General features: G+C 52.7%; 2 protein-coding genes across 2 annotated transcripts; one reads left to right on the top strand and one right to left on the bottom strand.

Annotated features, from left to right (window-relative positions):
• The first annotated feature begins 487 nt into the window (after nt 1-487).
• Nucleotides 488-34,436, top strand: Pacsin1 (protein kinase C and casein kinase substrate in neurons 1). The gene is made up of 10 exons (XM_051187186.1): nt 488-632; nt 28,143-28,274; nt 29,090-29,246; nt 30,398-30,633; nt 30,918-31,073; nt 31,172-31,347; nt 32,385-32,505; nt 32,600-32,727; nt 33,491-33,678; nt 34,005-34,436. Exons 2-10 carry the CDS (start codon nt 28,221-28,223, stop codon nt 34,112-34,114), a joined length of 1,326 nt encoding a protein of 441 aa, XP_051043143.1. The 5' UTR covers nt 488-632; nt 28,143-28,220; the 3' UTR covers nt 34,115-34,436.
• Nucleotides 34,437-39,774: 5,338 nt separating this feature from the next.
• Spdef (SAM pointed domain containing ETS transcription factor) lies at nt 39,775-54,134 on the bottom strand. The gene is made up of 6 exons (XM_051187190.1): nt 54,074-54,134; nt 45,839-46,270; nt 43,134-43,331; nt 42,300-42,347; nt 42,054-42,200; nt 39,775-40,161 (listed from the first exon to the last, which is right to left on the bottom strand). The coding sequence occupies exons 2-6, from the start codon at nt 46,242-46,244 to the stop codon at nt 39,983-39,985; spliced, it is 978 nt and encodes a 325-aa protein (XP_051043147.1). The 5' UTR covers nt 46,245-46,270; nt 54,074-54,134; the 3' UTR covers nt 39,775-39,982.
• Between the last annotated feature and the right edge of the window lie 6,814 nt (nt 54,135-60,948).

Genomic DNA, 60,948 nt, shown 5'->3' with positions numbered 1-60,948 from the left:
CCATGGGGTAGGTTGGAGGAGAGCTCTCTCTTGCTCTTTCTCTCTTAACCACAGGGCTCTGTCCTGTATGCACCCCCGCCCCCCACACACGTATGGGTAGAAGAGGGAGGATCATCACACCAGGGCTAGACCGCCCCTGTCCTGCACGCACCCCTATGCATGGGTAGAAGAGAGGGTCATCGTATAGCTAGACCACAGGCCCCTGCGCTGTGTGCCTCCGCACATAGGTAGAGGAGGGGGTCATCACATCAGGGCCAGACCTAGGCAAGCCCCTCTCCTGAGTGCACCCATATGTGAGACGCAGGGATTAGGAGTGCGCAGGAAGCAGACGTCGAGCAGGGGAGCAAGCGACCCAGCGGGCGCGGCCTCCGGGTACCGCGGCGCTGCCACCTGCGCAGCCACCGCGCCGCCATTGGCTCGCAGAGAAGCCGCTCTAATCCGCGTCGCCTCCGCCCCCGCGCGGCGCTGCGCTCCTAGGAGTCTCTGACCTTCCTTCTTCCCGCAGCCCCGGAGAGACGTGCGGCGGTCGCGCCAGCCTCCTCCTTCTCCCCCGGGAAGCAGTCCGGGCTTGAGGCTGGGCCGCAGCCGCCCGCTTCGCCCTCGCCGATGGTGTCCGGCCCTCCGGCGCCCAGGTAGGGGGTCTAAAGCGTGGAGTGGGCACGGGGTGGGTTGGGAGTGCAAGAGTACAGAGTCCCAGTGAGGGTTGCAGGACCCCAGCGTGTGATAACATTGGATGCAGCTGAGGACAGGTACCTGGAGGTAGGTGAGCGCACACCCGGGGATGCTCTTGGGCTTGACCAAGGCAATGCCAGGATGGCCCTGAGCTAGGCCCCTTGGGCATGCTGAAGGGGAAGCCTTTACCCTGAGGAGCGAGGAGGAAATAGGTTTGTTGGGAGGCTAGGGCCTGGCCCCGGGGGTTGATTGTGGTTTTCTGGGACCAGCTGGGATGGGTGGGCCGGTGCCAGCTTGGTGAGTATGTTATTTCTGGTTCAGAGTGGGCTGGGAAGAAGCACAGCCGGTGATGTCTGGTTTAGATTACAGGTACTTCCTTCTTTGCTTCCGATCCCTCCCCCACCAGCTGGGGTGGGAGGTGGAAGGAGAGAGGAGGTGGTGATGCTAAGGGCCCCCGCAGACGCAGCAGAACCTCTCTGCGCCACACTGCCCTCCCTCTACCAACCTCGGACCATTTGGTCACGGTTGGGGTGCTCCCCTGGTTGTGGTCACCTTTCAGGAGGCTGTGGAAAGGTTAAAGGGTCATTAATGTGTTTGAGACCCGGTAGCAATGCCCAGAGCTTGGCCAGACCCAGCTTCAAACTCCAGCTTCCCCCCACTCCACCCCCCCCAAGCCCAGCTCTGCAGCCTGGGGGAAGTCACACTTGCGGCACAACCAGAAATAGCTACCATTGTCAGGGGCCCTGGCACAGCTGGGGTGCAGATTACCAATGGTTTGGGAAGCTCTGCCCCCCCAGCCTGGTTTTCTTATCAGATGTTTGCCTGGCTTCTCAGACCACTCTCTCCAAGCCCCAGGTGAGAGGCTGCCTCCCACAACATGTTCTTGGACCCTGTCAGCCTTGAGACCATTTATGTCTGGTCCGTTGCCCTCTAGATCAAAGCGTCTTCAGCTAAGAATTTGTCTCTGCCATTGCTCCATTGTCTGAGAAGGGGCTCAGACATTGAAGAAATGTTTGTAGAATGAATGAATGAGTGAGTGAATGAATGAATGACTATGTAAATTCTAGGTAATTGTTAGCCAGCTGAAAGATGGAAGGGAGCCCCTTCTGATCTTTCTGCTCCACCCTCCCCAACCCCTGGGATAAAAGCCATGAAGCTCCTCCAGGCCTGGGGCTGAAGGGCAGCTGTGGCTACTGGAGGGGCTCCTGTCCTGTCCTGCTGGCTCCTGACTGTCTTGTTGGCCTCCTAATGTCCCTGGGGAGTTTGTCTCATTTTGAGGGCTTCCCTTTCTTCGAGCCACCAGACTGGTGATTTCTCCTGTGTTGCTATGCTCAGACCCTCCATCTCGACTATAACAAGATGGTCCTCCTGGTCATGCTCTAGGGCTGTCCTGGGTCTCCTGGCTCTTCCCAGTGGGCTGTGTCTGTGAAGGTGACATGGCAGAGCCCTGCCACTGCGCCGGATCAGCTGATCCGGCAGTCTATCTCTCTGAGACCCTTTCCATTCCTCACCTGCAAGCCTTCAGAAGCTTCCTTGGCTATGTCCCCTTCCTCACCCTGCTTCCCTCTCCTCAGAATCTCTGGGATCACACTGCCTCAGTTTTTGAGTGTTATCTTTACTTGGGTTATAGAGTGAGTCCATGGATGCAGGGGGTGTGTCTGTGCCCGAGTCCTGTGTTCCCAAGGCTTGACACAGAGGGCCTTCACGTAACTTCACGTAGTGGCACCAACAGGACCCGAGGTAGGGCTCTCCCTCCTCAGGAGATAGCAGCCTCCACAGCAGGAATGAGTGGACCTGGGAGACCTCACTGGAGAACTGAGACTCCTGTGGTCCTGGTGGGCCAGGAAGGACAGGGAAGGCCATCTGGGAAAGAGCTTGCTGATTGGACATCTCCTGTGGAAGCAAGAGGAGCTGAGAGAACCATGTACTGGGTAGGAACAGGTCCAGATAAGGGCCTGGAACTCACTGTGATGTCTCATCCCCTTAATGGGGAATTCTAGGCAAGGGCATTCCCTTTGTGCTATATAGGTAACCCTGGCCCTTAATTTTATGTTTTTCTTACTTACATTTCTTCTTCTTATGTATTTTGAGAGAAGTTCTCACTATGTAGCTCTGGCTGTCCTGGAACTAACTCTGTGGACCAGGCTGGTCTCAAACTCACGGAGATCTGCCTGCCTCTGCCTCCTGAGTGCTGGGCCTAAAGGCATGCACCAGCACCACCTGGCTTTTTTTTTGTTGTTGTTGTTGTTAATTTCTTCTTATTAAAAAGTAATTGGTGTTTGCTGTGGATAATGTAGAAATTTAGAGGCAGGACTGGGAAGCCATTAGCCCCCATTGGAGCCACCTGCTTGTCAGGCGCGCTTTGCAGTTGGTTTCATTGTTACCAGAAACTGGGGCGGCAGGATGGCCAGGGTCCCCGGAGGTACCCAACAGGAATGACCCACCCACAGAAGCAGAGTTTTAGTTCAGTGACAATGGCAATTGCAGATGAGCCCAGTGGCTCCGAACAGAGGTGTGTCCAGTTGGGTGCCAGCATCCTCATCCTGTCACAGCTGCTGGGGACCAATGTGGGGCATCTATAAATGGTGCCTCAAGCAGCCAGGGCAATAGATGGGATGCTCACTTCTAAGAAGGGTAGAGGAAGGGTGGGTGTGGGCTGTGGGAGGCAGGAGCTTGGATGCCAAGGAAGTGAGTGCTCTGAAGGGGAGTGGGTCTGATGGAAGGATGGTTTATCAGTCAAGAATATTGGCTGCTCTTGCAAAGGACCTACTTGGGTTTGATTCCTAGCACTCAGTCCCAGAGCATCTGGAACCCTCTTCTGACCTCATCAGGCACCAGGTGCCCTGACTTCATTAGGTACTAGGTGTCCTCAGTACATAGAAATCCATGCAGGCAAAACAATAATACACAGAAAATAAAACAAATCCAGGGATCCATGCAGGCAAGAATACTCATACAATAAAACAAATATATCAAAAAACCGAAAAGCTGGTATAGGCTGGGATAGGGGTTGTCAGATAAAATACATACGGGGTGCCTGGTTCAATGGTGAAATATGAATTTGAGAAGGGTTGTAGTTCAATAGTAAAGTGCTGTTGTAGCATGCCTGAGGCCCTGGGTTAAATTCTAGCACTAAGAAAAAAGCTCAGATAAACAAATTATTTGTTCCTTTTTAGCATAAGTATATCCCAAAATGAGGGTTTTTCACCGTATCTAGATGACAGAGTGCAGGCTTGGTGTTCTGTGACAGTCTTGAACTTAGCCATAATAGAACATTTTTATCTGAGCTGCTGTCCTTCGAGGGTAAAGTTATGCTGACTGCAAGACTGAGGACTCACAGGGCAGAAGAAGATAAGGACTTCCACAGTCATCCTGTGACCCCCACATGTGCACTGTGGCACACACTCACACCCCTCCACGGTAGATAAATACAAGTGATGATTTAAACTCGATGTGTCTCTTATCTGAAATCTGAATTGTCCTTTGGCCTCTCTACAGAAAGAGGGCAGAGTCTCCTGTTTGCTCCTTTTCTATCCTGGGGGGAGGGGTCCTGGGTGATTATCCTGGGTGATTATTTGAAATGGACAGAATTCTCTCTCTCTCTCTTTGTGTGTGTGTGTATTTATGTGCAGCAATCCAAGCATGAGGCTAGGAGACACCTCAGGCCACAGGGGCCATCTTGCTTCAGACAGCATCTCTTGCTCTGTGCTACTCCGTCCAGACTTCCAAGGGCCCTGGCATTATAAAGGCTGCCATGTCCAGCTTGAAGTGTATTCCCAGGATTCAGAGTCCTCAGGACCCGATGGTCACATGGCAAGCCTGTTCTCCACCAGGTTACCACCCCAGCCCACAGAGCAGTTTTGAATTTTGGGTCAGTGAACTGATTCTCTGCACTGCCCAGGGAGTGCTTGTCCATTCAGATGAACAGGGGAGGTGGAGCTTCTAAATAAGGTTAATCCAGAGCAGCACAAATCCTCACAGTAAGCCTTTTCCTGGCATAGGGTGTGGCAGGCAAACCCTCACATCTCTGGGGGAGAGTGTGCTGGCACCCCTGTTTTTAGCATTCCCAGTTTGGGGTGATCCCAATAGGTGCCGTCTTTGTAGGGACAGTCCATTTTGGCTGGCATCGATGGCCAGCTAGCTGCCACCAGGAGGATGTGATTGGTCAGACTCCCCACATGCCAACCCTAGATGGCTCTTCCATCTGTCATTTAGTCATCCACTCTGTGCTGTGTGACAGGAACTGTTGTAAGTGCCTGGGAACACTGGGGGGAAAAGGACATGTGAAAGGTTGGTTGTAAGATATGGAGAGGATAGAGCAGGTGGCTTTATGTATGACTAGGACTTGATTTGTTTTGTTTTGTGTTTTGGTTTTTCAAGGCAGGGCTTCACTGTGTAACAGCCCTGGCTGTCCTAGAATTTACTCTGTAGACCAGGCTGGCCTCGAGCTCACAGAGATCCTCCTGCCTTTGCCTCCCAAGTGCTGGGATTAAAGACTGGGCCACCACCACCTGGATTTATTTGTTTATTTTTTTAGGTTTTAGAGTGTATGTCATCGTCTGTGTACAAACCTAGATGTCTGGTGTCTGCTAGGTGTCAGGTCTCTGGGACTGGAGTCACAGGCAGTCGTGAGTCACCTTGTGGGTGCTGGGTATTGAACCCAGGCCCTCTACAAGAGCAGCCAGTGCTCTTAACCATTAAAACATGTCTCCAGTCCCCTTGTTATTATTATTATTTCACATTGATTTATTTAGTGGGGAGGGAGGGGAGGTGGGAAGGAGTGCACACATGTGCCATTGTACTCTTGTGAGGACAGACAGCTTTTGGGAGTTCATTCCTTCCACCATATGGGTCATAGGAATCAAACTCGGGTCATCAGACTTGGCAGTGAATATCCTTACCCACATCTCATCCAGTCTTATATATATATATTTGTCTTTGAGACAATATCTGGCTGTATCCCTGACTGTCCTGGTACTTTTAGCTAGGCTGTGGTTAATGGCTGGCTGTCCTGGAACTCACTCTGTGGACTAGGCTGGTCTCAAACTCACAGAGATTCCCCTGTCTCTGCCTCCTGAGTGCTAGGATTAAAAGTGTGTACCACCATCTATCTACCTGTTACAAGTAAATAATTTAAAAATATTTTATCACTAAATATTTCAAATTTTATCTGTATACGCATGTGTGCGAGCACACACACACTCATGTGGAAGTCAGAGGACAATTTGCAGGACTCAGTTCTCTCCTATCATGTCCATGGTAGGATCAAACTCAGGTCATAGCCTTTTTACACACTGAGCCATGTTGTTCACCCAACTTTCTCTGGGCAATTTTCCTTCTCTCCCTCTTTCCTTCCTTCTTTCTTCTTTCTTTCTGTATTGGAGATGGAGCCCAGGGCCTCACACATGCTAGGAAAGGGTTTTACCTTCATCCCGGGAGAGAATTTGTCTAGCCAAGCCTCCTGCTATTTGTTATACCTAACAATTCATTAGTGTCAGTCAGGATTCCCATTTCCTATTGTCTCAGATGGCTCGTCTTCCTCCTCTCCCTCCTCCTCTTCCTCTTCATTCTCCTCCCCTCCCCCTTCACCACTTCTCTTCTAATTTAAGAGCTGGGTATAGTGGTGCACACCTATAATCGCAGCATTTAGGAGGTGGAGGCTGGAGAAGGGAATTTAAGGTTAGCCCCCGCTAAATGTCAGATTTGAGGGTAGTCTGGGCTACATGAAACCCTGCCTCAAAACAACAATCGAAAGAAGAAAACAAAAGACCTCCCCCACAAAAAAAGTCAGGCCTGTGCTGTGTGGTTGGCTGAGACCCACGCCTTCTGCTCCATCTTGCATCTTGGTGAGTCATCTGCTTTGTCTGCACAGCCTGGACTCTTGACTGTAGCTCCACCGTGGTGTCCAGCAGGGTTCTCATCCTCAGAGTTGGCAGCCAGGTCCATCTGTCTCCTGGTGCTGCCAGCTGCAGGGAACCATCTCAGCTCTGCCTTCAAGACCCCCAGAATCCATGTCCACCCTGACCTCCATCACTATTCTCTCAGCCTCCACAGGATGCTTCTCAGACACTACCACAGGTTTGCTGGCTCCGCCTGAGCCAAGGGTCAAATCTCTCCTCTCTTCAAGTCTTTAATGGCACCCCTGCTACTCAAAATGAGACCTGAAGCTCTGTAAAAAAAAAAGTTCCAGCCAGCATGGTGGCACTCGGTACTCGGGAGGCAGAGGCAGGCAGATCTCTGTGAGTTCAAGGTCACCTGGTCTACAGAGTGAGTTCCAGGACAGCCAGGACTACACAGAGCAACCCTGTCTCAAAAACAAACAACAAACAAACAAACAACAACAACAACAACAAACCAACCAACCAAACAAATAAATAAGCCAGGCTGGTGCTTGGGAGATGGAAATAGGAGGTTCAAGGTCATACTGTACCACAAAATGAGTTCCAGGGCAGCCTAGTCTACAGAGTGAGTTCCAGTCTCAAAATGTAAGGTGTGGGTGTGGCTCAGTTGGTGGAGTGCTCTGCCTAGAGTGTGCAAGGCCCCCAGGCTGGAGGCTCCTTGTTCCCAGCTCACTGACCAGGTGCTGAGTCAATCGGCACTGAGCATGGCCTGAGTGCTGGCTGTTCTGTAGTGAAGGGCACTGCTCTGTCCTTTTTTCCTGGAGCTTCTGCCTTGCACCCCAGTGCCGCTCCCCCAACAGAACCTCTGCAGCCCTGCTTCCCATGACAACTGTGTGCTGGATGCCTTCACAGTCACAGTCCCCTGGCTGCTTGGTTGTTACTTTGTTTTTACAATGCTGGAATGCAACCCAGAGCCCAGTATGCTGGGCTAGAGCCCTCCCTCTATTTCCAGTTGCAGATGGGTAAATTGAGCCACAGAGGGGCCTCGGGCTTCCAGCCACTGTCCCTCAGGAGTGTGTGATTCCAGTGCCAGACTGTGCAGGCCTTTTCCTCCTGCCTCCAGCCAGGTATCTGGTGTCCCCCTATCACTGGCCCCATCAGGCTGCAGCCCCACCCTCCCTGCCAGATCTGGGTAATGGGTATTGGGTGACTGGTCGCCATCTCACCTGACCCATTTGGCGGGTTCTCTGCTGGACCCCCCCTGTGTCATGTCACAGGCTCCCATCCTCACCTCTGCCCTGTCCCCAGCCCCTTTTCACTGGCCCTGATGAAGTGGGCAGAGCCTGTTCAGCAGGACATGGGTGGCGCCTCCCCTCCCCTCCCCTCCCCTCCCCTCGGCACAAGGCAGCTTGGTGAGCACAGTAGGCTGGGCTGGACCAGCAATGGAGTCCTGGACGGCTGAGAGTGGGTGGCAGCTGCCAGTGCCACAGGAATCAAGTCTGGAGATACTGGGGAGGGAATCTGGGCGGAGCCAGCCTGCTTGGGAGCAGGGTGTGAGCAGGAGAAAGAGGGCGGGGCCTTCCCTAGAGTTCATTCTCCAGCCCCCCTTTTCTCCCTGCCCCCCCATGTCCAGGTCCCAGGTGGCTCTGATCACTCCTGCTCCACCAGGCTGTGGCCGTGGAGGCTGAAGCTGCCTGAGGTCTGGGGGCTCCCTCAAGGACTGTGGCCCCTTGGCAACGCTCAGGGAACATTTATGTGCAGTATGTGTGTGGGGTGGGGTGGGGTGGTGGTGGGGTGTTCTTTTTTGTTGAAACAGGATCTCATGTATCTCAGACTGGCTTCAAACTCACTGTAGCCAGTGATGACCTTGAACACCCGATCTTCCTGCCTCTAGCTCCCCTTGTGCTAATGTCCAAGGTGTGCACCACCATGCTCAGTTTCTCAGGTGCTCGGAATAGAGCCTAGGACTTCATGCAGGCTGGGCCAGCACTCTACCAATAGAAGTACATCCCACGTCCCAGCCCCAGCCCACACCTATTTTGTTTTGTTTTAATTTAAAAGCTTTCTCACTTTTTAAAGTTGCATCTAATTTATTTGTGTGCATGTGCGCATACCTGCCATGGCATTCAGCTGGGGGTCAGAGGAAAGAATTACTTCTCTATCGCCACAGGTTAGGGGGTTTTGAGGGCTTGAACTCAGGTGTGTCAGCTGGTGCCTTTACCTGCTGAGCTACTCACCAGCCCCTCAGTGACTTTGAAGCAAAATCTCAGGTTGACCCCAAACTCCCCTCCTCTTGCCTCTGTCTCTCATGTTCTGGAATTACACCCAGTTAAGAGTCTTGTTTATAGAAGAACCCATCAGGGCCTTGATACGCTGTTGTGGGTTACAAATGTCAAGGAAGTGCCAAGACTTAGAAGCCATCAGATGCCCTTTAAGAAGTTAGTAAGTAGTGGGCAGTGTGTCCACACAATCATTTAGCACTCAAAGATGTGAGCCATTAGGCTTGAAAGGACAAGGCTGAAGCTAAAATGGATTTTACAGTCAAAGAGTGGTCTGTGAAGGCTGCATGGCTGTGTGAGGGTCAAGGGAAGGAAAAGTACACAGACACTAAAGCGATCAGTTGTGCCAGGAGCTTAATAGGAGTGGGCTGGACAGACAGACCTTTCAGAGCAAGACAGCTACTCTTCATGCTCCTGTAAGAGCAGACACCTGTCATTGCACCTGTCAAGACCTGTAGACTGCAGTACCCCAGGCAGACTGTGGGAGTACTGTAGGAGTGAGGATGCCTCCAAGGAGAGTATCAGTTGGGACAGATGTGCCTCCTGGGTGCAGATTGCTCTAGATAGGGAAAAGCCTGTGGGGAAGGGCTGGGGGCGCTGTCTGTGCCTTCTGATCACTTTAGCTGAGACTGTATGCAATGTTTTGAATGTAATTGACCCCATAAGTTCTTAGGGAGTGGCATTATTAGAGGTGTGGCTTTGTTGAAGTAGGTGTGGCCTTGTTGAAGGAAATATTTCACTGTTGGGGCAGGCTTTGAGGTCTCCTATGCTCAAGCTACATTCAGTGTAGACACAGTTAACTTCCTGTTGCCTTTGGATCAAGATGTAGGACTCTAAACTCCTTCTCCAACACCATGTCTTCCTGCACGCTGCCATGTCCCATCATGATGATGGTGGACTGACTAAAGCTCTGAAACTGTAAGCCACCCCAATTATAACTCTTTGTAAGAGTTTCCATGGTCATGGTGTCTTTTCATAGCAATAGACCCCCTAACTAAGTCATCCTAACACTGTCTTAAAAATAAAAGGAGGCTGGGGAGGTGTCTTGGCAGCTTAGAGCACTTGTTACTTTTGATTTTCAGCACTCACAGAATGGTTCAGAACTGTCCCTAACCTGCTCTGCAGGTGAGAAAACAATAGGAAGGTGGTAACTGGCCAGGAAGAAAGGGGCAGGACTTGTTTGGAGGGTGTCTCAGGATGAGACACATCTCCTGTGTGGCTGTTCATCCCTCCAACCTCACAGTTGAGGTTAATGACCACTGCACAGATACTAGGAGGTGCAAATGTTAAGAAGGCTTTGGCTGAGCCAGGGCATGGTAGCACACGTCTTTAATCCCAGCACTTGGGAAGACAGAGACAAGTGGATCTGTGAGTTCAGACCTACACGAAGAAATCCTGTCTGGGGCATAGGGGGTGGGAAAGAAGGTCTTAGCTGGACTTGGGGTGGAGAAGGCTTGGATACAGGAGGTTTAGCTGCAGGAAGCTGCTTATAGGACCAAGCAATGTTGGATTGGGTTAAAGCAGAAGCCACAGTAGAAGGCCTCAGTTGTTCCATATTGAAACGGGGGATAGGTCTTTACACCTTCTCACTGGCCAGGCACAGGGCACGGGCTGTTCCTAGGGGAAATGATAACCATGGCCCAGGCTTTTCCCCTTCACCGAGGGCCATGCCCAGAGGATGTACTCAGCTGTGAACCATCCTCTACCAGGTGTCCTAAGAGTGCCCAAGCCCTGGTGGGGCCATTGCGGGCACTCCCGGCATCCCCTGTAGTCCTTCTCTAGCTGTGGGAAGTTTCTGCTCTGGTAGCAGTTTTACTCTGCTTGGGGAATCATCCAAAGGCCCGACCAGTGACAAAGCTGCAACTCATGTCAACACAGGGAGAAAGGGGATGCCAGAGACATCCAAGCACAGACTTCTACCCAATCACAACAGCTGTTTCTCAGACACCTCTGTGGACAGTGAGGCTTTGCTTCATGCCCTGAGGAAGTGGAGCAGCCATAGCTGAAGTTTCATGGGATTTACTGGCTCCAGGGAAGCCATGAGGGCTGAAGTGTAAATCCACAACACTTGGGCTTTTCGGGTGTGGCGGTGGGTGGAGCTGAATCATCTCCCTGTGGTTCTGGCAGAGATGGATTCCCCCTGGGGGTGGGGCTCAGCACCACAGAGTGGCCGTCCCTAGGTGTACATTCTTCCATAGATAGCTATTTCCAACATCGGAGGCTCTACCATGGTACTTCAACTGTATATTTTTATTATTACTTTTAGTTTTTAAGAGAGGATCTCACTATGTAGCTTTGGCTGCCCTTGAACTCAGAGATCTGTCTCCATTTCCAGAATACTAGAATTAAAGTCATGTACTATGACAGTTCGTCTTTTTATTTATTTTATTTTATGTGTATGAATGTTTTGCCTGCATGTATGTATGTGTACTACATGCCCATGGAAAGCCAGAAGGTTGGCTCCCCTGGAACTGGAGTTACAGATGGTCAGGAGCCCACCATCTGGGTGTAAGCCTTCCCTGCCAGTATTTGGGAGAAGGATACAGGAGGGACAGGGGTTAAAGGCCAGCCTGAGCAACAAATGAAAACAATGCAGTTGGACTCTGAGGACCAGCTGGCCTAATGACACTCAGGAACTGCCCCCACCCCCACTCCCCCCAGTACATTGGGGTAAGAAGTTCTGGCTTCACCAACCAACCACAGGCATTTTGCCATCAGATTCTAAACATAGCCTTGTAATAGAAAGGGGTGGGTTCTGGAAGTAGGGTGGAGCCAGTCCTGAGCTGTTTCTGTATGATGGAGGCTGAGGTAAACCACTTAATCCTAGATTGCAATCCATAGTTCAGTCAGAGGGTCTCTGTTGCTAACCCACCATTTTGCATAGGAGACACATTTCTCCCAAGAAGATATGCAGATGGCTCGTGTGAAACAGTGTTCAATGTCAGTAATTGTTAGCAAAATGCAAATGAAGTTCACAACGGCATGCCGTTTCACACTCACTGGTGATGGCCATTAGTCTAAAAATAGAAAATGATCATTGTTGGAGAGGACATTGGAAATCAGGGGCCCTGTGCACAGGACTGGAAAGCCACACTGCCATCCAGATGAGCAGCTGGTCCTCCATGTGACCTAGGAATTTAAATCTTTGTTTTCAGTTTTCCCCATACTGGAAACTTAAAGCACCTCAGAGACTCTTTTTAAAGAGAGACTTAGGAGATACTGGGCCCAGAGTGGCATTGTTCTAAACAGCTGGAGGTAAACATGGCTGGGCTGTTCATTAGTGAATGAACGGACACATGAAACATGGTGTGTGTATAAGAGGGAATATTATTGAGCCCAGATGAAGCTGGTACTGTATGGGTGATATTGAAGATACTGTGATAAATGGAAGAAGCACGAGTTCCTGAGTTCAAGTCCTCAGCACCCACCTTCAAAGGTCAGGTGTGGCCAGGGCTCCATGGTGAGCTGGAGACATGGCTCAGCCATTAAGGACTTCTTCCTTCCTTCCTTCCTTCCTTCCTTCCTTCCTTCCTTCCTTCCTTCCTTCCTTCCTCTCTTCCTTTCTTTCTCTTTTTTCAAGACAGGGTTTCTCTGTGTGTAGCCCTGGCTGTCCTGGAACTCACTCTGTAAACCAGGCTGGCCTCAGATTCACAGAAATCCCCCTGCCTCTGCCTCCCAAGTGCTGGGATTAAAGGTGTGCATCACCACAGCCTGGCTAAGCTTGTTTTTGTTGTTGTTTGTTTGTTTGTTTTTACTTTTTGTTTTGAGACAGAGTCTCATTCAGTTAATCCAGTCTGGCTTTGACCTTTGTAGCCCAGGCTAGACTTGAACTAGCATGCTGCTGTCTCAGCCTCCTGAGCTGGGATGGCAGGCTTGAGCCCCCCCAGTAGCATGTTCTTTCACAAGTGCCGGCTTCTGCTGACAAGCTTTGGCCACACCTGGCACAGCCTAGAGTTCCTCAGGCGGGAGCCTGTTGCTCCCAGGGACACTTGCCGAAGTCTGCCTGTTTTCAACATGTCTGGGTGTGGATGCTGCTAGTACCTGATAGAGGGAGGCCAGGAAAGCTGCTAAGTCCCATAGTGCCAGGACAGCCCCATATGTCAGCCAGTGCTGAGTCCAGACTTGGCTGGAGATACATCCCTGTGTGTGTGCCCGTGTTTCCCCGACCCTGCTTGTGCACATACACTAATGATGGAACTGGATTTCCCTCACTCATGCTAAGTACATCCATTCCACTGAGACACACCATGATGCCCTCTCCCACATACAGTGGGGACCTGGTCAGGAATGCAGAGGAGGAAGGGCTGAGGCACAGACATTTACTTCCACATTTGAGTTTGATGTCCCCACTGTCTTTCCACACTGTTCCCTTGCAGGTCAGGTTGAAAGAGCAGAAAGATGTAGGTCTCCCGAGTCTGGGTGTGGGCAGGATGGAAGACACAGCCCTCACGTTACTGCTAATGCTGTTTTAGTGTCATCTCTAAATATAGCACATGACTGCGGAGGCTGCTGCACCCTAAGTGTGAGTTTTATACTGTTAGGGGTCATGTTTTGTTTTGTTTGTCAAAGAAATGCGTTTTGGCCTTGTCACCGCAGTGGTGACTAGAGTACAATGTGCAGGAATGTGCCTTGGGCTCCATCGGGCCTGGCATCAGACAGGTTTGCCCTTTCCTTCCCTCCTCCCTCCCTTCTCCTCCCTCCCTTTCTTCTTTTTGCCTTTTGGTTGTGAACCTTAACCCTTAATGGCTGAGGCAGCTCCCAGCCTTTTATTTTTTTAATCCTTTCAAGAAAGGATTTTTCGCAGTCCAGACTGGCCTTGGACTCACTATGTAGCCAAGAGTGACCTTGACCTTGAATTTCTGATCCTCCTGCCTCTATCTCTTGATCACTACCTGTCTTGGGGGCACTGGAGATGGAAGCTAGGTGAGCCACACCCCAACCTTGCGCTTGTGTGCTTGGGTAGCGCCTTTTAGTGATGTCCCTTTGCTTTCTTGGTTCAGGAAGGTCCAGTTGGTAGCCACAGCTGTATTGTTAATTAAGGAAACTGGGGATTGGCTTGTTTAAGACAGGGTCTCACTATGTTGCCCTGGCTGTCCTAGAACTCACTATGTAGACCAGGTTGGCCTTGAACTTAGAGATCCTCCTGCCTCTGCCTCTCCAGTGACTTCAGTGTATATTTTAATATTTATCCTTTTATCCCATTTGTGTCCTTTTACTTCTTGAGGCAGATTATAGAAAACCTACCCAGAGTTTATGCTAATTTAAATGTCTCCCACATGTGTGAGAAGCTTGTAGACAGTTCGATAACAACGTGATAATGGTTACTTCAACTCACAATTTAGAAAATCCCGGAGAAGTCTAGCCTGTCATGTTGCCCATTTTTTTCTCCACCTTGCTCTCCCAGAAGCCTTCTCTCCTGTTACTTCAGGTTCTAGGGCTTCCTTCAGCCACTCTCCTAGGGCAGGTCTGCCGCAGGCACTCTGTGTTCTTCACTGAGATCCTAAGTCACCCACAGATGGGTTGGTGACAGGACTGATCTCAGGACTAGGTGGCAGTCTTTTCTTTCAGTCACTTCTGTAGAGTCGCACAGCATCCTCTGAGCAAGCCACTGTCGTCTGTTTTCCATTAGACAAGGTGCTACTTCTCACCTCACCCAGTATTGCTTCTTCAGAACCTGGTGTGATGTGCTTGGTAGTATTTGTGTTTTTATCTCTTTGGGTGTTTCTTTGTTTTCTGTCTTCTCTTTTCATGCTTTTTTTTTTTTTTTTTTTTTTTTTTTTTTTTAGCTCTTCCTCTTTCTTTTTGAACTCAGATAGCGTACACGTTAGATCTTTGGTTGTGATCACATAACCTCTTGAAGCTCTGTCCATTCCCCCTCCACATTATCCATTTTCTCTCTATTGTCCACATAGGGTATTTTCTGAGCTTTGGAAATTTCCACCTCTCTGTCTTCAGGTTTACTGTTCTCCTCTGTTATCTTTAGTTTGTTGTTGAATCCTTTCAGTGAGCTAACAAAAAAGGCTTCTATCCGTCGTTGGAATACATTTGAATGTTCTATATGGCTGACAAGGTTCTACAGCGTTGAAGTCCTGCTTCCCTCTTTGTTACATTGCCCTTGTTGCTCTCTCTCTGGATAGTTCTTCCTGCCACCCATCAGTCCATCTCCTCAACTACCCACCACTGATTCATTCATCCATCCAACAGTCCATCCACCCATCAATCCATCCACTCATCTACCCATCCACTGATCCATCCATCCATCCACCCATCTACCTACCCATCCATCAGTCCATCTGCTCATCTATACATCCACTGATCCATCCATCCATCCACCCATCTACCTACCTACCCATCAATCCATCTGCTCATCTATACATCCACTGATCCATCCATCCATCCATCCATCCACTCATCTACACATCCACTGATTCATCTACTCATCTATGTATCCATTCATCTACCTTTCTCATCTACCTATTCACCTACCCATGCATCCATTCATCCATCTACTTATCTACCCATTCACTGATCCATTTATCCATTTATTAATCTATGAATCCATGCATCCATTCATCCATCCATCATGCATCCATGCATCTACCCATCCATCTACTTACCTACCTGTTCACTGATCCATCTACCCATCCACTGATCCACCCATCAAAGCATCCATTCATCCATCCAAGCATCATCCATCTACCCATCCACACCCACCCACCAGTCTACCCATCCACTGACTCATGCATGTAGTCATTCAAGAATCTCTCACACATCCATCTACCCATTTACCCATCTATCATCCATCCACCTATCCATCTATCTACTACTTTTTTTTTTCTTTTGAGACTGGGTCTTACTCTATAGTCCTGTTTTGGAACTCAATATGTAGGCGGGGCTGGTTTTGAATTCACCTGACTCAGCCTCACTGGTGCTGAGATTAAAGGTGTGCATTACCATACCTGACCCATCCACCCATTCACCAGTTTTGGATCCCTCTCTCTTCAGGACATTCGCCTTTCCTGTCTCCTCTTCCAGAAACACACTTCCCACAAGTAATCACTCATTTACACATCTCTCTCCCTTTATTTAGGTCTGTTCAAATGTCACCTTTTCAAAGAGAGGCTGTAGCCTGGGGTGTAGTGCAATGGTAGAGTGCTTCCCTAGCATTTGCAAGACCCTGGGCCATATCCCCAGCACTACAAGCTCTGCGATGGCTTCCTACTCAACACTTTCCCTGTAGCCAACATTATTTTTTCCATAACACAGACTAACACTTGAAATTACATTATTTATTATGTAGGTCCCCTTTTGGCATGATTTGTCCTTGAGTTTATGGATGGTGTTTGGCTAATTATCTACTGTGTGCCCCATCCCTGCTCCCAGGGTAGTACTGCACATAGTAGGTGTTCAGGAAATATTTGGTGAACATATTCAAGGCACTAGCCTGGGATTTTTTTTTTTTTCAAGACAGAGTTTCTCTGTGTAGCCCTGACTGTCTAGAACTCACTTTGTAGGCCAGGCTGGCCTCAAACTCCGAGACCTTCCTGCCTCTGCCTCCTGAGTGCTGGTATTAAAGGCATGCATCACCACGGCCTAGCTTCTAGCCTGGGATTTATCCAGATGCAGCTCAGTGTTGGTGCCAGCTTCATCTTCCAGCTGTGTATTGGATGGTGGGTCTCATGAGATCCCAGGTTCTTGTGAAATACAGATTCTGATGTGTGATGCCTGGATGGACCAGAGTCCTGCATGTCTTGATGGGTAATGTGGTGATGACTGTTCTCTCTCTCTCCTCTCTCTCTCTCTGTGCACACATGAGCAAGCATATATGCACAAATGTGAAACACTTCACACCTGTTTAGACATGTGTTCTTCCACTGACCTTCACCCACAGCCTTGGACCCATATTTTGCGCAATGGAGCCTTGGCTGCTCAGAGGCCCAGTTTCCATACCTCCGAAGCTCTGTGCCTGCTGCCTGGTATCAGCAGGTTGCTCAGTCAGTGTCCAGTGCCTTCCTCTAGGCCTGTGGGGCTCTGGATGCTGCTCCCGCCTGTTTGCTGCCCAGTGCCCAGAGTTCAGCCTCCTATATAGACCCCAGTGGAGCTTTGTCTGATGTATTCCTTCAGAGATGCTCCGGGCTTGAGGAGGATTCTGGCATTTTGACATGGAACATTATGCAAATTATATGCAAAGCAGCAGCTAATGAGCCCTGGTGCTGATTGCATTGGCCCTGGTGCTGGGGAACATGTGGATAACTGTATCAGGATGGGGCAGGGGCAGTGAGTGCTTTGGGGGCCTGGGCAAGAAGATGCAATGTGTCAGGGGAGGGCATGAGGGCAGCTGCTTTGTGGTCTAGGCTGACACTGTCCTTGTCTGTGCTGTCCTGACCAGGGGGTAGGGACAAGGTTTAAGGTCAATCATGGGAGAACTGGAGCTGCAAGTGGCTGGGGTCTTCCCAGCAGTACAGGGGCCAGATTGGGCTCATGGTAGTGGTGACATGGGGGATACTCTCCGTGGAGAGGGGGTGATGGGGTAGGGAGGAGGAGGTCTGCTGGTATCTGAGTCCCTCTGGTATCTGAGTGTGGGAAGGCAGCAGATGGGCTGGGTCAGGCCCTCTGGGGGGCAGGGCAGCTATCTTCAGGGTTCCTGGTAGAGCCTCTGGAAGAAACCTGATCCTGGCTTGGGGACTGGTGGGTGGGCAGAGGGGCTCTGCAGCCCTGGGGACTCAATCCCTCCCATCCCCCAGCCGTGGCCCTCTCCAAGGAGCCTGTGTTCTGGAGCACTCTACCTTCTAGGACTGAGAACAACCTATAGGAGACTTATTCCAAGGCTAGATGTCACCTCGAAGGTCATTTTTAGGCCCTTGTGCCCACCCCTCGACTGACCAACCCTTCAGATACTGTCTCTGTTTTGCCATTAATCTGAGGACAAGGCCTGAAGTTGGCTATGAAACTTACCGACTTTGGGTGGCTGTTGCCATGTTTTCCAGTTCATAATGCAATCACAAAGATCATAAAGGTTGCTGGGCAGAGGGTTCAAATCCCAACCCAACCCTTTCTTGACTGTATCACCTTGGGAAAATGGCTTTAGTCTCAGCACATGCTTCCCAGTGTGCCCTGTGACCTGGTGCCTGGCGGGGCAGCCTGGACCCTCGAGCTCACAGAGGACTTGCTGCCTTGTGTCATCTCCAGTGTTGTATAACTAACTTTCTGCAGTCTGTGGCTGGCAGCAGTGTTCTGGCTGAGAGGGACTGTGTGGTCAAAGTGGTGGATGAGGCTGACATCACCATGAAGAACCAGGGCCTGGTGATGCACACCTGTGACCCCCGCCCTTGGGAGGATGGAAAGCTGAAGGCCAGCCTGGGCTAAGGAGCGAGGGCACAGCCAGACTGGACAACTTATCAGGACCCTGCCCCAAAATGAAAAATAAAAAGACTGTTGGGGGTGCTGGTGAGAGATGACTTAGCAGAGAAAGGTGTTTGCAGCCAACTCTGGTCACCTGAGTTCAATCCCAGAACCCATATGGTAGAAGGAGAGAATTATCTCCCTGCAAGCTGTCCTCTGACTTCTAGAAGTTCACCATGACATAGGGGTAGGCATGTGCACATGTGTGCACATACACACATGTAAGATAAGTAAACATGGGAGCATAGGAGTAGGCATGTGCACACCTGTGCACAAACACACACATAAGATAAGTAAATGTGGGATTGGCGAGATGGCTCGGCAAAACATACACAGGGCTGGAGAGATGGCTCGGAGGTTAAGAGCATTGCCTGCTCCTCCGGAGGTCCTGAGTTCAATTCCCAGCAACCTCGTAGTGGCTCACAACCACCTGTAATGAGATTTGGTGCCCTCCTCTGGCCTGCATAGATACATGCAGGCAGAATACTGTGTACATAATAAGTAAATAAATAAATCTTTTAAAAAACTTATATACATAAATATAAGTAAATAAATCTAAAACATTAAAAATGTCAAAAAGTTTTTTTTTTCCAGACAGGGTTTTTCACTATAAAACTTCGATATCCTGGAATTTACTATGTGATTGGGCTGGCCATGAACTCAGAGTTCTACTCAGTGCTGGGATGATGAAAGGTGTGCAGTACTACCACACCCAGCATGTATGTATGTATGCATGCATGTATGCATTTTTGTATGTGTATATATTCAACATCCTGTGTCTTTTATGAATAATTTTATTGTCTTTATAAAGCTCATCATAAGGCCAAGCTCTACTGACCCCTTCTTGTTCCCTTTGAAATTGCCTTTCTCTGGTAACTTCACCCTAACCATCACTGCCAGGCTCACTTTAATGTCATTCTTGTCCTCTTCCCGTTGGAAAGCTTGGCTCACTCCCTATGATGGCGCACACCTTTAACCCAGCACCTGGGAGGCAGAGGCAGGAAGATCTCTGAGTTCTAGGTCAGCCTGGTATCTAGAGCGAGTTCCAGGACAGCCAGGGATACACAGAGAAACCCTGTCTCAAAAACTAAAACACAAAACAAAACAAAAACACTTCCAAAAAAAAAAAAATCTGGGTGACAGGCACTGGTGACACACACCTGTAGTCCAGCACTTGAGAGGCAGAGGCAGGTGGATCTCTGTGAGTTCAAGACCGGCCTGGTCTACAAGAGCTAGTTCCAGTTCAGGCTCCAAAGCTACACAGAGAAATCTTGTCTTGAAAAACAACAACAAAACAAGAAAATCTGGGGGTCCTGGAGATGGCTCAGTCAATAAAATGTTTACCTCAAAAGCTTTAGGACCTGAGTTCAAATTCCTAGCACCTACATAAAACCAACAACACAGCGGTATATGCCTAGAATCCCAGGGCTCCATGGCCAGCCAGTCCTGCCCAGCTGATGAGCTCCTGGTTCAGTGGAGTACCTGTCTCAAAGCTCCTGAGGATTGTCCACTGGCCTCCACACACACCTGCATTAAAAAAAAGAAAAAGAAAAAAAAATCCTTACTTTTAATAAGGTGACACCCTTAACCCAGCAGGAAGATCTCTGTGAGTCTGCACAGTGAGGCCCAGGCCAGCTAGGGCAACAGTGAGACCATCTGGAGCATAAATACATGAATCTGTATAATGGGCCTGAACTCTCAGTGTGTGTGTGGGTACACTCAACCTGGCGGGACTTGGGGGGTCCTGTCACTGCTCCGGGATGATCAAGCTCACTGAAATGTCTTGGCGAACGAGTGCAGTATGAGATAAGGTGTGAAAGCTGCGGGGAGGGGGGGGAGGGGGAGACAGCACCACGTGCCCTGCAGGGGAGGCTGGCAGCAAAAAAGACAACCAGATGCTAGATGCAGGAGTGTACCCGGGTCACCGCGGCTTGGTGCAGAAAGAGGGCGTCCCCTGCCGTCCACCCAAGGAGGACATCTGCGTGCAGCTTTACCCAGTTGCCATAGAAACGAGCAGCGGGCGGTGGGTGGCTGGGGAAGGAGGCGGGTCGGGAAGGGGGAGGCCGGCGCGTGGGGGCAGGGAGCTGGCTCCTGCAGTTCGGGCGCTGTCGCCTCCCGAGCCAGAGCGCGCCAGAGGGGCCCCCGAGGACGGAGCCTTGAGCCCAGCGCCTGGCCCCCGCCCCGCCAGCCACCAAGGGACAGTAAGAGCCCACCTGTCCCCAGCTTGGTGCCCAGCTGGGCTCAGGTAAGCGATGGAATCTGGAGAAGTCTGCGTGGAGAGTGGGGACCCAGCGCCCCTACCTTCATGCTGGCCGCACCTGGCAGCAAACGTTCAGGTCCGAGGGGTTCCGGCTGCCAGGGATCTGCCCTCCGCATCACATTGGGACTGTGTCCTGTCTGTCGTCTTGTCACTCCTCTGTACCTCCTTCCTTGACTGCACCACAGGTGTGACTTCGAAGAGCTGCCCCTCTCCCCGGAGGCAATGGGCTCAGGGTGGTTAAACTGAGTGCAGTGCTGCCAGCCAGACAGGGAGGGGCTAGACAGGGAGAGAAAGAAGTGCGCTTGTCTCTCACCCCTACTCTTGGGGATCTGCTGATCTCTAGCCATTTGTCACAAACCTCCATCTGGACACCAGAACCTCTGGAGTGAGTCCAGGGTGGTCTTGTACTTTGGGCTCCGAGTCAGCCCCTTCCCCTCCGTGGTTTTTTTTTTTTTTTTTTTTTTTTTTTTGGCCAGTGGGATGACCCTGCAACTCTCAGAGGGCTCCCGACCCAACCCCCAGCCAGCCAGGGATCTCCATGTCCGGGTGGGTGTGCTTGTGGCCACCGTCCTCCCCCCTCTCTACCCCTCTGCAGTGGTGTTCCTGGGGACCTGTTCACTGCTACTGGGGGAGCAGGGACACTGCAGAGAAGCTGCCGCTCCAGAGGAGGAGGAGGAGGCAGAGTGGACAGAGTGGAGCGTTGGGGAGGAGCTGAGCAGGGGTAGCAGGAAATCCAACCTCGAGAGAGTGAGCCAGAGCCCCACTTCTGTGGCCGGCACCCCTTGGCCGTTTGGCTGAGTTCTTTGCTTGATCCTGCACACAGTGCGGGTCTCCCTCCTCCTAGGCACTCAGAGGCCGGGCTGCATGGTGGGAGCCTGCTGTAGGTTATGGGGGTGCTGGTTACTGCAGATGTTAAGCAGGCCGGGCTGCATGGTGGGAGCCTGCTGTAGGTTATGGGGGTGCTGGTTACTGCAGATGTTAAGCGCACACAGCCTGGGAGTGTGGGCAGATTCACTCCCTGAAGGCAGTGGCCAGGGAGGCGAGAGAGAGAGAGGTGGGGCTAGTAGGAATGGGGCCAGGAGTGCAGATCTCCCTCCCTGAGGCCTTGAGTGCATGTATGAATGCCCTGCCCTCTGCTACCAGGCTCACTGACCTCAGGGCTGTCACCTTGGTTCCTCAGCAGGGCTTAGTGATATCTGGAAGCCAGGGTCTTTTAGCCAGCACCCTGCCTTAGCCTGACCTCTACTTCCCCCTCCTGCCCTGCCTGTCCCATCCCCCGCCCCAGTTCTTGACAGGTCTTAGTTTCTGCATGATGTCTGCTAAATGCCCCATTACCGCCAGACTCAGGAAAGGTCCCCTGGGGAGTATAGTTCACCCCCAGTCATCTGCAGCCAAGCCACCTGCTTGGAAACCAGGCTGAGACCCCATTTTGCCCAGGAACTTCTCCCATACAACAGAGAGCCCACAGGAGGCCCTGGCACCCACAGGCTGGCAGCTGAGAGAGGCCTGGACTCCATCCAGCCCATGTGTAGTTAGCTGCCCAGCCCCCAATTCCAAAGTCACCCACCACTCCTCCCAGCAATACCCCAAACACCAGACATCTCCCTGGCTCCAGGGTCACAGTGTTTCCACACCCACCTTCTCTCTCCTTACCTGACCTGCCTGGTACATCCAGCTGTGAGCTACATCCAGCTGTGAGTTTTGTGGCTCAGTTCTTGCCCCACTGAGGCCTTCTTGGGGAACTTTAGAGATAAAAGCCAGACCACACCCCACCTCCCCTCAGCTTTCTTAGTGACTACTGCTGTCACCATGAGAAACTTCAGGTCTCCTGACCTGGAAGACCCAAGTCATCTGCCTCTTCCTCCTGGGCCCTTCCTTCCCTCCCCCTACTCAGTCTGCTTCAACCATATAGCCCATAGAAGCCATGCCTTTACCTCAGGACCTTTGCGCCGGCTGGGCCCTCTGGCTGGCTGCTCCTCGGAGCTCTCTTCCTTACCCCCTTGGGTCTTTGCTCAAATGTCACCTCAGAATGGCCTACTATGACCATCTTGTGTTGTATAGCGTGGTTCCTGCCCCCAGCCATGGTTCCCTGTCCCTTTCCCTGCCACCTTTCTGCACAGTACTTGTCATCATGCAGCCTACTTTGTCATTTACCTGTCCTCTGGTTTCTGGCCTGACTAACCCAACCCCTTTGGAATGTCATCCCTACTGCAGCTGCAGCTTGCCTCTGTCCAGAGAGCCAGAGTCCCTGCTCAGGGACTGGTGATCTGTGCTTCAGCAGGGCTCTGGGGTTTGACCCCCGAAGTGGGAGGGCAATGTCCTTACCTGGCAGTGGTTCAAGGGGCCAGGCTGCAATGGCGATGTGACTTTCCTGAGAGTCTGGAATGTGAGGAGAGCAAGCTGCTGCAACTGTCCCTACCACACTCTGTCTTGTCACCAAAGAGCTAATTCTCCCTTCTTTCTGTCACCCGGGTTCTATACTGTGGGGAAAACCCATTGTGTTCTTTCTAGAGTGTCACCCATAACTGAATATGCAGCAGCCCTGCCTTTACTCACGGTGGTCATGGATGTGTGGGCTCAGGACAGATGGACTGGACAGACTGGTGCCTAGAGAGGACACTGGCATTTGATTACTGGATAAAGGGGTGAATCCAGAGCAGAAGTCATATGACTATGTTCCCAGCCAGCCCCCGCTTCTGCTCCCCACCTTTGAAGGCCCCCCCACGCTTTGCCTTGAGACAAAGATGGGGAGGTAGTGTCCGTGGGAACCTAAGACTGAAGGGGACGTTAAAATCCCTTGGTTCCCTGTGCCCCGCAGGCTTGGAGCTAAAACCTGGTGTGAAGGCCGAGCCTCCCTCCTGTGGCACAGCTCTGAGGCCTGGCCTTTCTTGACTGTCAGTATAGCAGGGACATCTTGTGCCCTCTCATCCAGCAACAGTTCACCCAGGCAGGGAAGCTGCTGATCTGTGGGGCTGGGTATGCTGGCTCCTTCACCAAGCTGAGAATAGGCTGTGTTTGGGGGTGACATTCTGGGGCGGGGTGAGAGGTGCTCAGCTTGCTTACGAGTGGCAGCTAGGATGTAGATAAGAATAGGTTGGCCGTCCTGAAGATCTGCCCTCTCACGCCCTCCAAGCACAGCCCACCAAGCTGCCGACAGGGCCCTGGGTGTTCCTGGTGTCCTGCACAGGTAAGACTGCAGTTCTGCCTCTCCTGTCTTCTTTGGTGGCCAATGTCTGTGACTGTCTTTTCTAAAAGGTCCCTTGGCAGATGAAATGGGGTCATACACGTTTGTTTGTTTGTTTTATTGGGGATGGGGGTCTCCTGAAGGTCAAGCTGGTTTATATTAGCTTTATAGGGAAGATGGTTTTGACTTCCTAATTCTCCACTTGGCCCCACTGAGTGCCGGGATTGTAGGTGCCACTGCACCTGCCCAGGGCCTGACTTCTAGACCCCCAGAGAAGGGGAGGAAGCCAGACCTGGGCCTGACTTCCCACCAGGACGCTGGGGATCCTAGATGAACCCAGCAGCTCTGAAGGAGCTCCAGGTGTTATCTAACTCAGTGATTTTGACCATAGAGCAAGGCCTGCCTCTGCCCACTGTGTGTGTTGGTGGCCTGCTGCATTCTCCATCTACCCCAGGATAGGTGGCATGCGCCCCACCCCAGCTTCTAAAATGAGGAAACAGGCACAGGTAGTTGAAGTAACCCGCTAGGGTTCCACAGCTGAGAAGTGCAGAGTTATGTTTGAAGCCCATCTTCAGTCCTATATGGCTCACAGGCAATGCACTGCAAAACTGGGGTGTGAGAGGGTGGGTTAGGAGGGCTTTGTGTGAGTGATGAGGGGCAAGGAACTTGAGGGAACATGAACCAGAGGAGGCTTGTGGACTGGGAGGGGCAGGGCAGGGCAGGGGGACACAGCACCTCACCCCTAAGCCCATTTCTTCTTACTGCTTTGGTATCTCTCCTCCCATCTCTAAGGGGGGAGAGTGCTGGGAGCCACTGGGCATGTGTGGAACCTGAGGCAGCTCTGGCTGACCAGGAGGTCTGGAGAGACACTACAATGCTGGGTTGGATACCTGGGAGCCAGCCCAGAGTCGCCAGCCTGCCTGCCTGCCTGCCTGCTGTGTGACCTTGGCCTGCTGCTTCACACACACACACACACACACACACACACACACACACACACACACACACACTATGCCCTCTGGCCTCATCCCTGTGTCCCTCTGGTGTTCTCCTCACCTCCTGGGGAGGCGCGGCTCTGAAAGGACGGGAATAGTGGTGTGGACTGTATATGTAACCAGGATTGGATCAGTTCCACCATGCACTACCTCAGTGGCCCTGGATGTGCCATATTATCTGCCTCATGCCTCGGTTTTCCTGTCTCCAAATGTAGATGGTGTATGTATAAAGCATGTAGACCAGTACATAACACATAGTGGACACTCAGTAAATGCGAGCTGGTGACAGCCAAGACTGATATCAGCACCACTTTGACAGCAGTGTCTGGGGCTGCAGCTCACCTGAAAGCCTTTGCCAGCATGCAGCCGTCCTGCCAAGTACAAACTGGACGTGGTAGCCCAGAGATCCTAACACTGGGGAGGTGGAGGCATGAGGATCAGAAATGAAAGATTAGCATCTGCTATGTAGTGAATCTGAGGCTACCTGTCATGAGAACTGTCAACAACAACAATAATGAGCGATATAATAAAGAAGATGGACTGGGAGCAGGACTCTGCTCCCAATCCTAGGTACCTTTTCCCTTCAGGGGCTGCTAGTGAGGGTTTCCCAAGAGACACAGACCAGCAGCCAGAAGGAGATGGGGAGAAGGGGGTTTTCTGAGAGACTGAGAGAGAGGAAAGTGGGGTGTGGGGGAGCTGCTGGTGCACATCTCATCCCCAGCATCAGGAGGCTGGGGAGCAGGGTTCTCATGTTGCTGGGCAGGAGAGCAGCCAGCAGTACCCTCCTTCTTCAGCTCCCTCCACCCCCTGCTGGCTGTAGGTGCCTGTGCACACTGGGAGGAAGGCTCCTTTTCCTGTGTCCATCCCCCATAAGACACTCTCTACCAGAGCCCTCCTCAACTGTGCCCAGGGATGCACAGACCGCATGCTGTGTCAGTCCTGTGTGTCCCTTCAGTCCAGCCAAGTGGTCATCTAATCCTAGAGTCTGCCCCCCCCCCAGCTGCTGCTCAATGAGTACAGCACATAGGACAGATAACACTGGCTGTTGCCATGACCCTCATGGCCTGAGGTAGTGTTAGCTGCCGGGCAGCTGGTCACCTTGGAATGACTGTTCCCATGCCGGCAGACAGACTCTTCACAGTGACATCCCTGCCTGTGGGTTTTAGTCTCTTTGTGGCTTTGTGATTACCACCTGTTGATATTGATGATGAAAGGCTACAGGGAAACTGGGTGTGATGGCCTTTTGCCTAGCCTAGGAGCCTGTTGGGTGTGTCATAGGAAGTGCCAGATGCTGCTCACACCCACTTCCTGACCCCTAACAGAAACAGCCTTGTCATTAAGAAGAACGTGGCAGTGCCTATAGCCTGCTGTGGGCTGGGTTTGCTAATTCATCTAATTCTTTTTTTTAAATTAAGACTTTTATTTTTAATCATGTGTATTGTGTATATTTGTGTGTGGGCCTGGTGCCTGGAGTTCAGGTGGTTGTGAGCCTCCTCAAGTGGGTGTTGGGAACCAAACTCAGGTCCCCTGGAAGAGCAGCAAGCATTTCTAACCACTGAGTCATCTCTCCAAACTCTCATCCAATTCTGAAGCCAAGTCTTTTTCCAGCAAGGCCCACAAGGGCCACATGAACTGCCCCGAGTCACAGGACAAGTCACTGGACCTCTCTCACGCCACATGCCACTTCAACTGGGAGCCCAGGAGAGTCATGCAAGCCTGAGGCCTGTGCCATCTTAGCCTGACACTCTAGGCCCTAGCCACACTGTTGCTGTGCCGGGTGGGTACCATGACCAAAAGCAATTTGGGGAGGAACGGGTTTATTTGACTTACACACCCCAATCACAGTCTGTCATTGAAGGAAGTCAGGTAGGAGCAGATGCAGGAAACTCAGAGGGAAGCTGCTTACTGGCTTGCTCATCCTGCTTTCTCACTGGGCCCAGAATCACCTGCCCAGGGTGGCATCACCCACAGTGGGCTGGACCGTCCCATGTCAACTGTAAATGAAAAAATGCCTCCATAGAAAAGGTTTTTAAAGTCATGCACGTTATTTAAAAGAAATGCAGCTTACTCACAAGTAGCAGCATAGAAGCTTGGTGGACCCACTGTGAGAAATCCATTCCACCCCCTCGAGGTCACATGCTTCCCTGAAGCTGACCACTGGTCCCATTTTGCTTTGTGGTTTTCCCAAAATAGTCCCAAATACACATACACATCACTTTGTCAGTGGGATGGGGTGCAGGCTGCAAGTCAACACTGTAATTTACTTAGCCAGTGTCCTGGGAACATGGATTTGTGTTGACCCAAATGGTTGCTTGTGTGTGCTTGGCTTGCACCCTGAAGGTGAATTCCTAGAGATGGTGTTGTGGGAAGAATTCCATCCTGTGAGACCATAAAGAATGGGTCCTCCGCTGTGTCTCTCAGTCCACTGTGGCCCAGAGGCTTGAAGCAATTCCATCTTCAGCCCCAGGTGGCACAAGAAGGCCATACCGGGTCATTACAGGAATGGGGCACCAGGCCCTGAACAGGAGTGACTGAGGCTGGGGGAGGGACATTCTTGACCAAGGATCCTCATGTGTTGCTGCCACTTGCCCCAAGTTGGAAGTGGTTGGATGGGGTTTACCTGCCCTCTCCCAGGGGGACATGAAGCTTGCAGAGCCGGTTGGCCCTCACCCAGAGACCTTATTGGTTGGGGTTCAGTCCCACAGCTGCATTGCACAGTCAAGGAAGTGCCCCAGGGGCAGTGCCTTCTCTTTGAAAGCCAGGCCCTCTGTGCTGTCTCCTGGCTATTGAGCCATTCTCAACTGTGGGGGGACAGCAAGGCCCAGTAGGGGAGGGGTGTACCCCCTACCCCCTGGGGCAGAGCATGACCTAGATTGGACAACTGTGATGCCTGATGACAGATCCAGGGCAGACGCAGTGTGTAGATCACAGTGTGACCCCAGGGCCAGAGAATAACATGCTCAGCTATGTGGGGGGACTTGTAGCAGCTAATGGGGCTGTTGAGGCAGTGGCTCAGACAGCCAAAAGAAGATGGACAAGGCTCAATTGGAAAAATTGGGAAAGCCCTTTGCTCAGTGGGAGAAAGGCCTCCTGTCAGCTCCCAGGGAACTGCATGGCAGAGGCTGGGGCTCTAGGGCACAAGACCAGAGATGCTATGTTGGGGTCTGGGGAATCAGGGACCTTCTTTGGATCTAGTGTTCAGATCCACCTACATCAGGGTAGCTGGTGCCAGAGAAGAGAGGGGTTCCATCTAGGAAACAACTGAAGCCCACTGATACGTGGAGAAGGCATGTGTAAGCTGCAAGAGAGGACTTCCTTAGGAAGATTCAGCAGAATCCCAGGAGGCAGGAGGAGCAGGTGTGCAGATTGAATCTTGGGGTTATCCTCAGGATGGTAAGCCCTCCCAGGAAGCCCCCATCCCAGTTTGAGGCTCACCACCAGAAACTTTCCTGTGTGAGTCAGGGACACAGGCCTGGAATGGGTCATGGACTACTCCCTCATCTCTTGCAGGTCTCTCCCTGGCAGCTTGTGAGCAGCCGAACCTGCTGACTGCAGATTCACACCTGCCCAGCTCCCTCCGGCTTCACCATGTCTGGCTCCTATGATGAGGCCTCGGACGAGGTCACCGACAGCTTCTGGGAGGTGAGTGGAGGTCTATGCTCCTGTCTGCCCCCCCCACTCAACCTGTGACCTTGCACCCCAACTCCTGGGGCCTCTTCAGAATCCCCAGTGGCCAACAGGCATCTGAGGCCTTGAAAGTGGGGTAAAATTGCAGCTGCTCCCCAGAAGCTGCACCAGAACGAGGCTGTCACAGTTCACATTTTGGGACCAGCCCCCCCTAAGACTGGACTATTGCCAGCCCTTCACACCAACGTCTGCTATACTTCACAGTTCTCATAGCCTAGCTGTTCCCACTGTACCCTCTGCATGGTGAGCATGGGATGGACTTTTGAACCAGAGAGTTGGGTGAGCCCAGGGACCCCACAACCTCATACAGATAGAGGTGAGACTACAAACCAGCATTTAAAGAGCTTTGGAGAATATTTGAGACCTGGAAGGGAAAAAAAATTGCTTTTGGCTTTGGAAACCGAAAAGGAAACTCGAAGGCCTAGATTAATAAGTGCTTAATGAGATGTCCACAAAACATAATATTATGTCAAGAAACAGTAGCTACACTGAGGCTTATATGACTGGTGTAAATATAATAGATTTAGCTCACAGGAACAAAATGAATAATTCATTCCAGCCCATGTCCAAATTATATAAAACCCCTTCTGCTTTTTGTGGCAGCGAGGAGGCTTTGGAGGAGGAGGGTAGGTGGAGATCATGGGGGTCTGACGGTGGAGTTCTGGGAGTCCCCATGGCGGAGGGCGGGACGAGGCAGGAGGCAACGCGCTCCCTGCAGTCCAGGGTCAGGATTGCAGGGGCTTCCGGGTCACTTGCTGCTCTGCCGCCAGGTGGGGAACTACAAGCGGACGGTGAAACGCATTGACGATGGCCACCGCCTGTGCAACGACCTCATGAGCTGTGTGCAGGAGCGCGCCAAGATCGAGAAAGCCTATGCGCAGCAGCTCACCGACTGGGCCAAGCGCTGGCGCCAGCTGATCGAGAAAGGTGCCCCAGCCCGGGCTCTAGCGGATCCCCCAGGGAGGGCTCCTCGGTGCACCGGCATCCCAGCCACAGGGCTTTTCACCACCTGGGACCCTTCATTCTCCTGCTTTGTACAACTCTGGAGTGAAAACACACACAATTACCACTTTATTTTTACTTCCAGAAAAGTCACATTATTGTTCAGAGAAGCCCTGAGTACCACCCATCAGTCAGCTTCACCAGTTAACTTTAATTAACGTTTCACTGTAACTTTGTGTTTAATTTTGAGACAGAATCTTAGTAATTCAGGCTGGCCTCCAATCCTCTATGTGGAAATACCCTGAAGTCCGGATCTTTCTGCCTCTCTGTCTCTAAATCAAAGATTACAGGTGTGGCCGGCCATGCCTAGCTTTCTCTCTCTCTCTCTCTCTTTCTCTCTCTCTCTCTCCCTCCTTCCCTCCCCCCCTCTCTCTCTCCCTCCCCCTCTCTCTCCCTCCCTCCCCCTTGCCCTCTTCCCCTCTTTGTCTCCTCCCCTCCCTCATCTCTCTTTCATTTCTTTGGGACAGAATTTTACTCTGTAGCCCTGGCACCTAGAATTCACTCTGTAGACCAGGCTGGCCGGCACAGAGATCAAACTGCCTCTGCTTCCCAAGTATTGGGTTTGAACTGTGCACAACCATATCTGGCAGCTGCTTCTTCTTCGTCTTCTTCTTTTTCTTTTTCTTGGTTTTTCTGTGTAGCCCAGGCTAGCCTTGGGATCTGCCAGACAGGTTTTTCCTCCATTAATTTGTACATTTTTCTGAACTATTTGAACTCTCCACATATCTGAGAACAACGGTTGCTTATGTCACCGCCATTCATCTGTCATAATCAGGGACTTTAAAACAGCTCATAAACTAGCCTGGGGTGGTGGTGTATGCTTTTAACTCTAACACTGGGAAAGCAGAGACAGGCAGATCTCTGTGAGTTCAAGGCCAGTCTGGTCTAAGAGTGAGTTCCAGGACAGCCAGGCTGCACAGAGAAACAGGTGCCTCGAAAAAACAAAACAAACAAACAAAAATGGATACAGGTTTGGGAATGATGAAGAAAGGTGTTTCTGTTGCAGTTGGAAGAGAGGGGAAGCATCGGAGAAAAAGGAGATGGCAGTCCCTGCAACTCCCTGACATGTCCCACAGGTCCACAGTATGGCAGCCTGGAGCGAGCCTGGGGTGCCATGATGACGGAGGCAGATAAGGTGAGCGAGCTGCACCAGGAGGTGAAGAACAGCCTGCTGACTGAGGACCTGGAGAAAGTGAAGAACTGGCAGAAGGATGCCTACCACAAGCAGATCATGGGTGGCTTCAAGGAGACCAAGGAGGCAGAAGATGGCTTCCGAAAGGCCCAGAAGCCCTGGGCCAAGAAGATGAAGGAGGTGCCTCAGACAGATAGGGGCCCGGGCGGGGGCGGCTCAAGGGTGGCAAGGGGACTCACAGGGAAAGAAAGAACTGTCCACGTGGGGTCTCTGGTGCCTAGCACACAGCCAGCTGACTCCACAGCGGCACCAACAGATGAAGTCACGGCTGAAGCCTCGGACCCAGGACCAGCCGCCCCTTGCCTCTTACGAGGGCAGCTCCACAGTGAGGGTATCTGGAGTTGACAGGCAGATGTTGGTGATGGGTGACCACATGTGTGCCCACCCTGGCCCTCTCCCCACAGCTGGAGGCAGCCAAGAAGGCATATCATCTGGCTTGCAAAGAGGAGAAACTGGCCATGACTCGGGAGATGAACAGTAAGACAGAGCAGTCGGTTACCCCTGAGCAGCAGAAGAAACTTCTCGACAAGGTGGACAAGTGCAGGCAGGACGTGCAAAAGGTACCTGTGGGGAGATGGCAGGGGTCCTGAGGGTGGTAGCTGGGAGCTGCTGCAGGCCTGTTAAGACCTCACCCCGACCTCCACCCTGGTACCCACAGACTCAGGAGAAGTATGAGAAGGTGCTGGAAGATGTGGGCAAAACCACACCACAGTACATGGAGGGCATGGAGCAGGTGTTTGAGCAGTGCCAGCAATTTGAGGAGAAGCGACTGGTCTTCCTTAAGGAAGTCTTGCTGGATATCAAACGGCACCTCAACCTAGCGGAGAACAGCAGGTACCTGGGCATGGCCTGCTGCGTAACAGGAGTGCAGGCACCCCAGACCTGGTGATGGGAGGAGAGGGAGTGGCTGCTGCAGGTGTGAGCCAGGCTCACTAGTTACCCTGGAAACACAAGCTTGGGTGGTGGTACATGGCTGTGGTGAGGCCGCTAGGGGGCTGAGAGCACCAGGGAGCTCACAGCTGCCTGTCACTGCAGCATCAGAGGTTCTGTCACCCTCTAGCCTCTGGGGACACTCGCAGTCACGTGCACAGGCATACACATAAAATAAAATTCAAGAATAAATAAGTCTTGGGTTGGAGAGATGGCTCAGCTGGAGCTCTGGCCAGAGCTGGATTCCCGGCACCCACACCTGGTGGCTCAGCTTTGGCCTCCAAGGCCACAAACACATATGGTACCCACTCACACAAGACACATAAATAAAAATAAATCTGAAAAAAAACAATCTTGCTGAACGCCTTTAACCCCAGCTCTTGGGAAGTAGTGACAAGCAGATCTCTATGAGCTCAAAGCCAGCCATGGCTACATACAGAGACTCAAAACAAGTTGCAGGGGGAAAAAATGTTTAAAAAAACACTGGGCTGTAGTGGCACACCTCTTTAATCCTAGCACTCAGGAGGCAGAGGCAGGGGGATCTCTGTGAGTTCAAGAGGTCTACAAGAGTGAGTTCCAGGACAGCAAGGGCTACACAGAGAAATGCTGTCTTGAACAACTAAAACAAACCAAAAACCCCAAAAAGTTAAAAGTCTGGAGACATGGCTAAGCAGCTAAGCACTACAATTCCTAGCACCTGCTTGGTAGCTTGCAAACATCCCTGACTCCAGTTCCACGAAATGCAATGCTCTCTTCAGGCCTCCGGGAACACCAGGGACACACCTGGTGCAAACATATTCAAGCGGGCAAAACACCCACACACGTACATACAGTTTTAAAAATAAGAGGGGGTGGGCTTCTGCTTCTTGGCTAGGAATGTGCCCAGCATCCTGGCCTCTGGATGGAATGAGAAGAAAGCCTATGCCCCCCTCCTCCTGCAGCTACACCCATGTCTACCGAGAGCTGGAGCAGGCCATCCGGGGAGCTGACGCTCAGGAGGACCTCAGGTGGTTCCGCAGCACCAGTGGCCCTGGGATGCCCATGAACTGGCCTCAGTTTGAGGTGAGGTTGTGTGGGGTGCCTGGAAATCCTCAGTAGGTTAGGAGGGGACTGCCAGTTCAGACCCTTCTACCTGACTTCTCTCCCCCCTCCCCAGGAGTGGAATCCAGACCTCCCCCACACCACTGCCAAGAAGGAGAAACAGCCTAAGAAGGCAGAGGGGGCCACACTGAGCAATGCCACAGGGGCTGTGGAGTCCACATCCCAGGCTGGGGACCGAGGCAGGTGAGTACCTCCCATGGAGTTCCTGGCTAGGAGAGAGACCAACATCCTGGAACAGATAACATTTTATCCAAGAAGACAAGAAATTACCCCAGACCATAGCTGCTATGCATCCTCTGAAAAACAGGTGGGAGACCCTTCAAGATGTCTGTTGTGGGGTCACACAGTATTTTTAGCATTCTCCTTACATTAATGGATTCAAGCCTCTGGCCAGCCTGGCAATGTATAAATGTGCGCATTTGGGTGGGGAGGGTTGGAGACAGGGTTTCTCTGTGGCTTTGGAGGCTGTCCTGGAACTAGCTCTTGCAGACCAGGCTGGTCTCGAACTCACAGAGATCCACTTGCCTCTGCCTCCTGAGCGCTGGGACTAAAGGCGTGTGCCACCACTGCCCGGCAAATGCACCCATTTTAATGGTAGGGAAGCTCCAGTCCTCCAGTCCAGAGAGCCGAGGCAACATGCCCAAGGTCACACCTCAGAACCACGGAAGGCTCTCTACTCCATTTCCTAGCTGGCACCTGTTTAGGGACAGCGTCCCTTTCACAGGGTCAGACAAGTCGCAGGTCTTCTGCAGCACTTCCTCCCTCAGGAGCTGACACACCAGAGCACAGTGTTCAAGTAGTCAGACGGTCACTGGCTCTGGCACCGCCCTGTGCACCCAGTCTCTGCCCCGGCCTCCGTAGAATTTGGACCCAAGCTCTGGTGAGGAGAGGGTATTGATAGGAATGGGGTCAAGGCCGCTGATAGGGACCTCCATTTGCACCTCAGTGTTAGCAGCTATGACCGAGGCCAACCGTATGCCACCGAGTGGTCAGATGATGAGAGTGGGAACCCCTTCGGGGGCAGTGAGGCTAATGGTGGCGCCAACCCCTTCGACGACGATGCCAAGGGAGTACGTGTGCGGGCACTCTATGACTACGATGGCCAGGAGCAAGATGAACTCAGCTTCAAGGCCGGTAAGGAGGACAGGACTGAGGGGGCGGAGCTAGCGGAGAAGACTGGGCTTGGATTGGGTCATGCAAAGCTTAGGTTTACAGACAGGTGTTTCAAGGATTGGCAGGTGAGGGGCCAGGGCAGAGACCTGTGCATGCAGGTGGGGCTGAAACCCAGCTAGGTGCTGGCTGAAGTGGCCTGTAGCCTCGAATCTGAGTCTGGGTGAGTCAACTGGAGCACCGGGGTAGAGAGGCGCCTTAGAGGGGTTCATCTAGCAGCTTTGTGCTATGATAGTTCTGGTCTGAGTGCCTATCACTCTTAATAAGGTGTCCGTGTGTCCCCTCCGCAGGAGACGAGCTCACCAAGCTAGGAGAGGAGGATGAGCAGGGCTGGTGCCGCGGGCGGCTAGACAGCGGGCAGCTGGGCCTCTATCCTGCCAACTACGTCGAGGCCATATAGCTACCCTGCTCACCCAAGTCCTCTCACTCCTTGTCCACCGCCTCCCACCCTCCTCCTCCCCTCGCCATAGAGTTCCAGACATATTTTCCGATCAAGCTTTTATTTTTTTAAAAGTCAAAACAGAACAAAAGAAGAAATACAAAGACCCAGCAGTTGCAGCCTACCTGGAGGCCAGGGTAGTGGGGCATTGGATGATGGCTCCAGTGTGGGCAAGGGGCTTGGGACTTAGCCCAATGTCACATCTGTGCTACAGAGTCCACCAAAGAGTCTCCCGAGCTCTGAGGGTTATCTTCTGGATCCTTCTACTACCCTGCCTCACTGTCCTGCCCATCCCAGGCTGCCAGCAGCTACCCTTGTCACCAGAGCCCAGCTTCCTCACCTCTTCATCCCTCCCGACCCCCTTTACCACTACTCTCCTCTTAAAGGTTCCCTGCACACCCCAAGAGGAGGCCTCCCAATCGTGAGTCTTCCACTCCGCCCTGGGGGTGCTCTTCTCCCAGCCACGATCTTTTGCTCACCCTTCTCTGTGCAGGTTCCAGGGCTCCCTTCGCTTCCCCAGACATGAGCTGGAGGAAGTGATGGCGTCCCTGACTGCACGGGAGAGTGAGGGGAAGAGCCAATGCTCCGTCTAGGCTGTGCCAACCCTCCCAGTGCTGGGCCCACTTTGGGAGATGAAAACCCTGTGTGGGCTATGGGCAGAGGGCTCCTCAGAGCCACTCAGCAGCCTGCAGAGGCCACGCCCCTCTCCTAAGGCCTTGGCACTGGGCAAAGCCCCCTTCACCCAAGCCCAGGGCAAAGCCAGTAACAGCAGTAGCCTTCTCCCATTCCCTGGGGTGGAGCCATTGGCCACCCATCCCCCTTCCCTTGTGGCTATCCAGAAATGCCCCCTCCCCTCCGACATCACTGTGTCCACATCAGCCTCCGTGAAGCCAATATGCAGGGCTCTCAACCTCCCTTTTCTTACTCTGTCACCTGGCCAACCTAGGAGATACAGGGGCTCAGGGGAGCAGCCAGGTCCCCTCTCTCCTGGGGAGACACGCAGACTAAGAAGAGCTCTCAGCTTGGCAGCTCAGGCTGGCATGAGAAGGGAACTCTGGATGGCCACTGTATCTTCCTTGTCCCTTTCAGTTGTCCAACATTACCCCCCCCCACGATGCTGGCAGCCCCACCACACCCCTATTTCTCTAAGCCTGAGTCTCCATTAAAGGACTCTGGGGGTGGGAGGGAACACAGGGCCTTTGTGGCTGGAGAGTGGGTAGAGCTCTCCTTTGGGTGGGTGGGGTGGGAAGTAGACAAGTGGACTAAGACCCTGGGGGAGAACGGTCAGGGGCTGTTTATTTGGACCTTTGGGAACAAGGACCTGAGAAGTCCCATGCTCACAGTTCATGTCTGCTAGGCCCCTGGGTCACAGACACCCTCTGCTTCCCAAATCAGGTGGCCTTTTGGGCCTCCAGGGAATCTGTTTGACCTATATTCTCTAGGCCCCTTTAACTGCCCGCTTCTTGTGACACCGGCATGTCACAGACAGGCACTGGGGCTCTGACCCCCCCCCCATTCTCATGAGTAGGGCTGTGCCAGGGGCCTGTGGTGGGTCAGTTCCCCTTCATGGCCATGTGCATGGTACCCTACGGACAGGGCTTCCTTGTCACTGTCTGCCCTAGGGGCTTCTGCTGCAGCCTAGGTTGGGTCCTTGGCCCCTCAGGACCTGGAGGAGTCAAAGCCCTCCTTTTTCCATAGCTTCTCCTGCCTCCCCAGCTAGCAGGAGTCTTCCACCTCTCACCCTCACTCATACCCCAGAAAGGCAAGAAGCCGCCATGTCTGCACCTTGGGGCCTGGGCTCCCCCTCTGCACCAGCGGCTTCCCAGCACCTGGGGAGGGGTTGTGGCCCTGACTGGACCAGGCCTGCCCCCCCCCCCAGTACTCTAGCTGCTCAACTCCTGGGCAGGGACTGGAAAATCTGTCCCCTATGAACAACCACCTTTAGTGATCCCATTTGGGACCAGACTTGGTCCTCAAGCTCCTCAGCACCCCGGTGCTGGAGGGTCTCCCCCCAACCCGGAAGTCCCTAAAGCCCTGAGCCAAACCCCACCTGTCATTACTGGTGTCAGGGCATTCAACCTTGGGCTGGACCATACCCCTTACCATGTCCACACCCCTCCTGTACTCCCCAAGGGCCCCATTGATGCTGCACTGGACCCTGCAGGGCTCGGTCAGTGATGTGTTTCGTCCCCAGTTAAACCACCATCCTGCAGCCTAGTTCCAGAAGGAGTCCAGGCTGCCTTGCTGCCCGCTGCCACTGCGTCTGCCGCCCTAGGCTTCCTGACTCCATTAGTTCCGACACTTGTGAAACTCCGAGAAGTGCTGTGGTCTCAGCAATGCACCTGTTTTGTACATGATTGTGTAATTTAAAGGTATATAAATACAAATATATATATATCAGTTGTGACTGTATGGCTGTGGATAAAACCAGAATTCTGTCAACCTGGCTGGACTTGTCATCTGAGTCATGTGCATCTTTAGTTTGGGGGCTTGTGTGGGTCCTTGGAAGAGTCTCTGTAATGAAGGTGTCTATCCTGGGGGGGGGAGGGGTTGCCCTGTGCAGGGCTAAGTGCTGACACAGCTGGGCAGTTGGGTCCAATTCTTATCCAAGGGAGGCCACTGAGTCTCTGGCCTCAGATACAAGGTGATAGCAGTGATCTTTGGCCTGTGCATTTAAAGTCCCAAACTCAGGTCTCTAAGGCTGGAAGTAGGCCAGTTGGTTCTTGTCTAATGTGTGAGGTTGTTTCCATGTCGGGCACCACAACCAACCAGTAAATATAAATAGCCAAGTTAGTGGCTATTCAACTTGGCCTTCAAACAGTTCTGGGTTTTAAACAGAATTTTAAAAAGTCATTGCTGGGGCCTCCCATGGGGAGACACCGGGTCTTCTTGCTCTCCTGCTGCTTGCCTGCTGTGAACACATTTTCTAGGAGGTCACCCCGGAGCACCTGCTCTCCATGCCCTGCCAGACCCATCCTGGAAGTCTGATGCCCACTTGCATTTCCTCTGGGTCATTTCAGAGACCCACGCCCCAGTTCCTCTACCTCAGCTCTTCTGACCCTGGCAGTTTGATAGGGCCTCACCCAAACGCAACTCCTGCACTGGCACACCTGCACCCAGGGTGCACACAGCGCATGAGAGGAGGTGAATCTGGCATGGCCATCTATTCCTAGCTGAAGCTCCACTCTTACCCACTCTTAGCTCTTTCGTTCTCTTCCTTCATTCCTTTAACGGTTTATTTACATTTTTATTGCATATGTGTGAATGTTCCAGAGACCCAGCAGCCAAGAGCGTGCTTGAGTGCAAGTGTGCCTCCACACAGGCCTGTGGAGGTCAGAGGGCAATCTTGGGTTCCCTGGCATGACCCTTTGCTGGCTGAGTCATCTCACCAGCCTGCCTGCCTTTCCCTCTCCCCTTCTTCTTCCTCCCTCTTCCTTTCTCCCCTCCCTCCCTTCTTCCCTCCCCTTTATTCATTCCTTTTCTTTCCTGTGCTAAAACTAGAGTCTCACTAGTGCTGAAGAGATGGCCTAGTGGTTCAGAGCACTGGCTGCTCTACCAGAAGATTCAGGTTCAATCCCCAGCATCCACATGGTGGCTTACAACCTTTTGTAACTCCAGTCCCTGGAGGATCCTACACCCTTTTCTGACCTCCAAAGGCACTGCATGAATGTGGTGTAAGACATATGTACCCATATGCATAAGTAAATCTAAAATAAAATAATAAAAGAGCACCATGTAGCTGGCCTCTAACTGGCTGTGTAGCTGAGGGTGACCTTGAACTGCTGACTCCTATTCCCAAATGCTAGTATTACAAGCTCAGGCCTCCATGCCCAGCCCAGGAATCTTAGTCAAAGTGGTGGTATCTGTTCCAGTTTGTTTGAGGGAGCCCTGAAATGAGGCTTCAAAAAAGGGGTTAGGAAACACCTTGCCCATGTGAGGGATGTGTCAACAGAAGAAGGTGTCACTGGGTAGAAGAAACCTGACCCTTGAAGGAAGCTGCCCGTTGGCTCCTATAACTCCACTAGGTGGAGCTGTTCCTAATACCCAATCCTGTCTATCTGAGAGACTCCCAGCCCTGCCAGAGCTTTGAGCCTGACCCAGACACAGCTAGAACAGTCAGGCAGGCAATTTTAGGGACTCCTGAGGGGTAGAGTGGACTGATTGGAGACAAAACCAGTTTAACAGAGCGTTGAGCATGCCTCTGGCCAGGGTCCCAGTCTGCCTCTTCCCTGGGGATGGGAGACAGCTGGGGCCTTACAAGACAGAGGCCTGAGTAGAGCACCCCACCTCCTGTCAAGTCCAATCCTGAGTGACAGATGCCAAGGCACTGTTTGCTCACTGTCAGGGGTAAACATTCTTCTGAGGCAATAAAATTTCTGGGGCAGAAGACAGTACTCAGGATGCCTTTAACCCTTAGTGGTCTAGCCCAGTGGTGGCAGGCAGATCTCTGAGTTCAAGACCAGCCTAGTCTATAGACAGTCAGGGCTACACCAAGAAACACTGTCTCTGTGTAACAAAAAACAAAACAAATAACAACAACAAAACATCGTTTTGTCCTTTCTGGCCTCAGAAGCTAAGGAATGTGGGGCTGAGGTGCCAACCCGTTTGGGAAGGAAAGGGAAGGATGGTGTGAGCTCAACTCCTGATCCTGGCATCGGTACCTTTCTGACTATGAGCTAACTGCTCCAATTTTGTTGCAAAGGTCAATCACACAAAGGCAGTGGGAGTGGCTAGCGCATGGCAGGTCCTTGGGATGCTTGATTTGGGCAAAGAAACCAAGGAAGTGTTATACCCTGAGTCGCTCAGGTTGTCTGGGATCTCCACATGCAGGCAGATGCACACCCAGCTCCCCACACTTAGGTGGCTCTCACGCCCAGGTGGGACTCACAACTCCGAAGATGGATCTCAGAAAGCCTTTGGGGGACAGAGACCGCAAAACCACCATCCTTACAAAGCCACTGCCCACAAGCAGACTGAATCGCCCACCGGCTCCCATAGTTCACCAGGTGGTTCAGCTTTCTTAGGTGGCCAAGCACATATAACAGTTCTGGGCCTCTTGCAGGAGAGCCAGAGCCCTGGCACACCTGGCAGCAAGCCCTGCCCTTCGACAGCAGCTGCAGAGGCTGCCTTCCTTACTTTGGGCCAGGCCCACCTCCCACTTCAGCCATGCCAGGATGAGGAGGACACAGTGGCTGCCTAGACTAGCTACTTTGGCCTGGAGAATTCCTTACTCTTTCATGACAGCTACCAAGCAGCTACTGTTTTTCTCTTAGGCTCGGCTCCATGACACCTCCCTGGGCAAACTTTCCCTGTGGTCACCACCCTAAACACCTGTGACATAGTCACCTTTGACTCCTGCTAGCCTCTTGGCTGTGCCATCCACAGCCAGACACTGGGGGACCTGTCAGTTATCTTGTATCTTTATTATCCATTCTTAGGGCACCCCTGGGCCCCAATACAGGGTGCAGACATTTCTTAGCACCCTGCCAGTCATGGTACAGGATGGGTGGCAGGAGTAGAAAGCGGGAATGCCATTGTCCTGTGAGTTGTCTTGGTCCAGTCCCAAGTGTGATGTAGGTGGTTCTCTGGGAATCCCACAGTACAAGCCTTGGTTGGGGACTTCTCCATCTGTAAACAGTCTTAGCTCCCATGACCCTCCAGGGACCTGTGTACTTGAGCAGTATGACCTGAAGAGGGACCCAGAGAGCTCATGTGTATCTCCACATGAGTGACTGTCTCTCTGTGACTATGGATTCTGGGGATTCAGAGGCCCAGGCCAGCAGGAGAGTGGCTGTCTAGGGTAGGCGGTAGGCCTCCGGCCTCTGGCTCTCAGACAGGATGTACAAACTGGTAGACGAGACGCTGAGAGATGTCAGGTTTGCGAATGATCCCCTTCTTGTAATACTGGCGGATGGAGCGACTTAGCTTATCATAGTTCATGGCTGGCCGGTTCTTGCGCACGCCCCACAGCCTGGCCACCTGTGCAGAGTCCTCAATTTTGAAGATGCCTGCAGGGAAGGAGGGCAGCAAGAGAGGAGGTGGGCATGTGGAGGTCATGAGAAGGAGAGAGACAAGATTAAAGGATCACTTTGGGGTAAGCATAAGGGATAGATGCTAGGGCGCCCTTTAGCCCTGGGCCTGGGACAGGCCGTGAGATGTAGCAAGCATCTTTCTTTCTTTTGGAGACAGGATCTCTACATAGTCTTGGTTGCTCTGGAGTACTGGGATTGAGGGCATATACAAATATACTTCAATAATTTTTACTTTCATTACTGGTTAAAATTCAAACTTGTGCACAGTATTAGATCAAATGCAGGCTGAGTATCCCTAATTTGGGGTCAGAACTGCATCAAAGTTTAGAGTGTTAGGATTTGGGACTATTTGACAGACTTTGCTGGCCGGGAATCCACAACAGTGGTCTAAAGAGTCTGCATGTGGGGAACATTTAGGAATTTTGATTAAATGTCAGGCAACCTAGATCATTAAAGTGAAATTCACTTGTTTTTTAAACATTTTGATTCCAAACCTAGAACATTTATTCTATATGGGGCTCACATTGTGTTTCTGGCAGACCATGAGTCTCTCTAGGTTGAAGCTATGGTTTTTCTTGTTATTAATATTTTTTACATTCATTTACTTATTGTTCATGACTGTGAATGTGTGTCATGTGCCCTGTGGAGGTCAGAAGACAATTTGCAGGAGTCGTCTCCCTTTGCACCCTGCAGAGATTGAACTCAGGCCTTCAGGCTTGGTGGCAAGTGCCTACCCACGCTGAGCTGTCTCGCCGGCCCCCAAAACATGATGTTTTCTGGTTTTTAAGATTTTATAAAGGTTTATTTTATTGTTTCATGTGGATGAACATTTTACTTGTGTGAGCATGCCTGGTGCCTGCAGAGGACAGAGTGGGGGCATCAGATCCTTGGTGCTGGAGTTGAAGAGAGTTGAGAGAGTCACATGATGCTGGGAGTTGAACCTTTGTCCTCTGGAAGACCAAAAATACTCTTTTTTGAAAAAAAATATTTATTAGATATACAGTGCTCTGCCAGAATGTATGCCTGCACCGGAGAACAAGGCACCAGATTTCATTACAGATGGTTGTGAGCCACCATGTGGTTGCTGAGAATTGAACTCTGGGCCTCTGGAAGAGCAGCCAGTGCTCTTAACCTGGCTGAGCCATCTCTCCAGCCCTGTCCTCCACCCCCATACTGAGGCAACTCTCCAGGCTTGGTTTGGTGTTTTGAGACAAGATCTCTCTATGTAGACTGGGGTGGTGTAAGATTCTCCGCCAGGCTCTGCCTCCCCAGTACTGGTCTTAAAGGCCTGTGCCTTTACGCCCTACTGAAGCCACGTTTTCCCATTCTCATACTCTCAAGTTCGTGCTGAGCTCCAGGCACTGTAAGGTTCTGAAGGAATCTCAGTACCAGGGTGAAGTCTGGTGGAGAGGCCAACGAGTATACAAAGAACACCATAAACCTTAAAATCCTTGAAGTTGCAGGGGTGTGGATCTCTGAGTGGCACATTTGGCACAGGGTGAAGGTGGAGTCGATCTAGGCCACACCCCAGCGCCCCACCCATATGAACCACACCTCAATCAGAACTCTGCCCATGTTCTCCAGCCCAGCCCATCACCCCTCCCACCTCAGCCTAAAGAGACCCCGCCCCAGCCCTGCCCACCCTCCCAGCTGGAGTTCCACTCCACGGAAACCCCGCCTTTCCTCCCCGCCCCACCCCGCTCCACATATGGAAGCCACGCCCAATGACCAGCCTCACCCCCCACAGCCCCAGGGCTCCGCCCTACATAAGGCCCTGCCCATCCCGCTCTGGCCCCTCCCACCGTAGACCTGAGCTTCTGACAGAAGCCACACCTCCCAGCCCTGATGAACGTGTCTATGGGTTGTACCTTTCTCCTTGTTGAGCCAGCGGATGAAGCGGCCGTAGCTGTGGGGCTTTAGCAGCAGCTCTTTGAGGAACTGCCACAGGTGGATGGGCTGCCCGGAGCAGGACGAATCCACCTCGCCGTCTGTCCAGCCCTCCTCGCTGGTGGAGGCTGGAAGCCAGGCGGCAGTGTGAACGGCAGCTGCGACCACCCACTTCCCGGGCAGTCTCCCTCAGTCCCACCAGCCCTTCCTGCGCCTGCTCGGCTCACCGCAGTACTGAAGGGCCCCGGGCGACGTCCTCTCCTTCATCCAGGCCGCTGTGGAACAAGGAGGGGAGATTGAATGATACCCGTGGCTGGCGTCCTACAGCTCCCTGCCTCCCCCCCCCTCCAGGGTAGCAAGGTGCTAGCTAACAAAGGAGTGGGGTTGTCAGAGCTGCGACTGACCATGCACCACCTCCACGTTTAGGGACTTCCCTTTCCTCACTGTGAAATGGGACAGGGACCTCCCTCGGAGCTGTGGCTGGGTGGCAGGTGTTGAGGCCTGGCCCCTGCTTTGCCCCCTGCTAGGTCATCAGCCAGGGACAAAGCCCTTCTGCTCAGGTCACATCCACTGGTCAGGCACCTGGGCTAGGGCAAGCAGTGACCACTCACCTGAGTGGGTCCTGTCACCCATTCATCCCAGACCTCTAAGGGAAAGGGCCATGACCCAATGAGCAAGTGCAGAATCCTCCAAAGTGCTGAAGAGGGAAAGACTAGAGTAGGCCACAGGGCTGTCTGTGTGAGTGTGCAAGCACAGGCATGCCAGCACTATGTAGAAGTCAGAGGACAATTTGGGAGAGTTCGTTCTCTCCTATCATACAGGTCCCAGGGATCAAACTCAAGTTGTCAGGCTTGGAGTAAAGCGTCTTTATCCACCGAGCCGTGCTGACAGTCTTCATTACTTCTTCAATAAAACAAAGCTAACCTTAAAAAGGGTTTCCCTTTAAAAGTGAAAATAAGAACTGAGCATGAGCATGCGATGCATGCCTGTAATCTCAGCATAACGTCAACATAATGGCCTGGAGCTAGGAGGGACTTGGCTGGTGCTGTGTTATCTCTTACCTGACTTCCAGATGTCGAGGTGGGCGTGCAGCACGTCTCCACCCAAGGGCGCACGCTGACGGAACTGCTCCTCTGTCATGGCACACAGCTCCTTGCCACCCAGCTCCTGAAAGGCCTTGCCTGCTGGGGGCAGCCGGTACTGATGCTCTGTCCACAGCAGCCACTTCTGCACATTACCAGGGCTCCAGTCCCCAGGGTCTGGGCGAGAGAGGGCATCTTAGCTGGGATGGTTGGTGGGCAACACCCAACACCCATGGGGCTTTGTGTCCGGGACCCATGCACTCCTGAGCCTTAAGGAGCCCTATGGTGGCAGGTATCCCACACAAAAAGGAGGTGAGGAGGAAAAGCCACAGCCCTAACACAAGCTTGCTACCTCTGCAACCCCATCACATCCAGGTATCTGTCTGTCCAGCCTCCCACTGGGCCTTTCTGGAGACCCTAGTTCTGAAGGGGACACTGACATTGAACCACAAACATCCAGTTTCTTCTTGCCTTCCACAATCTTTTTAGGGAGTAAACCCACTCAGGAACCCCTCCATCCTAGAATTTTAGAGATGGAAAAACTGAGGCACGTGGGGGAGGTGTGTGTCCCTTGGCCAGTGCTTTGAAAACAGCTGGGTTCATAGCACCTGCCCCAAATGGCAATGGATCAATTAAAGGTAGAGAGAGAATGGATTCATCAGCTATTTGTCCCCTGGGAAACTGCTCTCAGGGGCACACAGCTGGAACCAGACTCTGTCACAGTGGCGGTGAGGCCTGCAGCCGAACACTGGTTCAAGCCAGTGTCCCCGCTGAGTGACCCGCAAGTCAGACTGCTCCCACCTCATAAACCAGTTTCTTCCTTGAGGTCAATGCAATTTATTTCTGTCCCCATTGTTCTGAGAGCACAGCCCTCCCAAGCAGGCATGGGGGATGAGGTACCGTGGGAGAGCCAGCCTCCTGGGGTAGCACTTTCAGCAGTGTGGGAAAGTAAGATGGGCAGAGTGGACAGGAGCTGCCACTTGGGAGTGTCTAGCAGACTGGGGGTGCAGGAGCTGAGTGTGAGGAGCAAGAGAAGCCCCTCCTTCCCATGGGAAAGCTACAGGATGGAGGCCAGGACTCCCATTCCCCAGCTGTCCCACCTGCAGCACTAGCTCCATAAATAACACACCCCAGACCAGCACACACACACACACATACACACACATACCACACACACACATACCACACACACACACATATACACACACATACACACACATACCACACACACATACACACACACCACACACATACACACACACCACACACATGCACACATACACACACCACACACACATACACACACACCACACACATATACACACACACCACACACACACACATACACCACACACACATACACCACACACACATACACACACACATATACACACATACCACACACATACACATACATACCACACACACCACACACATACACACACACCACACACATACACACACACCACACACATACACACACACCACACACATGCACACATACACACACCACACACACACCACACACATATACACACACACCACACACATATACACACATACACCACACACACATACACCACACACACATACACACATATACACACATACACACATATACACACATACCACACACACATACACACACACCACACACATATACACACATACCACACACATATACACACATACCACATACACACACCACACACACACCACACACACCACACACACATACACACACACACATCACACACATACACACACACACCACACACATATACACACATACCACACACATACATACACACACACCACACACACACCACACATATATACACACAAACCACACACATACACACACATACCATACACACACCACACATACACACAAACCACATACATACACACACACATACCACACACACCACACACACATACATACACACCACACACATATACACACACACACACCACACATATACACACACACATATACACACATACCACACACACACACCACACAAACACATACAAAGTCCTCTCCAACAGTTGACTAGGCTCACATTCAACTGTTTAATTATGCCTCATCATGCCTGCTCCACACACAGAGGGACCTGTGTGTGGAGGTCACCCTGTCCCTGAAGGATGAAGGGTGAAGTTAGTTGGTGGCCATTTGTTGAGTACCTCTAATGTCCAGTGCCATCAAGGAACTGAGATACACAAATCCTATAGAGGGTGCAGACAGAAAGGGAGGTAGGAACAAACATACTCTCAGATCTTCAGATGGCAAACCTTCCACAACAGCGAGAAAGTGGGGGAAGCAAGAGGTGGGGTGTGGTAGACAACCTCAAGAGAGGATCCTCGGTCTCATGAGGATTCGGTCATTTAAGACCCAAAGAAGGTCAGGGAAGGGCTGAGGAGGTTGTGGGAAAACATTCTAGGCTGAGTGTTGTGGGAAAAGCAGGGTGACAGGAGAAGGGGGCTGAGTCCTGGAAACGGTAGGACACTGAGTGATGAAACGGTGCATGAATACTCTCTGTCCACTAACTGAGGGCTGGTGTGGCTGGGCACGTCCCTGCTTCTGGCTGCTGTGTGTCCTCCGCTGCTCAAGGTGATTAGAGTCCATCTAAGCAAATCCCCCCAGCCTGTGTCCCCTGTGGAGGCGGCAGGGAGGGTCTCACCTGCTGTGATGTTGAGCAGTTTGCATGCAGTCTCGATGTCCTTCAAGACCTCGCCCACCACCATGGACTGCACCTGCTCTAGCGAGTGTTCATCCAGGCTTCCCCCAGAGGCCTGGCTGTCGATGACCGGACACTGCTCAGGCTCCTCCAGCAGCTCCTCCCTGGCATTGGCCGCGGGGACCTTGGCTACCCAGCTGCTGTCCTCAGGGTACATGTTAAAGTAGGAGAGGTAGAAGGCAGACAGGCCCTGCTCAGGGGTGGTGGGTGGGCTGGGGCTCCATTCCTGCTTCTCAGGGCCCACTGCACCCTCTGCTGCCTTCTCCACACCTGTCCGCAGTGCCACCTCTGGGGACAGCAGCAGGCAACCAGGGGACACATTGCTCAGGCCTGGGCTGGCACTGCCCATGCTGCTGCTGAGGTTTACGGCTGCGTCTGCAGAAATGAAAGAAGGAAGGTGGGTCTCATGGCTGCCCTGGCTCTGTGGGAGCCACTAATCTGGTTTCGAGACTCGGGGGCTCAGCAGGCAGTGGGATGGGCCTGGGAGAGGCTTGGGGGCTTCTGGGTCACTGGGCAGTGAGTACAGGGCTGGCCGAAAGACAATAAAATGGATGTGTGGGCAAGATGGGGCATGGGCAGGTGGAGGGGCAATTTTTTAAGGTCTTAAGTAGCACAGGCTAGCCTGGATCATTTGGTTCTCCTGCCTCCTGTACTTCCTAAGTGCTGGAATCACAAGTGCACAGCACACGGGGCTGGGGGTGGGTGGGGACCAGGGCACCTTCATCCATCTCTGGTCACACTCTAGGGCCTACTGTGTGCTGGCTTTTGCCACTGCAAGGGCAAACGGAAAGGTCCAGAGTGGAAGAACCCTTGGGTTTCATCAAGGGGCACGGCTAACCTGTCTAAAAATGTCCTACAACTCAAGAAACACCTTACTGTTCTCTAGGACTTGACGAAAGGAGCTGAGATGAATTTCAGCTCGCTCTCTCTCTCTCCACCCCCCTTTGCTTAGTGCCCACCCCCTTGCTCGGTGCCTCCCCCCACCCTGCCCAGTACCCAGCCTTTCCCACTCTCCGGCACGGCACTGCAGGCTCTGGCAGGGACAGAAAGCCAACAAAGGAGGAGAAGGTGTTGCCTCTGATTCAGCTTCTCCTTTCAAAGAATCCTTTAAGTGACAAGGAAGAAAAGGTTTGGGTGGGTGGGGTGGGCAGGGGTGGGGGGGGTCTGGAGTTTCGGGGGATAGAGGGAAGACCTGGATTAATTTCAAGTCCCTTCTGTGCAAACATGTGTGTGTGCCATGGGCCCTTGGTGTTTACTGAGGCAGTGTCCACAGCCTGCTCTGCTCCTGAGTCCCCACCCTGGCCTGTGCCCACACCCTATACCCCAGGTGGCGGCCCCACCCCAGGAGAGCCTTCTCCAGTCTCCATGCCTCCTCGTTCACCCCTCAGTGGCCCTCTGTCCCGTCCACATCCCCATGCCTGCCACGTTAGGAGAGTCCCTGCCAGCTCCCTGGGCCCTGTGCCCAGCTGCTAGCCTATCCAAGAGGCGGAACTCAGTTCTCTGTGGCCTTGTGTTTGCCTGGCCTCAGCCACAGGTGTGTGTGGCGGGGGGGGGGGTTGCTAGGCCCAGGCACTGTTGCAAGAGTTGCCAGTTGGGCCAGTGCTAGCCTGGGTACTGTGTAATACCTGCTACATTCTCACCTCATCTGTGGAGTAGGTTTCCCAGCCCTGGCACCCATACCCTCCCCAGGAGGAAGCAGCCCATATTTTCTTCTTACCCCTATTTTACTGGGGAGACAGTCAAGTGCAAAGGAGGCCCCTGGACCCTTCCCCAGCAGAGACTCCAGCCTCCCTTCTCTCTGTTTCCCGATGGCCAGAAGTCCCGACTGAACAATGAACTATGTATGCCCAGAGGAAGGGGTCCCTGATGCCTGAGGCCAGGTGGCTGGGCTGAGACAGGAGAAAAGAGAATGCAGATGCTGTCATGCCAGGGTGCCCACACACACTGTCTGGATGGTTTTATGTCAACTTGACACAAGCTAGAGTCATCTGAGAGGAGGGAGCCTCACTTGAGAAAATGCCTCCATAAGTCCAGCTGTAGGGCATTTTCTTAGTGAATGGTGGGGGACAGCCACCACTATGGTTGGTGTCATCCCTAGGCTGGTTCTATAAGAAAGCAGGCTGAGCAAGCCTAGGAGACCAAGCCAGTAAGCAGCACCTCCATGGCCTCTGCGTCAGCTCCTGCCTACAGGTTCCTGGCTTGTGTGAGTTCTTGTCCTGACCTCCCTCAGTGGTGATCAGTGATGTGGAAGGGTATGTCAAACTAACCCTTTCCTTCCCAGGTTGCTTTGGTCATGCTATTTCATCACAGCAACAATCCCCTTAACTAGGACAGCCACCCACAGCCTGGAGACATGGCCAGGCTCAGAAGAGTGTAACCTGCCTGTGTTCCTGATCCTTGGATCACAGTCACATTAAGGCACCTGCTCTGGTCACCTTGCCTCTTCCAGGGTGTCCTGCCCACCTCTTGATTGGGTCCCTTCATCTTCCAAGGTTCATCGTCTGCTCCTGGCTGCTCATCCCACCCCACTGTCAAGTTCATTTCTTTCCAACACCCTTTTATCAGGCTTCTCTGCTCAAGAACCTGGCAAGCATGGCTCCTACTGCCACCCTGGCCCCATGGGCTGGAATTTGGCTCAGTTGGGAGAGTGCTTTTTTAGCATGGGCAAATCCCTGGGTTCCATCTCTAATGCTGCATGGATGAAACTCAGAATGGGGAAAGGAGCTGTGTAGCGGTGGGAACCACAGGTTAGCATGTTCTCCTCATATCCAGGCTCTCATAAGGCTGACACTTCTTGCCTTGCTCCTTGTAGTAAACATAGTCATGGTATTTTCTCCCTACATTACTATCCCCTTTCCCAAGATGCCATTTCTTTCTCACCCCAGGCTCCCTAAGCCTCCATCCCCATGGAGCCCTTCGGATGTCTCCCTTTCTGGTGGCCCACAGGTGATTGGCAACTTAGTCTGTGACCAAATCCTTAAAAAGCCATCTGCCTTTGGGAATACAAGGACTTGGGGAAGGCTAAAACTCAGGGAGTAGTAGGGAGGGACCCAAAGGCATGCTGAAGAATCAGGCCCTAATCAGAGACCTGCTGTAGCCCTGTGTTCCCAAAACAAGCCTGAGGTCTGCCAGCACTGGCATGTTGGACACAAGTTACTCTCTCTCATCTGCCCAGGGCTACAGTCTCCTGAGTGATGCCTCCAATCTCCAAACCTCGAGTTAATCTTGGGGGTAAAGCCACATGTCTGGATTAAGGCTCAGTGGGTCTGGCTTGCTCTTGTCCCAGAAGCCCTGGCTGCCTCTCCGGACAAAAGGAAGCTGGTGACAGCTGGTGCAGGCTGAGTCAGGAGGCCAGGCAACACCAGAGGTTTAGTGGATAGAGCTTCATAGCTTGGAGTCCATCCCTCAGCACCTCCTGCCCCCAGGAAGGTAAGTGAGGGGAAGTTACAGAGGGACACTGAGTGCAGCTGTTTCTTGGTACCCTGTTCCCTTTGGGGCCACCTTTGTCCCATGCGTCCTCTGTTTATATCCATCCTCAGGGAGTGAAGTTGCCCAGGAGGCCCTCATGAAATGCTTGGTAGCTGTGTGTTGGGAGCCCCTGTGTTCTATGTCCTGTGGGGCTCCTTCTTCCAGACCTCCTAGGGATGGGGGTGGAGCATGAAAATGTTACATAAAAATGCCTGAAGCCACCCTGTGTCCTAAGACCCAATCTTAGTGGCCCAGATCCCAGGACCCAGCTTCAGGTCCTGGGAAAGTACCTCTGAGGGACATCAAGTGAGGGAGATGACAAGAGTCAGTCTCTGTAAGCCCCTGCTCAGCCTCTGATGACCTCATTACAAGAGCTCTGGCCCCTGCTGTTGGCTCCTCCCCAGGCCCTCCCAACCTCTGAACTCCTTACATAGGCTAGAGACAGGGTATGGGGCAAGACTAGGACCTAGTGAAGAGCCCCACAGAGTGGATAGGTCCCTCACACCTGCGCCCCAATACCCACCAGCTTGTCAGCACCTTGGAGAGAGTCAGGACAGTCCAGGCCTCAGGGAGCCTCTGGCTACTATTTCCCTGACCTCCCGGCTGAAAGCTCTAGACTCCCCTGGCCTGCCACTCCCCTGCCCATCCTCTGCCTTTCAAGCCCTCCTTCCTGAGACCCGGCAGCCTTGCCCTTCATTACTGCCCTTCTGGGGAGCTGGTTTCAGGCCTCCTCACCACCAGCACTGCAGCACCAGGAGCACAGGCCGCGGCCTAGCTCCACCAAGTAGACCAGCACAGCCCCAGCACAGTCTGAGGCTGGTTTGAGCTACCTGGGACTTTGTCCTTAAAAAACAAGAGAGGAACAGGAAGAGAGGAGCGTCCCTGGAATTTGTGTTCACAGGTTCTGAAAAGCTCCCATCTGGCAGCAGTTACTGTCAGCCTGTCTCTTTCCCTGCTGCCAGCAAGGTCCCAGCCCAGGTGAGCCCAGGGCTTGAAAAGTCCACTAACCACCCTGTCCAGTCACTTTGCCCGGCTGTCACAATTTTTCAGAAACTGAAGTTCATGTCTTCTCTGGGCCTCCTGTGTGTGTGAGCCCTTCAGAGAAGCCCCTTCATTCAGGGAGCTCTCAGGGGCCATGTGGCTGCATTCTCTCTCTAGCAGGCACAGGTCTCCCACATTTGAACCTCCTCAGAGGGCAGGAAACAGAAGCTTTTCTCTTCACCCACCTCCAGCAACCAACCAGGACCCAGAATGAACTGTCCAGGGAGGCTGGGACGGAAGGAGTGAGGAGGCATGACAGGAAGTGCCAGTAGACTTATGTCCCCTTCCAGCTGGGAGACTGTACTCACAAGGGGCAGGAGGCAGGCCCTTTGCTGCCTAAGAGAAGGGGCCTGAACCTGACCTCTATCACAGCCCCTGAGCCTGAACCCAGATAGGAAGCCATTCACAGTCCCTTTAGCTTATTTCAGCCCTGGGGGACAGGGGAGCCTCCAATCTGGAAGAGCCCTGAGAGGCCTCATTGGCATTTTCTTCTGTGCTGGGAGGCCCTTGTCCCATGTCCCTTGCAGGGTGCTAGTGAGATCCCAGGGTAGTCGGGAATGATTGGAAGGGATAGGGAGAGAGGAGTGGCGGGCTCAGGCTTCTGGATGGCAGCTGGAGCCAGATCGTTAAATGTCAGCAAGGGCCCAGGGCGATGGTGCCAAGGTTTGCTTTGAGAAGAGCGGTTCTACCTGCTGAGCTGCCTATGGGGGCTCTGGGGCGAGGGGAGGGTCCCAGGCTGGAGCTAGGCCCGGACTCCTCTTGTCCAACTCTAGGTCTGGAGGAGTTCTTCCAAGACAGTTGTGATGTTTGCTAAATGTCTGTGGGTTGCCTGATAAAAGGGGGCAAGAGGACCGACCCCAGGCATTCCTGTGGATTGCGGTGCTGAAGTGTGCTTGAATGCACACATGGGAACAGGTGAAGGGGGAGAGGCGGGAAGGAGTGGAAGAAGGGATGAGAACAAAGAGACTGTGGTGCTGGCTAAGTCAAATGGCAGACTTCAGGGTGGAGGCGAGGGAGGTCTGGGCTCCTTGCCCTTCCCTGACTACCCAGGTCTGGATATCTGCTGGCCTCAACTGCACCTCCTTACCTCCTGGTGGGAGGCAGAGCCAGAACTCCTTGCCCATTGTGTGCTCCCTCAAGCCCAAGACATAAGCTGGCAAGTCCATTCCAATGCCTAGCCAACTCCTATACAGCTTTCAAAGTCCCATTCTAGTGTTTCCTTCATGATGCCTCCCTTCACCTAGACTATCCTGCGTAACCTTCTTATTCAACAGACAAGGAGCTACAATCAAAACGAGGGCAAGAGATGCCCTGTGGTCCTCAACCCATCCCTTCCCACTCTGCATGCCGGGCCTTGGTCTTCCAGTTCGCTAGAGCTGACCTTTTCTGGGTTTATTTAGCAGGGGCCACAGCAGGTTAGTCAGCTTAGAGTCTCCTGTTCAGCTTGCCACCAGGCCCTGCTCTTGCTCTTAGAAGCCACTGGGCATCCATGGGGTGTAGCCCTTCTGTTTCTGGTCTGGGTGGCAGGTGAGAAACCACCTGGCTCACAGGGTTCTTATGAGCATGTGTGACAGGTAAAACATGCAGGAACAGAATGTTGAATGCCGTGGGCACTCACCATACCTGGCATGGAAGAAATGCTGGTACACTCACAGCCAGGCTCCTAGACGCAGTGAGACCATCCCTGCCCTTCCTCGGCCTCCCAGTCCCCTGTGTGCTGGGATGGGACACTCTTGCAGCAGGCATCAGGCAGCTTGCTGGAGCCATCGGCATGGTGGGCAGCAGCTGCTTACTCTGCTCAATACCTTGGGCTGGGGGGAACTGAGAGCCTGTTTACTTTGTTACTCAGGAAAGCAGCTGGTATGGGGCACTGCAGCTTTATTGGGGGTTGTCTTGAAGCTGTTTGTTTGGGGAGGTGGGGGCAGGAAATGAGCTGAATCTCCATCTTGGCCAGGGAAATGGGTCAGCCATGGAGGGCTGTGGCTGGACTGGGGATGTTAGAAACTGCTGGGAGTGGAGTCAAGGAGGTCTAGGGCCCACATAGTAGGTCTATGTATGCACATGTACTCACACACACACACACAGAGGCACACCTCCACCAGCCTCGAGGGTCACACACACAGATAGTTGCATACACACACACACACACACACACACACACACACACATACAAAGGCACACCTTGGTCAGCTTCAGGGGACAGCTAGACACACACACACACACACACACACAGAGGCACACCTCCACCAGCCCCGAGGGTCACACACAGATAGTTGCATACACACACACACACACAAAGGCACACACAAGCACACCTTGGCCAGCTTTAGGGGATACACACACACACACACACACACACAAAGGCACACACAAGCACACCTTGGCCAGCTTTAGGGGATACACACACACACACACACACACACGGACAGCCTCAGGGGACAGACACACACACATCACATTACACACCTTGGCCAGCCTCAGGTGCTCAGGCCCTTGACCTCCCACCCTACAGTTCCTACCACTCACTTCCTTCTCTCCTTGCTATAGGAATCTGACAATTTTTTTAAGTGAGTGCCTCAGGGCTGGTGGGATGGCTCAGCAGATAAAGGCAGTTGTCACCCAGCCAGATGACATGCACTCAGTACCCAGAACACAAATGATGAAGAAGGCAAGAACTAACTCCAAGTTGGGCATGGTGGTAGTCAGGAGACAGAGGTGGGGTACTTCAAAAGGACTCCAGGCAACAGGCTGTCCTCTGATCCCCCCGCACGGACACTTTCTACCCCTGCACACACACTCTTAAAATAAACACAATTAAAAGAAAAAAAAAAAAAACCTAAACAAGCAGAAATGTGTGCTTCAGGGTGAGGGTTAATGTGAATTCAAGACCAGCCTGTACTACAGGAGTAAGTGCCGGGGCCAGAGTCAGGCTCGAATCTCAGCCAGTATGCTGGCACACACCTTTAGTCCTAGCACTCCCAGGCAGAGGCAGATAATCTGTGAACTGGAGGCCAGCCTGGCCTACATATTGAGTAAGGCCAGTCTCAGAATAAACACCCCCAAACCAAAACAACTGAGTGCCCCCCACACATTGTTCTTTCCTTTTTGTGATTCCTCTGCTTTCTGGGTGCCTCGGTTTGCTGTGGTGACCCCCCCCCCCCGACTGCCAGCCTATGCCATCGTGCTCAGCTGGTTTCCTGGGCTCTTAACCTGTCTGTCTTGCTCTAGATCATGCCTTGAGCCCCCCGGTCCAGTGGGCCCCTGTCTGTCCATCCACTGTGGCCAGGAAACACCCCCTCCTTCCTGCTGACAGAGCAGCCAAGGCAGCAGTGGCTGGTCAGCTGCCTGAGACAGGGCAGAGCTCGACAGATCCAGGGGTGCCATAACCCACATGGCTGGTTTCCCCTCAAACTGCATAGGATGGACTCTGTGCAAGGCCTGCAGACATGGAGACCCCAGAAAAAGAGGGTGGCCCCAAAGCTCTGGGTCTGACCCAGGAGGCAAATAACAGCATATGGAAGGAACAGGACTCTTTTGTAAAGGGTCCCTAGTATCTGGAACATAAGCTCCAAGCTTGCAAAGTATGCCTCCAATTTGTGTCAGTCACCAGCCTCCCCACAACTGACAGGGAACCCTATGGAAGGGCACACTGCCTCCTACCACGCTCACCCGTCAGTCTTCTGGTGTCCAAGGAGTTGTCCTCCGTAGAGCTCACCTCAGGAACCAGGAGGAGGCAACAGGCAGCTCTGACCACTTCAGTGTCTCAGCCAGACATCAGTGGGTCCAGCAGGGCTGGGGCAGAGGTGGCCCTCAGGTGGACCACCAGGGCCTATCCACCCTTGATGGGGAGTCTGAGGTCTCAGGCCTGAGGGTCTATAAGCGGGCCCCTGTTGATGGCTCAGGGCCACCTGCTGGCACCATAAGGAGGTCTAGTCTGGGGTGCTCACGGAGCAGCAGCAGGCCGGGGGGCTGGGTGTGGGAGGCAGAGTGGACAGCAGCCGGAGTGCAGGAATGCTGTGGAAGGAAGTCAGAAGTAAGACAGAGAGTTTGCCTGCCAGGTTTCCCATTATAAGTAATCCTTCCTTATTTACCTGAACAAATATGTTCCCTGCCTACCTCAGACTGCAGGCAGGCTCCTGGTTAACCCTTGAGAGCCTTGCCTCCAGGGATAGAGGACTCAAGCCCTCCCTCCCTCACTCCTTTAAGTGACTGTCCCCAGCGTGCTCACTTTACAAACACAAGGTACAAAGGAAGCATCCAGGGGAGCCAGGGTCTGGACTCAGAGTGGTCATCCATGGACTGGGAACAAATTAGCAAGAGTAATGACAGTTCAGTACCACTCACTCCCCTGGAGATGACCATGACCAGCCTGAGAAGTCAGGACCACCTGGAGAGGGTGCTGTCTGCCTCCTCAGGCCCTGGGAGAGCTTTACCAGCTCATCTGCTGGCAGGACTTATGCTCTCCGTACCCCACAACTTCCTGCAGGCCCATCACCCAGTGATGCGAAGGACCCAGAGCAGGGTCAGGTGGCATCAGCACATTCTTCCACAGCCCCGAAGGAAGGGAAGCAGCAGGTGGGCTGCACAGGAAGGGTTTGCAGCTCAGGCCCCACTGGCCCAGGCTCCTTCACCAGCTCAAGGAGCCACACATTGGGCTTTCAGCTTCCTCTTCCTGACACAGGGGTCAGAGCCAAGTGAGGCCTAAATCTGAATCACCTCAGAATGTATCTTTTCTCATGTAGCCTGGGGTGGCCTAGAACTCACAGAGATCGCCTGCCGTAGTCTACCTCCTGAGTGCTGGGATTAAAGACAGGTGCCACCACGCCTGGCTATCATTACATTTTTAAAAAATTAAATATTTTAGTTGTGTGCATGTGTGTGCGGGGCGTGTGTGCGCCCTTGCCTGCCTGAGTGTGTGTGTGTGTGTGTGTGTGTGTGTGTGTGTGTGTGCCATGTGCATGCAATGCCAGTGATGGCCAGAAGAGGGCATTGGGTTTCCTGGGACTGGAGTTACAAGCAGTTGTGAATGCTTGTAAACTGTCATATGGGCGCTGGGAACTGAGCCCAGGTCCTCTGCAAGAGCCGCCAGTGTCTTAATCACTGAGCCATCTCTCCAGCCCCAGTAGTGTTCACTGCTGCTTTCAGACTCCAGAAGTAGTAGCATGACCTCCCATAGCCTGGCTCTCTTCAGGGCCAGCCTCTCACTTTGACACCCACCAACATCTTCCAATAGAGGCTGGGCTTTCTGCACAGCTGTTATCCTCACTGGCCCTTTGGTGAAGAAGCAGACTGAGGAGGGAATTCAAAACTCAGAAATGGCTGCACCCAACCACTCAACTCCCCAGGGGTTCTGTCTTCCAGGGCCAGTGACCCTTACACCTTCCTGTCCCCTGCTCCTCTGCCTGTCAGGTACCCCCTTGGCCCCACTCCCGTAGACAATGGTGCTCCCAGCACAGTGCTCTGATGCCTTAATACTCAGCATCAGATACCCACACAGATGTGCCTGAGTGGATGGGACCTGGGGAAAGCTCGTGACTCCCATGCTTACTCTCCTTTTCCCAATCAACAGATCCAGGTCGTTTCTGGTGTTCCATTTTGAAGGTCAAGGAATAAAGGCCAGGGCTCACTGCCTGCTTCAAAGTGTTCTCATCTGGAGCTCCTCCAACACTATCCTTAGCTGGTGATTTTTAGCTGGGTATGTGGCCACCCCAAGTGAATACACTCCAGCCTCCCTTGCAGCTAGGAACAATCATGATGCCAGGTGGAAGGGAGGGCCAGCTGGGCCCCATCCTCAACTCCAGGGTCTCTGGGGGACTCTTCCTCTATCTTGATCTCAGTGTGATGTCAGGACACCTACTTTGGTTTTGATACAGGAAATACCTTTTGGGGGTAGGAATGTGTGTATGAGGGGTAGAGATATGAGGGTAGGGATGTGGGGTCAGGGGTGTAGCTCAGCTGGTGCTTCCTCAGATTGGATGGGTACTCAAGAGGTAGAGGAGGAGTTCAAGGTCAATCTTGGGTACACAGCCAGTTGGAGGCCAGCCTGGGCTACATGAAACCCTGTCTTAATAGCCATGGTTCTGCTCAGGCCACCAGAAAACAGAAATTGGTGATCACCCCCTACACACACACACACACAGAGAGAGAGAGAGAGAGAGAGAGAGAGAGAGAGAGAGAGAGAGAGAGAGAGAGAGAGAGAGAGAGAGAGAGCTTGACTGACTCTCAGGGCTTCTGTGAGGGGAGATCACCTGGAAGGCTTCATCCAGGAAGACAGTGCTAGGCGCAATTCTCAGGGACACTTAAAGTGTCTTGTCCAATGTCACAGCTATGGTGCAGAGTCGAAATCACAACCCCTGTCTCCTGACCAGTCCCTGCCTCTTCTCAGGGTCCAGTCTCTGGTCCCTTGCACGGACCCTTGAACACACCAGGCCTCCTGCCTCCTGCTCTGCTCCCAAGGCAGACCACTCTTTAGTTCCCCTTGGTCACTGCAGCAGACAAACCATGACAGAGCCTACCCTCTCTGTGAAGACCTCAGGAGGCCACTGAGGGTCATGCCTGCCCCGTTTTACCCTCCACATAAGGGTCCCCCATCATCCCCATGTGTATCTGTCTTGAGAGACTGTTCTTCAGCCTTTGGAAGCAGCATGTGCTCTCTCCATCTGTGCTCTGTGAGTCTTCAAGATGTTGAACACGGACAAAAGGAAGGAGCACACCTTGGCTTTTGTTTGTTTTTGAGATGGGCTTCTCACTATGGAGCTGGTTGGCCAGGAACTCTATGTAGACCAGGCTGGCCTTGAACTCACAGAGATGTGCTTGCTTCTGCCTCCTGAATCCTGGGGATTAAAGATATGTGCCACCACCTTCCGGCTCTTTATTTTCTCTTATGCTCTTGTATGTGTATTCATGAGACGTAGTTTCATGTTGAAGCCCAGGCTGACCTTGATCTTGGCAACCCTCCCGCCTGTATTCCCAGCATATCCACCTCTTGTCTACGTCACTGAGGCACCATCAAGCCCTGGATGACAAGGTCTGGGCCAGCTGGCTGGCACATCCTCCCCACCTTGAGTCTCTGGTCACCAGCCAGCCCAGTGTGGAGCCCTTGAGCTGGACTTGAGATCCACAGCAGAATGTGAGTGACACTGTGCTCAAATGGTGGGATGGAGATGAGTCCCAGGTGTTCTGTGAGCGAAGGTGAGACTCACCCTGCATGACCTTAAAGGCTGTGCACACATCTTGGGAAGGACTGTCTGTCTGTCTGTCCGTCTGTCGGCAGACAGCTGTCTTCCTGGCTTGCTCTCTGTCTTATCTCTTAGAACTCCCATCCTCTCTGTGTTTGGCTTTCTTAGGAACTTCAGCCTGTGATAACAGCGGAGAAGTCTGGGCCCATTCCAGCGCATGAGGGATGGGATCGCCAGGTCCTGCAGTTCCAGGCTCTGACTTCAAGAAGGCAGAAACACTGGGGACATGGGGCTCTTTCCTTTGAGGTGAGGGACCCGATGTTCTCATCTTGAGGGGACCACGAGGGAAAAACAGGATGATCGGGAAGCCTAGTTCACAAGCCTCCAGGCATTGTTCAGTGGATGTGGTAGAGACAAATATCCTGAGCCCAGAGAGGCTAGGGAATAAGCCTAAGAACACACAGTAAGCTTGAGATCTGAACCCAGACTCCAACTTGTGCTCCCACGAGTGCTGACTCAGGTAACTAATGCCAATAAGCCTGCACCCTGGGGGTTACTGCCCATGTGGCTCATTCATTCATGGGTGCAGAGGCAGAGGTTTACTGGCTTGCCAGAGTCAGTGCTGAGACATGGCAGGGAGTCTTAGGCTGTGTGGGTAGGGAACACAGGGACCAGGAAGGGCCCAGGAAATGGCTGTTTTCATACCTGGGACATGTCACCTTGTGTTCCAGGCATACCTGGTTCCTTGCTTATTCCAGATTAGCATGCATTTCTCTGTGCTTGGCCTAGCAGCCCAAGTCCCCCTGCATCTGTCTCAGAGGGCACAGACAGTCCCCAGCATCTGGTCCAAGGACAGTAACCTTTGGACCTTTTGGCTCTGTGGGCAGGTACACTATGCCACAGTTCCTGTCCTTTCTAGTCCTGGACCCAGCTCTCCAGGCCCAGGATCTCCCCACCATGCCCTCCCTGCCTGCAGACACTCCATTGTTCCCTGTATCCAGGCCTTGCTGCCCACCCCATACCCTCCCTGTCCTACTCATTCAATGCCAATACCTGTTCACGCCCAAGATGGCATCTGAAAAGGTGACCCTTGGGGGTCCAGGCAAGCCTGCAGTCAGAGATGAGCTCTAAGGGAAGCTTTGGGCTCGTTGGGAGAGGGACAGACAAACAGAGATGGACAGCATCCTCTTCATCCATCCACCCTGTATTAGGAAGCACAGCTGCCCCTAGCCTGGTCTTGGCCCTCATGAATCTCGTTGCTCACACAGGGCACTGAGCTCTGTCAGACCCAGCACAGCCTCCAGGTCCTGGATGCCCACAGCAAAAGAGGACAATGGCTAAGGGGGGGTTATGTTTATGCTGGAAGGTATGGCAGGCAAGCCAGGGAAGGTATGCATGGTAGGTAGCAGGCTGAGGAGGTAGAGAATTGCTTGTGTCTCCTTGGTGTTGGGCATCTGAAGGTGTTAGCTTTTGCAGGTGGCTTGGAACACTCAGGTGGGAAAAGAGAGCTGGGAGGCCACATTGTGCAACCTTGAGGCCCAGGTCCCTAGAGTCCCAGGTTGTCCTGGATAAGTCTGTCACTGACCAGACACTGGCTGTGAGCCAGCTGCTGGGCCATGGCTCCCAAGCATGTAGACAAGCATCTTCAATGGTCTCAACAGTTTCTTTGAAGGACACATAGGCTTCCTATTAATCTCAGTGGGGAAACTGAGGCATGGAGCTTGTGCTAAGAGGTGAGGAGCCAGGTATGGAACACAGCCAACTCTCAGCTACCACCAGGGCTTCCCTGCTTGGGGTGTGGTATCAGTTGCTCCTCCTTCCCTGCTCCAGCACCAGGTGGACCCCAGGCCTCGGCAGGGGGTGGAGGTGGTGGCCCACGTCATGCCCTCACCCAGGGAGCTGGCTACTGCCTTTCCCCTACTGACGCAGAGCCAGCCAGCCTGCTGGGCCTTACAAAACCACAGGTCCGATAAGAATACAATCAAGCCTGTTTTGCTCTGTTGGAGGGGCTGGGCCACGAGGTCACTGTAGTGGAGGGACCTGCCCGCAGCTTGGGTGCTGCTATCAGCAGTACCTGACCCCCCTCCTAGCAGCCCCTTTGAAATTTACCCACCTTATCAAAGCCCCAGGCTTCCCCTAAACTCCAGGGACAGCTGCCCTTTGTGTGTGCTGACTTCTACCTGGGCCCAGGGACTACCTAGGGCGTGTGTGGTGGGGGGTGGGGTGGGTTCCTGGGAAACAGCACATGGGCAACACACCCTGAGAGGCCCCCAGTCTCATACACAAACCAGCTGCACACCCCTCTATCTGAACATCCACCTTCGCCTCCAATCCTGCCCACCCTTCCTCTGGTTAGTTGGGCATTCCTCCACAGGTGCCAGGTGTGGAGAGCAGCTTCCTTCCTCCTCAGGTGCTTCCTCAGCCACGGAGACCTGCTTCACGCCTGGTCCCCCAGCCGCTCCTTCTGCAAATGTTTATTGAACTTCTACTACACGCCAAGTCCCGAGGGTCATGGCAGTGATGAAGGACCCTCACATCACTCTCCCCTCCCTCGAGCTGGTGTTCTTGCTGGGAAACAGGTGACAAACACAGGTGCTCGGTGCCAGAAGGCAGGAGGTATTGCCAGTGGGGCGGAAATAAGACAGGGAAGGAAGACAGGAAGTGCGGAGGACACATTTACACGGATGGGGTTAGCAGGGGGTGCCTTTGCAGGTGGCTCCAGAATGGAGATCTGAGGCTAGCCTCTCCCTTCACACTCAGAACCACAAACACAGGAAGGGAAAGCCAGAAGGAAGGTAGACACCCAAACTGGGTGTGGAGAACACGCTTGTGAGCCCAGCATTGGGGAGGCACAGGTAGGCAGAATGCCCATTCAAGGCTAGCCTGGGCTATACAGGGAGTTCCTGTTTTTATCACAAAATAAAAGGGCTCCAGGATTGAAAATTATTTGGTTTTTTTTTTTGTCCTTTCTTTCTTCCTTCCTTTCTTCCTTCCTTTCTGCCCTCCCCCCCCCCCCCGAACCACTCTGGCTGTCCTGGAACTCACTCTGTAGACCAGGCTGGCCTCAAACTCACAGAGATCCACCTGCCTCTGTCTCCTGAGTGCTGGGATTAAAGGTGTGTGCCACCAACGACGGGCCAGGATTGAAAATTATATATGGGCCTGTATCTAATTCGTAGGATTGTCCAGACAGAACCAGGCAGTGACCCATAGGCATTCAAGATCATCTTGTGCAACACATGTCAGCGTCCTGCTGCCTGTGTAACTCCTGTACTTGGGCCATAAACGAAACCACTGGCATTGTTGAAGACACGGAAACCTATCAGAAGACTTTGGGAACCTTCTCCATGGATGATTCTCACAACA

Source organism: Phodopus roborovskii, unplaced genomic scaffold (genome assembly GCF_943737965.1).
Source record: "Phodopus roborovskii unplaced genomic scaffold, PHOROB, whole genome shotgun sequence".
Lineage (NCBI taxonomy): Eukaryota > Metazoa > Chordata > Mammalia > Rodentia > Cricetidae > Phodopus > Phodopus roborovskii.
The sequence above is the reverse complement of the archived record's forward strand: the minus strand, read 5'-3'. Positions and strand labels throughout refer to the sequence as shown.

What these genes read in the sequence shown, in the direction of transcription:
- Pacsin1 (XM_051187186.1), top strand. Translation starts at nt 28,221, where the DNA reads ATGTCTGGCTCCTATGATGAGGCCTCGGACGAGGTCACCGACAGCTTC. An exon ending in TCACCGACAGCTTCTGGGAG is followed by an intron (nt 28,275 to 29,089) that starts GTGAGTGGAGGT and finishes CTCTGCCGCCAG; the next exon opens with GTGGGGAACTACAAGCGGAC. An exon ending in GCGCCAGCTGATCGAGAAAG is followed by an intron (nt 29,247 to 30,397) that starts GTGCCCCAGCCC and finishes CATGTCCCACAG; the next exon opens with GTCCACAGTATGGCAGCCTG.
- Spdef (XM_051187190.1), bottom strand. Translation starts at nt 46,244, where the DNA reads ATGGGCAGTGCCAGCCCAGGCCTGAGCAATGTGTCCCCTGGTTGCCTG. An exon ending in ACTGCTCAACATCACAGCAG is followed by an intron (nt 43,332 to 45,838) that starts GTGAGACCCTCC and finishes TCTCTCGCCCAG; the next exon opens with ACCCTGGGGACTGGAGCCCT. An exon ending in CTGGCTCAACAAGGAGAAAG is followed by an intron (nt 40,162 to 42,053) that starts GTACAACCCATA and finishes CCTTCCCTGCAG; the next exon opens with GCATCTTCAAAATTGAGGAC.